This window comes from Pongo abelii, chromosome 2 (assembly GCF_028885655.2).
Source record: "Pongo abelii isolate AG06213 chromosome 2, NHGRI_mPonAbe1-v2.0_pri, whole genome shotgun sequence".
NCBI lineage: Eukaryota > Metazoa > Chordata > Mammalia > Primates > Hominidae > Pongo > Pongo abelii.
Window position 1 is genome coordinate 914,551 of NC_085928.1, and position 65,988 is coordinate 980,538.

The following is a 65,988-nucleotide window of genomic DNA, read 5'->3' on the forward strand; positions in this document are numbered from 1 at the left end:
TTCTCTTTATGTCCCTGCCAAAGAAATAAAAACTGGCTGACTGACATCATCAGAGTGGAAGAAGAGTAAACAGGAGGTAATTTATGCAAGGGAGAGCTTAAACTATTATGAAATTCTCCAGTGACCCTGCGATTCATTTTGTTTCCTGGTAGTTACCACTTTCTGTTTTGACAGATGTGCTTTTCTCTTTTTTTTTTTTTTTTTTTTTTTCTTAAGAAGCTTACTGAGCTTGCAAAGGAAAGCTCTAAAGGAATAAGGTTAAGGAGCTAACTCAGCATCAACAGAGACAGATGCCTTCTTGTAATTGAACTAAAACCCTTAGACTTTCTGTAAGCCAACTCTCTCTAGTGTAAGCCATTGCCATATTTTTATTTTTATGCAGACCATTTCCCACTTAAAATTCATCATCAAAAAACAAACTGCTTTTATTTCTTCCCTAATGTTTATAGCGATATAGATAGTCTAGCAAAGATTATTCAGTAAAGAGGTCAGACAGATTCTCATCATGATTCATCCCTGCAATACAGAAGGAGACACCAGGGCATCCTAACATAATTTAAGTGACAGTGAGGAGGCATATGATCTGACAGATATTTCCGAAAAATAAATGCCCCAAATAGCTCCACTGAGTGTAGCCAAGAAGTACTTTGGGAAATGTTAGTGTAGATATTGCTTACTAAGTGAAGAGGGGACCAGGTAATAGAGAGTGCTAGGGCCGAGGGGTTGGTGCCCTGGATCTCATAAGAGCACTGAGGTGGAAGGTACTGAAACAAACTTTGACCACAGTGCAGTCTTCTAACAACCAAAGTGACAGTAGATTAAGATGAGCAACTTTTCTTACATTTCTTCCATTGGCTCTTCAAAGAAGGCTTACTGGCTCAGAAATACCTGAAGAAATTGCTTCAACGTTTCTAAACATTACAGAAATTAAAATTACAATACCGATCGAATTACATAACATTTAAAAGTCTGATAATACCAATGTTAAAAATTATTTTAAGAAATAAGAGCGCTCATTCACTGCTAGTGGGGAAGTAAATTGGTACAAGCACTTTGATGAGCGATATGATTGTGCTCAGTAAATTTGAAGGTGTGAAAATTATTCGGCCTAGCCATTTTACTTCTAGGTGTTTACCCTAAAGAGACACTTACACATGTGTACAAGAAAATATTTATAAAAATTTATTGCAGGATTGTTTATAACAGAAAAATAAGAAACAATGCCCATCAACAAAAATACGAATAAATGCAATATTATGTATCCATACTGAAGTACCATATAGCAGTTAAAATGAATTAACTAGAGGCACATTTGTCAACATAATAAATCCCTAAGCATAATGTTGAAAGAAAAGTAGCTTTTAGTAGTAAAAGTAGAATATGACACCATTTATATAAAGTTTTAAAACATGCAAAAGTTTGTACATTATTTATAGATACATACATATACAATAATAGTATAACTGCATATGATTATAAACACTAAATCGAGCCTAAGAAGAGAAGCAAGGATTTATTACATCATTCTGTATATTTGTAATATTTTATATTAAAAATATATTTTAAAGAGAAAAGACATGCTTAAGAAACATAGGAGAAGGTTTTAACGCATGGGCTAAAAGAAGCCATAACCCAAACCAAAAGAAATAAGTATGATTAAGCAATTACACAGAATAGAAGGTGTCAAGGACACAAATCGATTTGAGGAAATTTAAGACTTTCTCTCACAACACTATATTTCTGGGAAGAAAATGGCTTTCTTCCTAAGTCCTAGTAAAAAGGTCAACTGTTGCTGTATTGCTCACCTTGTGCTAGTCCAGTTGAAGAAGACTAATTTCAATGACATGACCTTTTATTGGTGCTTTGCATATGTGAAGTAGAAATATTTTCTTAAATATTTTCTCTAAGTATGCAAGGCACCTTTAGGAAAGCGTGTGGCCATAATTTAACAGTGACAGTGTGTGCTTTGCACACTGACCAGGATTAAGTTCATTTTTATTAACTGGGTTGCTTGCTATTAAATAAACCTTAAATTAAACCACTTTTGTTACCAGTGAAATAAACCATCATCTTAAAATATGATTATTTACCTTAAAAAATATAATTTTATTTTGTGTCTGTGCTAAGGCAGTCTGTATGCATTTGGGGAGGAAAAGATTCTTTCTGGGGATTAAAAGGAACCATAAGATACTGGAAAAGGTCTTCAAATGTGTAATTAAGATTAAATTAATCATCTTTTTTCTCAATAGGCATATTATTTTGCTGAGTCACTAAGTATATTTAAATGATATTGCATTGGATTAAGAGGATTAATGCTTAACCTCACTTCTTTGTTTGCCTAGGACTGCAGCTGAGGGTTTATTGAGTATGGATTGAGCATCACACTAAAAACCTTTCCCGGAAAAAGAGACCAAAGGATGTAAACTGAAAATTTTAAAAATCTTCTTTGTTTTCCTCAAATTGCTGAAGATCCAGATAGATATTTACCTGTAAGTGATGTGAATCAATTTAATCTACTAAAACAAAGTGCAGCATCGAAGACAATGTCTTTCTTTTCCCCCTAATGCATTTTCCCTGGCATGCTGTTTATTTTTTAAAAGACACGTGAAGAAGAAATCGTGATCACAGTATTGGTTGCGTCCACCTGCATCCTTTTTGGGTTTTTTTGGAAGAGATGGTCCTGGCTTTCCAGTTAGTCTTCTTCACCTACATCTGGATCATATTGATACCAAATGTTTGTGCTGCTTCTAACATCAAGATGACACACCAGCGGTGCTCCTCTTCAATGAAACAAACCTGGTAAGATGCTCATAGTGCAGTCCATGGAATTACCGCCCAGTTTCTTTCAGCAGTTGCCTCAGACCTACAGGAAACCTAGAAACATATCTTTAATGGTAGCACATCTTTGTAACCATGTCTGTCTCTAGAGACAGCATTCATGCATCATCATAAATCACCTCTGTTTGACACCTGAAAGAGCAATATCTTGGAATTTGCTGACATTTGTAAATTTATTTATGCTTATTTTGGAGAAAACAGTTAAAGGGTTCATGTAAGGATCCTCTTTCAGAGAATGTATTTCTTCAATTAGTAATACATTTATTACTAATACATTAAATACTTGTTTAATGTTTCTTCAAATTTATTTTGAGTAGTAATTAGTCTAAGCACCAACTTCATTTAATGTCAAGTATTTGTAGGGTATATAGTTTCATGGATTGATGAAATAGTATCAAAAGGCATTAAAGCCATTTGTCTTTCAAGAATAATTTTCATACATTTGACAAATTATGAATATCAACACATCATCATTACTATCTTCCCATCAATAATCAGGAGCATGTTTGGATGTGCTAGTAAGGGAGATAGCTATCTGTGAGAGTGACCTGTTTATACACCAATTTGCCTAGGGCTTTATAGGTTTTAGTACTAAAACTGCCAGGAATCCCTTCAGCCCCAGGCATACTGGAATGATTTGTCACCCTACTACCTATATACCTTTAATAATCAAATAATGTCTTTGAGAAAGAGTTCTCTTTTCACCAAGCACCATATTTCCAAAAAGACCCAAAAGGAGAAATTGAGGAATGAAGATGAGAGTATCATCTGGTCAATGCTGGCAGCCAATGGGGTGACAGATGTTTAAGCTAGATTGCTCTCACATCCTAAATATGTATTATGCATTCACTGTAAGATCAGGAAAGAGAACATAAAATTCTGATAAATATCTTCTGAAGTCTCAGGTTTAATGACCAAAACCAAAAGAGGTGTGTTACTAGATTACTGATTCCTGCTCTGCGAATAAAAATCAGGGACTACCTCTCATACTTTCCTTCCACGCTTCTGCTCCCAGACCCAGACCTGAGATGATATGAAGTCTTGTTCCTTTCAACCACTTTCCCAGTCTTGGTCATAGCAATTAGCTAAGGAAATATTTGGGAAATGTAAGACTCTATTTTTTTTCAGATAGCTTATTACATTTTATAGTATGTTTTATCTAATTTTAAAAATCAATAGACACTGCTTAAAATATTATCTGTCATCCAAAGAGTAGACTTGTACAGTCTGGTGGATGTTTAGATGAGGAGAAGAGAGATGATTATAGTAGCTAATTCATCACACCAACCCACTATCAGTGGCAGAGTTGCCACAGAAAAAAATCTACCATGTATATTTTTTAGGTGACATTTAAAGAAAAAGAGAAGAGCATTGGTTCTTTGTGGTGAGGTAGAAATTTTTTCTGATGTTAAATGCCTCATTTTTAGATCCTATGTAAAGGAAAAGAAGAATTTTAGAGCCTACGCAAAAGCAGACTTCCCCCATAGGAAATGCCAGGATTTCAGTCATGTGGGGCCAATCATATTTGTTGTCACTTCTATATTCCTAAATGAAGTGCTCCTTTGAGTCACAAGCCAGAATGGGATTCATTAAAATTTATATCTGCTTCTTTTGTTCTTCAAAGAAACACCCTCCAGGGCACTAGAGATTGTATAAACCATCACACTGGTCCAGAAGTAGCCACTTAGAATGAAACCCAGGCATTTTCCCTGAGTGAGCAGAGTAATACAGCCAGCCAATTTTTGAGCTGTCACTCAAGCACTCTGTCATGCAGATTTTAGGGCATTTGACCAAAATACAGTAATTACTGTATAGAGTCATTTTTAGAGTAAGAGGCCCAGGAGTCTTCCTACCTTCCTACCTTAGTATGTGAATAGATACTGTGAAGTTCTTTGCCCAACACCCAACCTGATTATGAGCCAATAATTAAGTAATTAATTAATTAATTAATAATCCCCTCTCCTGTAATGCAAAAGAACTAATAGAGTGAACATGAAAGGAAGACATGATCTTTGAAAATTATAAGGGGGATTTATATATGCATTGTTTGGGACCAGTTTTTATACAATAAGGCTCTTAAATGTTTTGCTTTTAGTTGTTTTCATTCAGAATATAACCTCATTTTTTAATCCAGAGAGTCCCTTCTTTCAAAATCTAAAGACTTTAAAAGAATATTTATTCAAAGATACCTTTTGTTTCCTAAAAGCAAAGTAGGGAGAGGTGTGAATAAAGTAAGTGATGGCAGGTGGAAAATGTTCCCCTTTTACCTAGAGAAGAAATTTTACTTCCAGATGATGCAAAGAGGATTAAGCAAATAGACTCACTGAATATTTATTCATTCTTTCAACAATTATATTGAGTGATATTTACATGCAAGTGCTGGGTTGGGGCTAAAAATACTGTAAGAGCAACTTATTGACTCTGGCCTTGAAAATAATCAGCAGAGTGCTGGAGTCTACTCAAACTCGCTTGCAACAGCCAATTGTTTTCAGGAAATTTATCAACTGGCTGTTAAAAGCACACATTATTAAAAATTAAATTATATAAGCCTGCAATTAAATTAAATCCTTTCTAAAATAAAGGTAGCAAATACTTAAAACTCACCACTTCCCAGTGATTTCTCCACATTTTATTATCATCTGTTGCTCTTGAGGTTATTTAGGTCTATTGTAACTGTGTGGTAGAAATACTACAATATACTATACTGTACTTTACTGTACTATACTATACTATACTACACTACACTATACTATACTATACTACACTATACTACACTATACTATGTGCTAGACACATCTCCGCCGTGCACGTTGTTGGTAGCCTGAAATCAGCCATAGTGGAAGTATTTACACCATGGAAATAAAACACTATAAACTGGGGCTTTTTTTCCTAAAGAGTCACTTGTTAAACATTACCATGAACCTAATGTAAATGCCAGTAGGTTCTCAGGCATGGCAAATCCAATGCTACTGCAAGCAAGACAGAAGAGAGTGGCAGAGACTACAACTACAAGGTATATGCTCCTCTGAGGGAAAATGGCTTGTCAGGTTCAGCCTTCTCTCGTTTTTGTTTGTTTTTTAATTTTTAGCTTTTTTTTTTTTCTGAAACGTCTTGTTCTGTTGCCCAGGCTGGAGTGCGGTGGTCCAATCATAGCTCACTATAACCTCAAACACCTGTGCTCAAGTAGTCCTCCCACCTCAACCTCCCAAGTAGCTGGGACAACAGGAGTGTGCCACTACACCTGGCTTTTATATTTTTTTGGTAGAGATTGGGTCTCTCTATGTTGCCCAGGCTGGACTCAAACTCCTGGCCTCAAATGATCCTCCAGGCTTGGCCTCCCAAAGTGCTGGGATTATAGGCATGAGCCACCGTGCCCACAGCCTTCTCTTGTTGTAAGAGAACTTGAGCCTCGTGTGGCCAGATTTTCTGATTTTTTTCAAAAGAAGCAAGAAATCCAAGCTTTTCTCTGAATTTTTCCAAGTTAATGTACCATGTGAACTATTTTTAAAAAATGTCTGCAGACTAGCTGCTAATCTGGTCTAATTTCCTCATTTCACAGATGGGGAAGCTGAGGCCTCCTCACTGAGCTTGTGATCTGACAGAGACCCAAGTGAGATGTGGGAATTGTCATGTTTCAAGTGAAGCATTCTCTCTGGCTGGCTTTTCCACAGAAATGTTCATCTGCCTAGATTTTTACCTTTACAAGAGACAGGCTATTGATAAAGTCAGGCATGTATTTCCAGAGTTCAGAAGTTAGGAGTTCAATCAGATCCTTAATAAGATTCACTACATCTAATGTACCACGTTTTCTCTAAGACATTTCAAAAACATCCAGAGCCTGGAAATAAACATTGGATCAAGAATCATGAAGGTTTTCTTCGTGATGAAAAATTGGACAAATTGATTTTCCCACTACTTTACCTTATTTCTTGGATTTGCATCCATGTATGTAGCCTAATAGAACATTTTTGCTTCATTTTGTATTTTTCTAAAGAAAAATAATAAGCCTACAAAAAGTTTTTAAAATTTTGCCTACATTATTTGGAACAGTTAGCTGAGCTTCAGTGTGCACTGTTTCACAGTGAAGCTTGACTGAGAAAAACGTCCATGTTATCAAGAGGCCATGCTTCTAGAATGACAAGAATGGAGTGATAAGGTGGAGAGCTTTGACCAGATTCTTATTTGGAAAGGATTCTAAATGGCAAGTCCAATTTTTTCTAGATAATTTATGATACAAATAACAATAGCAATAATGGATTTTTATGTGGAAAAAGATACCTAGAATCCAGTTATGCTTTTGTTTTTCCAAGTTCACGTCTAATCCTTATTCATGAAACTACATGGTTTTTCCATGTTTAAAATAATAGCGCAGAAACCATTTTGTATTTTCTTCACTTAAGCATTCCTCACATTGCTTCATAGACACCATAATGGTATTTTTAATCACTCCATATTATTAATTTGAATTAAAGGACAAGAATTATCCCCTTTGTTTCTGAACATTTATTTTCAAGTTTGCACTATTATAAGTAACAGCAATAAATGTTCTCACACATTTCATTTTTTCCTTTACCAAGAAAATTATGATTTTTCTGGAATTGAATAATTGAGTAAAGCACATGAAATATTTTTATAGTTCTTGAGATGAATTTCTAGGGGAGTTTACCAATATTTATACTCCCACCTGCGAAATGGAAAAGGATTTCATCATATCCTTTTTTTTTTTTTTTCCCAAGACGGAGTCTCACTCTGTCACCCAGGCTGGAGTGCAGTGGCAACGATCTCAGCTCACTGCCACCTCTGCCTCCCAGGTTCGAGTGATTCTCCTGCCTCGGCCTCCTGAGTATATGAAATTACAGGCTCCCACCACCACACCTGGCTAATTTTTGTATTTTTAGTAGAGATGGGGTTTTACCATGTTGGCCAGTCTGGTCTCGAGCTCCTGACCTCAAGTGATCTGCCCGCCTTTGCCTCCCAAAGTGCTGGGATTACAGGTGTGAGCCATCGCACCTGGCCTCATCATATCCTTCACAGCATGGAACACTAACATTATTTTTTGTCTTTTGCTAATTTAATAGATATAAAATGACAGTTATGGCTTTGATTGGTATCACACTCTTGACCCCCTCAATTAAATATTTTTAAATTTGCTTATTAATTATGTCCTCCCTTGGGTAAATAGTCTCTTCGTGTCAGACCTAGTTCTTTTCAAGTTCTGATTCTAGTTAACTCATCAAATATATAGACCTCCAGGCTCCAGGGAAAGCAGTTTTATAAGGCGGCCAACCGAGTGTGTGTGACTCAAGTCAGATGATTTTTTATCATTCCACTTATAAAACTCCAATGCTGCAGAATGAGTTAGGTGCATTTCCATTTCCTCAATTGCTTCTAGTTTTTAATCCTTTGACTGCTATGTCCTCCTCAAAGACCCTCTTAGTCCCCCTGAGACCACTCAGAATCCAGCCTTTCCTTCCTCCCAGACCTCTACTTTCTTTGTCACACAATTACAGTAGAGTTTCTGACACTGAGAAGAGGGAGCATAGAAATATGTTTTCTTTGTGTGACCCAGGAAGGAAGAGGCCCTAATTCAAAGAGAAAAACCACACCTATTACCAAGGCTCACGCCTACTCTTTCTCCATCTTCATAATACTTTGTGGGAAAGGACAAAGATTAGGAATGCCAGTGAGAGGCTCTCCCATGAATTGAGATTTCTTTGCCTGATCCCATCAGGACTCAGACTCCTAGAAGATCCTCTCCTCAGACAGAAGAAATCCAAAAGCTTCTTCTCAGTAGCTGCTAAACTGAAATCAATTTTTTTCTAGAATAGGGGAGAGGGGAGAAGACACAAAGGGATTTAAAGTGACATGTGTATAGAATAAGACTAGAACACTCTGAGCTAAATCTGATGCTCCATTATATAGTGATCCTTTATTAAGCAAATTTTCTTCTGTCTCCTTGGTTTTATTTCATCCTTCATTTTATTAACCTTCCTGTGTATGCATCAGAGGCCTTCAAACCAGGGTGCCTGTCCTCTTGGGGTACAATGTATTATACTCTAAGGGTAGATGCGAGGTATCTGAGGGTCATGCAGACATGAGTAGTTTTAAAACAGTTTTTGGATCTTTAACTTCCCTCTGACCTCTTTCTTAAAACTGATCTACTCATCACCTGCAGTGTCCTTTATTACCTCCTTTTAATGATTGCTCTGTCCCACCTGGCAATACACAGGCATCCCTCTCCCTCTTCCTGAATCCTACGAGTATTGCCCCAGCGTTTAAAAAGTTCCTGGGTACAAAGAGATCATTACAAATATTGTTGTTGAGATAGTGGATGATGCTATCCTTTTCTTAATGGCAATTCTTTATTTTTTGCTTTTAACAAAATTGAAGGAAGAACCTAATTAATTTGTCAGGTTATAAATCATTAAACTAATTGTTGAAGATAAATTCTACAGTGTGAGTTTTGAAAAAAAGTAAGGAGTTTACGTAATTAAGTTACATTGTTAAAAGAATACTGAAACAAAATTTCTTCAAATTCCATGTACTTCCACATATATGAACAAACTTTCTCAATATTTCCATCTATAAAGATTAAAAAATAAGAACAGAATTAATGCAAAAACCGAGTTTTATTCCAGCAATGAGTAATACTCATTTGCTGATACATAGAATAATTGGAGAAAGTGAATCATCAGTTCATTAATAAATACATTTTTAATAAAATTTTATTCTTAATTTTAATAAGTATCAATATTTATACAAACTATGTTTTATTCCATTTGTAATTGTCATAGAAAATAAAAAAGTTAATTTCTATGCTTACACATTTTTCTTACAAAGATACATGATGGAGTGATAAAATTATATGAAGTAAATAAAATGGAGATAGAAGTTTTTTTTTTAAAAAGAATGATATAAAATTTCTGATTTCTAAAAAGCTTGTTCAGGTATATTTAAATGCACAATGTGTACATTTAGATTCATTGGATACACCTAAAGGAACAATATGTTTTATTTGAAATCATCAATATTTGAGTAATTTCAAAATTTATGATGAAGAAATGTAAATGTCTATTTAAATATGTGTGAGGGGAATATATAGATTTTCAAAATTCTTTAAAAGGGTATTTAAGCAACAGTTCCTTTTTGGGAAACAGAAAGTACAAAAAATACAAAAAAAGGCAAAAGTAGATAAATATGGAACATCTCATTGTGCACCTGAAGAGCCCTCAAATTAGAACAGGTGCATGTGCTTTCGCACGCTGCCAAGAGAGCATTTCACAGTGGGCTCTGTCTTTAGCATTCTTGGGATTCTTAATTAGGATTTATCCTTTTCAATCTCATGGAGAGGTATGCTTCTAAGCAGACACATTAGTGACATGCCATTTAGCTGTATTAAAAGATTATTACCAAAGGGGTTTACAAATTTTCATGAGTTTTCACTCATAGTTACATTTCCATTTTTCTTAAAATAGTAACAAGTAGTCAGCTTTTATTAAATGTCTACTATTTTCTAGGCCAGTGGATCTCTTGAGAAGTTGTTATACATGCAAATTCTCATACCCCAAACCTATTGAATCAGAGGCTCTAGGCATAGGGCCCAAACAGAGCATAATTTGGATGTATGCTAATGAAGATGTTTACTTTGGCTTGGTGACTTGAACATAGTAGGCATTTAATAAAAGCTAGCTGCTATTTCTGCTATTTTTTAAAAATAAATAGTTCATTCTAGCTCCTTGAAAGAACTTCTCCAGTTAATTCTAGCTCCTTGGAAAAATTAGTTGTATGTGTTCAATTATTCATAGGATATAATGGCTTAACATGTTTAAAATAAAACTCATTGCCTTCTACCAAAAACAGATTTCTTTTCCCAGCTTCTGCATTTCTATCAGTGATAAACTATACATCTGTAAACCTCTGATGGTTTCAGCCAGAAACTTCCCTATTGAAAGACCACACTGGGTGATCTCAGGTGCCCGTAAGATGTATTCCTTTTAGCAGCTGCTCCAGATTCTGAAATGCTCCCCATCAAAGTCACTTTATTGTGTAAGAAAGTTCACCTACGTGTCTTATATTAAAATTCACATTGGTTTCCGATGTGAATTAATATTTTATATTAATACAAAAGCATATCAGCTATTCAGAATAGGCTAATTTTAGAAAAGCCATGATGATGATGATGATGATGATGATGATGATGCTAATGATGATGATGATGATGACGCTAATGATGATGAGGATGATGACAGCCACCTTTTTCTGGAAGGAGGTGCTGAGCAACGCATCCGGCTGAAGGCTGCTGCAAGTCGCTCACAAAGGAGCTATGCTACAACAGACATTCCCCCTGCACACCCACAGGATCGCTGAGAAGTAGGTGTCACAGCGCAGAAAACAAATCAGGGAGGTCCAGCAACCTGCTCAAGCTCACTGACACAGGGAGAGACAAGGCCTTATTCCCAATCAGGACACCTAGGGCCAAGAGGCCACTGCCTGCTTTCCTTTGCCCTAGAGAACTGTAGGTAAAAACAGACATCACCTACTTCACAATTTAACCTGGCTTCAGGCATAAATATTGCCATCCCTCAGGCTTTAGAACCCCGATGGGAATTCTGCCTGGTGCGCTCTCAGCCTGCACCCTGTATTTTCTGCTTATTTTGTCTTTGTAAAACACTGCCTTCATCTGTTTACAATCTTGCGGTCCTTTTATTTTCTCACTGTCTTAGTGCAGAGATTGTTCAGTCTCAGTGACCCCAGCGACCATCTAGGTAGCTTGCTCAGGTGCAGATTACTAGGCCCTGCTTCCTAGGGGACTGATTTAGTTGATCTGGGACAGGAGTCCATTAATCTGAGTTTTGATCACCTCCACTCAGGTAATTGGGATTTTCCAGGTCTAAAAACCGTATTCTGAGAAAAAATACGAGTTTGTGCATTAAATCCAAACTGAGTTTGTCACTTAAGGTGCTCCAAAATTTCGTTTACCTTATTTGCCACACTTATATAATAAAGAACAAATGTTGACAGCTCTTTGGCTTAATATGAACTGAGAAAATGAGCTTTTATGTATGTATTTCAGAACATGCTATGTTGAGCACAGATGGCGAACCTAAATCAAAATATCCAGAAGCATATGTATCTCAAAAGTTTTTTTTTTCCCTTTGGGGGAACAGCAAACAAGAAACTAGAATGAAGAAAGATGACAGGACCAAAGTGCGGTCTCAGAAATATGAGCAACTTCTCCATATAGAGGACGACGATTTCGCAATGAGACCTGGATTTGGAGGTGAGTATTATCCTCTCAAAATTCATTTCAAAACCCATTGCACTGTCAAAATGGAAGTGAAAATTTAAAACAAGACCAAAATACAAGTAAAGTCCATCAGTTTAAAACAAAAAAAGGCTTTTACAATCACCTTCTCTTTAATGAGAACAATTGATGAGTTATCCATTTTAAATTGACCAAAAAACTCATTTGCCTACTATGCACACTGTAGTAAATAGTATGTGTTCCATAAATAGAGAATGGATATATGTTGCCTATACACCAACTTATTTTCTAACTAAAATCCTTAAATTGGATACATGTTATTTATAAAATCTTATTGAATATTCTTATGGGCTAGAATGCCATGCTTTGGGGGAAGAACTAGTATGGAAACTGCCATGGCTCCCTCTGAACGTACTCTGCTGAACTGTCTTTTAAAAATGGTTTATCACTTCTAGCAATTAGAATTGATCCAGTGTTAGAATACTCCTTAATGTACTATCTTATTCCATCCTCACAGTGACCCTATGGAATAGGCACTGTCATGATACTTAATATTGCAATGTGAAAACTGGGTCTTAAGAGAGGTTAAGAGATTTGCCCAAGGCCATGAAAACAGAAGGTGATAGAGCTGAGTTGTGATGGCAGGTAAAGAAGATGAAAATTCATATTACAGGTACATAATTGGAACAAAGACTTTCTTCTCCTTAGACTAATTAATGTACACATAGTTGTATCACTGAGGGTACCAAGTTTTCCAACAATACACAGGGTATGGTGAAATCATCAGGTTAAACTCTCTGGCTTACAGCTAAATCCATCCTGATTCTTCTTTCATTGACGGAGCCTTCCACTTCCACAATTCCTGAACTGACAACTTTTGAGAATCCTAGAGATGTGGAGATGAGGGAAGTATGGATGAGGATGAGAAGATCCTCTGGCAGTAGAACGGATACAGCTTTCTGATGAATAACGAATACCACAAGTGTTCAGGGCGGGGGATACTCTTCTCATGATGTGGTTATGACCAAGGGAAGGACAATAGGCATGTAGGTACTGCAGAGAACTAATTTGTTAACAGGCAAAACAAAAACATATGTTAAATATTCTTATGTTGAGGATTGGGTTTTTTTTTAGGGGGTGGTTGTTTGTTTTTTCAATTTCCTGAAATCCATTTGGTTCCAGTTCTTTTTTTTTTTTTTTTTTTTTTGAGACAGAGTCTCACTCTGTCACCCAGGCTGGAGTGCTGGCGTCTGGCATGCAGTGGCGCGATCTCGGCTCACTGCATCCTCCACCTCCCGGATTCGAGTGATGCTCCAGCCTCAGCCTCCCAAGTAGCTAGGATTACAGGCACGTGCCACCAGGCCAAGCTAATTTTTGCGTGTTTTCGTAGAGACAGGGTTTCACCCTGTTGGTCAGGTTGTTCTCAAACTCCTGGCTTCAGGTGATCCACTCACCTCGGCCTCCCAGAGTGCTAGGATTACAGGTGTAAGCCACCACACCCGGCCAATTCTAAGGGTCTAACCTTGATTTCACCACATTTGTGACTCAAACTTTGGTGAGCATCAGAATCACCTGGGGGTTCTGAAGGCACAGCTTACTGGGTTCCACCCCCAGAGTCTCTGACGCGCTAGATCTGGGTGGGGCCAACCATTTGCGTTTCTAACAAATTCCTAGGTGATGCTGCTGGTCTGAGAATCACAATTTGAAAGCTAGTGTATTAGGTGATCAGCATCAGATGAAATCCTGGTGAGTTTAATTTTTTGTTTTGCAGAGCATTTTTCACACTTATTGAATCATAATTTAAGATTTCAGAAGCCTTGAGATTAAGCAGCTTTAGAAATACCTTTTTTTCTTCTGAGACTCTATTTCTTTATCTTTTTTTTACTTTTCTTCACTACTTCTTTTATGTATCTTCCTTACGGCCGTTCTCAATAGACTGTGTTTCCCCAACCAAATTTTCCCAAAGTTTATATAATAGGCTCTACAACTACTACGCAGATATTCTGTACCTCAGTCCCTGTGATTTTATAAAAGCTCTTTAAAGTATTTCCCCTACCCCATGTAACAAGCAGGAATCTTCAGTCGATAAATTAGCCTGGCCGTGGGTTTGTGGCCACCAGGGAGCGCCAGTCACACAGGAATGGCTTGAAACTGGCCACTCCTGAGCCACAGTTGGAAGCTCTACCTGATGTCCTCTTTTCAACACGAATTCAAAAACCTGCCCTAATTCCTGTCAGGTTAGATTCCTCAATTAAATTCGCTCCTATCCTAGAGGAAAGGGTTTTTATGGAGATTATTTGAGGCCTTGGAAAGGAAGAAAGATTGAGAGAAAAATGACTATCCTTGAATGTAGACCTTGAACCAAGCGGTCTAGAGAGGCTTTGACACTCAAAGTTGTCCATGGACCAGCCGCAGAATCACCTGGGAGTTAGAAATGCAGATGCACGGGCCCCAACTCAGGATTCTACATAAAACTCTGCAGTGATTCCCCTAAACCTTACAGTTTGAGAAGCACTCCTGTAGATGATGAAGAGTCAACTCTCCTCTTTTATCTTAAAACATGTATGCCTTCATTCTCCATCCCTACCTCGTCCTCCCCCCTCCAGAAAAACATGAAATTGACCCGAAATTTCCACTCTGCTTGATCTGTTAGAGATACATTTTAAGATTTTTTTAAATGAAAATGCATTTTTTTAAAAATACTTTCTTTCCCGAGGCGACTTTGTGGGGTTATTAAAAATGCAATTGAAATGTGCTACTTAGCGGCAAGTGGCAAATCACCCCAGGATTAAGAAATTTTTCTGACAGTCATAGACTGGGGTGAAATGGTGTCCAAATGGCTTGTGTGTTTAGTCAGTTTGAGCAGAAAAATCCATAAATTCAGTCAGAAGCGTCAGTCTGGTAGCTCTGTGAAATACACCCCTTAACTTTCTCTTGCCTGTCTTGGTCAGAACATCTTCTTACACCAGTGACCCATTTCTCTGTTCTCATGGCTGCCTTCCTTGGGGAAATCAGACTGCAGAATATAAAAGCCAAGCTTTAATTTATCTTCTTTCTTTATGCTTGTCCGCAACACAAACACACGCACATACTTCTTCCCTCTTGAGCTAAATGTAACTTCAGCACTTTTCTTGCCTTAATGTGTTTTCCTAATTAGCTTTAACATTAAAACCAGCTGCTACTGCAGTGTTTTTTACTTTTATAAAGCATTAGAAGATTAATTGACTCATTATGTGGAAACAGGAGGATATAAATTTAGGGGAGCTTTTTGTTTAACTTGGGTTATAAATTGCAGCTCGTTTTCTTTATTTATGTTTTCCCCACCTTTTACATCTCCCATAACTAAGGGCTTTTTTGTTTTAGTTTTATAGATGATAATTTCTTTGTTTCTTCAAAGTGAAATCATTTCAGTATTCAGATACTGGCAACAGAATCAAGACAAAAGCTAAAGTTATAAAAGCTGCTTACACAGTCTTTGCTTGTCAAAGGAGAGGACTATACTGTGAGTCAGAAGGATCTGGCTACTTTCCTATCATTAACTAACTTTGGGTTTCAGGCACGTGTTGTAACCTCTCTGAGTATGCACTCCCTCGTGTCAAGTGGAGCTAAAATCAGCTCTCTCTAGCTAACAAAGCGGCTATAATTAAAGGATTAGATGATACATTATATAATGAACTTTAAATGCATTATAGAAATCAGATGTATAACTTTTATTTAGCCCTCATTATTCCAGCCTGCATAAAAACCAAATAGATGCTATATCTTTCCATATACAAAAAGGATTATAAATGTGTGTGCTACTACCTAGTTAGTTATCCTGAGAAATCAACACCATCATCATAATGGTTAATGTTTATTTAATTTTCACTATATTTTAAATGCTTTAGGTACTGAATTAATAAAATTAAAAATTATTATTTACACTGTTACATTTATTACTGATCCAATAGATAGATAACACGTAAGTTCGTTTTAATACATCTGAATGGGGTTAGGCTAAGGACTTGACTAGCTTCCTTTCACATAATCACAACAACCCTATGAAGTAGGTACCGTATATTTAGTTCTGTTTTACAGATTACATGAGGAGTTGAGGTATTTACAGAAGTTTGGCACTAACTCGGGTTTATATGGCTACAAGTTCCATGGATTTTAATGCATATGCTTTATCGCCACCTTCTATCTGACTCAGCTCCTTCTTTGTAAAAAGAATGATCTTTGGAGCTTTTATCTGGCTCCCAAACTCTGATTCTGCATCTTGGCTTTACACGCTGCTCACTCTCTACTCTATCCTCAAGAATGCTAGAGCGTAATACAGTTCCTCAAACCCATGAATAAGGTACAGTGGGACATGGAGCTCAAACCAGGCAGAAATGATGGCCTGGCGCAGTGGTTCACGCATGTAATCCCAGCACTTTGGGAGGCCGAAGCAGGCGGATCATTTGAGGTCAGGAGTTCGAGACCAGCCTGACCAACAAGATGAAACCCCGTCTCTACTAAAAATACAAAAAAAATTAGCCAGGGGTGGTAGTGCATGCCTGTCATCCCAGCTCCTCAGGAGGCTGAGGCCACAGAATCGCTTGAACCCAGGAGGTGGAGGTTGCCGTGAGCCGAGATTACACCACTGCACTCCAGCCTGAGTGAGACTCCACCTCTAAAAAAAAAAAAAAAAAGAAAGAAAAAGAAAAAAGAAATGAGGCCAGACGGCACCTGAGGGCATACATTTTCCTTGCAAACGGAAGAGCTTATCCCCACCAGAACCAGTATAAATTTGGAGGACGGAAGGAAGAAATCGAAGGTATTTCCAGAAACCCATTCCTAATAAACAAGCTATGTTTTAACCCCGATCTCAGATCAGCCTTCAAACAACCCTTAGGCTCCAGTGCTTGGACAGCAGTGGCATGAATAGGTCCTTGGAGGGTAGTTTTACAAGACTGTCCCCAGGCTCGTAGAGACAGTTGTCAGCATCTAGGATCTATTTATAAATCGTGAGGTACTAACTGCAAGTTGCTCTCTGATTTAAAAAAATAAAATAAATAAGTGATGAGAAGCACTGTATCTTTTTCTTTTCCTTTTTTTTTTTTTTCTTTTTGGTGAAGATTGGACTCATTATCTAAATGGCGTAGGATTGGGAGTAGCAGCTTACATGCCTAAGGGGCAGGTTTATATTTTTGCTTAATTGCAGTAGTGATAACATTTATTATATGCCATTTATTGACTACAAATTAAGTTCAGTAACTGTACTATGTCTAGTCCTCAAATGAGTCTCCAAGGTGAGTATTACTAGACAAATTTTATAAATCAGGTAAACTGAGCTTAGAGACGTTACTTACTCTCATTCACATAACAATTGTGAAGCTGGTTTCAAACTCTAGCCTGAGTGACTTTAATGCTAGAGCTTCATTTGGGACATTCTGCCGCTCCTCCAAGACCTTTCCAAATTTTTTCTTCCCTTGGAGTTTTGGAATTATTGGGAAGATTTACTCAATCTAAAATACCAGGTAGAGCCATGGCAAAAATATTTTCATGAATTGTTATTTTGGTTATTCTACTAATTCAAGAAAAAAGGCACACACACATAAAAAAGCACCAGAGCCCAACCCTATGAAGGAATAATAGTGAGATGTTCCCAAGTTAATGCTTAATCAAAATCACCATTAGACACTATTTAAGAATTGGCATAATATGGCCAGGTGCAGTGAATCATGCCTGTAATCCCAGCACTTTAGGAGGCCGAGGCGGGCAGATCACCTGAGGTCAGGAGTTTGAGACCAGCCTAGCCAATGTGGTGAACAAAATTAGCTGGGCGTGGTGGCACATGCCTCTAATCCCAGCTACTCAGGAGGCTGAGGCACAAGAATCGCTTGAACCCAGGAGGCAGAGGTTGCAGTGAGCCAAGATCATGCCACTGCCTTCCAGCCTGGGCGACAGAGTGAAACTGTCTCAAAAAAAAAAAAAGTCATAATTAGTGTTATAGGGTATATAGTAATTGACTATATATATAGTAATCGACTATAGGGTATATAGTAATTGACTAAATGTCAGGAAGAAGATGGTAGTTAAGATGTAACTGAGGTATTCCAGAAGCCTGAAGCAGGAATATATTTGCATGCCATCCCTGTGCCTGGCCACCTGAAACCCTTCAAAGTAAAAAAATGATACCGAGGGCATGGATTTGAGGATCCAAAAAAGGGAATTTGTTAATAAAGTGAAGGTGACATCAGTTAACTCCTGGGGCAGTCACAGAAAAGATACAGGACTGGCAAGACATACCTTGGGTTTTTATAGTATTATGCATTTAAAGGGCTGTCGAATTATAGGCATGCCTGTCCCGTGTAGCACATCCAGGCATTATGTAGCCTCAGCCTCATTAAGGAAGCTTTTCAGGCTTGACTCCTCTAAATCTTTCTTTGTTTCTTTTATCTTCTTTTCTTTTGTTTTCCTTTCTTTTCTTTTCTTTTCTTTTTTCTTTTTCTTTTTTTTTTTTTTTTTTTTTGAGAGACAGTCTAGCTCTGTCACCCAGACTGGAGTGCAGTGGTGCCATCTCAGCTCACTGCAGCCCCTGCCTCCCAACATTCATGCCTCAGCCTTCCGAGTAGCTGGGATTACAGGCACACACCATCATGCCCAGCTAATTTTTGTATTTTTAGTAGAGACGGGGTTTCACCATGTTGGTGAAGCTGGACTCAAACTCCTGTCCTCAAGTGATCCGTCCACCTCAGCCTGCCAAAGTGCTGGGATAACAGGCGTGAGCCACCACGCCCAGCCTAAATCTTTGAATCTCGATTAAAACAACCAGCTTGGATCCATTTAGGCAGGATTTATATTTTCTCAACCATAATTGAAAATATTTTTTAAAACTCAGAACTATATAGACAATAAGGTTTAATTGAGAATGGCTTATATGGAAAGAGAACATATGAAAGACTACATATATAAATATATAAATTATTTTAACACATATGTACATATAATTTCCCTCACAAAACTAAATGTTGATGTTACTAACATCAATTTTGCCTCACACTGGAAGTGGTGAAATCATTTGTTAGGTGTACCTAGGAAATGTCAGTCTAGTCTGGATTCTCTTGGTTGTCATTCAGGTTTTCTGGGCCCATGAACCTGATTCTGGGTGACTCAACTGTACAAGTGTCAGCAGTGCTCTGTCTGAAATTGCTCCAATTCTTCTCTCAGTATTTTCTCATTAAATGGATTTGTAAGGATATTTGCTTCTTCCCAAATGCAGCCTGTGGTTGCTGCTGATCTGCAAAGGGACACTTCTGAATCTGATCTGTAGTGTCCCTGTGTGGCACTGTACTTTTAGTCTCAATAAAATTTTCTGTGTTCCTCTACTCCACCAACCACGGCACAAATGGAAAAGGCTGATATTTTTGACAGCAGAGAAAAGGTCCCAACATTGCCCATGTCAAGGATTCTATGACACTCCCTGACTGTGAGATATGACCGTTACCATATAGAGTACATAATTCTACATACTCTTAAGACATGTTTTCAAAACAGTTTTCCTTTTCAAATCACTAGTAGGTAAAAAGAATAAAAAACTAAAAAAAAAAAAAAAACTGGAGACACTACTTTTATACTAGAGGAGGAAACTATTGACATGATCCCAAGTGAATGAGTAATGATTATTAGAATACCATTTATTTACACATGTGCCTTTATTATAATAGTTGAGTATATAATAACTGATTCAATAAATAATGGAGAAATTTGTTGTTTAAAAAAACTTTAAAAGTAATTCAGTCGCTGTCCAAGAGAATTAATCTCTCTGTTTTGAATGGTTTTAAAATGATAATAATGCATTCCTCAGCATATTAACCATTCTTCTTTCTGAAGGGTCTCCAGTGCCAGTAGGTATAGATGTCCATGTTGAAAGCATTGACAGCATTTCAGAGACTAACATGGTAAGTTTCTTCATGGGATATTGTTCTTTTTCTGAAAAGACAGAAACTCGGCAATGTCAAAATCACTAGTATTTTAATAAATCATTTTAATTATGTATGTTATTTATGTCTCCTACTTTGCTTAATCACAGGGTCATGATTGCTGTGCTCTCTTCCATCCACTTCATTCTAACCTTGATTACAATTCTCATTCCTTTTCTACTCTTCTATTTTCCTTCTAATGGATTTCTAGTGGTGGAACACTGTAGAACATCATGATATATTTACCTATGTAGCAAGAACTGGGAACAATTGTATAAACAGAAGGATGACCGTACTACATGTGCGATATGAAATCTGAATCATGAGTCCTTGCCCGTAAAATAATAAACAGTTGAACCAGCATTGATGGCCTGCTTTCAAATATGTCAAATGATATTAATTTTGCTTATCTGTAGACAACCAGTAGCAGAGGACAAAGAATTTTTTTAGTTCATGGGACTAAAAATTTAATTAAAAATTTGTCTACTCCCTTATATTTTTCTAGAAATCTAAAAAAGACTGCCGTTATTTAATTTTGCAATGAAACATCTGTATTTTCCTAGAGTATTATTCACTCTATGAAGTATCCATAAAACTTGAAACTGATCCGTTATCTTCAAGCTTCCTGTTAGCTTTTTTCTGTCTTTTATGACATTTTGCATGCCTTGCTTTTCTGTTTCTTCTCCCCATCCCTTAACCACTTTGGCTATTTTTATGTTTTAATATTATCAATCGTAATTTTTCATTTTATTTTCTCTATTCCCAATTTAGGACCACCTTCCTTGTTTACATAATTACCAGAGACATTTTTCATTTAAGTGATTTTAGGTTTTTCAAGTTTTTTTGCTCTAAGAAAGAATAGTTAATACCATTGCTAGCTTATACATACGAGCACGTACATATTTGTTTTCAGATATATTTCCTTTTTACTCACTCTTGATCTATTAATTTGTTAATGTAGTTTCAGAGTTTGGTTGAGCCCCTTTCAGTTTGTTTTTCTATCCCAAATAAAGAGTGCCTTTATAGCTTCAAATTTTCGGTGCCTGTTTCCTTGTTGTCTTAGTCTATTTGTGTTACAATAAAGGAATACCTGAGGCTGGGCAGTTTATAAAGAAAAGAGGTTTGCTTGGCTCATGGTTCTGCAGGCCATACAAGAAGCATGACACCGCCATCTGCTTCTGGTGAGGGCCTCAGGAAGCTTCTACTCACGGTGGAAGGTGAACGGGAACAGGCATCGCATGGCAAGAGAAGGAGGAATGGGGGGTGGGGGACATACTAGGTTCTTTCAACAACCAGCTCCAGGTGGCAGGGGTGAGGAAGGGAGAAGACTGTCATGGGAAATAATTGAGAACTCATCCATTACTAAGAAGATGCCTCCAAGCTATTCCTGAAGGATCTGCCCCCAAGACCTAAATACCTCCTGATATGGTTTGGCTCTGTGTCCCCACCCAAATCTCATCTTGACATGTTGAGGGAGGCACCCTGTGGGAGGTGATTGGATCATGGGGGCAGTTTCCCCCATGCTGTTCTTGTGATAGTGAGAGAGTTCTCATGAGACCTGATTATTTCAAAGTGGCAGTTTCCCCTGCACATGCTCTCTCTCTCTCCTGCTGCCTTGTGAAGAAGGTGCTTTCTTCCCCTTTGCCTTCTGCCATGGTTGTAAGTTTCGTGAGGCCTCCCCAGCCATGCAGAACTGTGAGCCAATTAAACCTCTTTTTTTATAAATTAGCCAGTCTCAGGTAGTTCTTTATAGCAGTGTGAAAATGGACTAATACACCTGCCATCAAGCCCCACCTCCAACACTGGGTATCAAATTTCAACACAATATTTGGAGGGAACAAACATCCAAATTCTACCACATGTTCTTACTAATGGCTATGTGTCTTTATATTTAAATTGCTTTTTCCATCTCATTTCTTTCTCCTCAGTTGCTATCTTTTCCGTCATCCTCTTTAGATGGATCTCTTTCATTTTCTGTCAAAACTACACCACTTTCAGGTGTTAATGATAAAGGCCCTAACTAGTACCTACCAGTAAGATGCAGCTTATGAATATGTTTAGGTTTGGTTTCAATTTTGTATTTGGTTTGAATTTTAGTTTTTTCTCTCCATTCTACCCAAAGTACTAAACAATTTAATGTTTGGGCCAGGAGCAGTGGCTCATGCCTATAATCCCAGCACTTTGGGAGGCCGAGGTGGGCAGATCATTTGAGGTCAGAAGTTCGAGACCAGCCTGGCCAACATGAGGAAACCCTGTTTCTACTGAAAATACAAAAAAATTAGCCGGGTGTGGTGGCTCATCCCTGTAGTCCCAGCTACTCAGTAGGTTGAGGCAGGAAAATAACTTGAACCTGGGAGGTGGAGGTTGTACTGACCCAAGATCACACCACTGCAATTAATCCTGGGTGGCAGAGTGAGACTCTGTCTTAAAAAAAAAAAAGTTTGAATGCCTTCAGATGGGGCCTGTGCCCTCCAGTTTGTCCTGGAACCTGTGCCTTGCTTTTCTCTAGATTCAGCCTGCTTCTTTCATTAAAGTTGCCCACTTGGTCCTTGGAGTCATTTGAGATGACAGCTCTTATCCAGATGCTTATTGTCCTTTATTTTCTACTTTAAACATGGCAGTCTGGTTTTCTGTTTGTTTTTTAATAAAACCAAGGAGTAGCTCTTCCGTGAATTGGGAAAAGTTCAGTTATTTTCTTTTCAAACTCCATTTTCTATCTGAAAAGATTTAGTTTGTTGTTTATCCAATGTACTCATTTGATGGCCATTTTTATGTACGTGAATCCTTGAATTTCATTCCATTTTCTGGAATATTTTACATGTGTGTTCTTATAAAACTTTCAAAAGTTGTTTTTATATATGCTTTAGAATAAGTATTGTTGATACATAAACTGTAGCTTATATAGTGATTTTCAGAGTGTTAAAATTTAAAATTTAGATTCTATGTATAATTTTTGTAATAATGCAAATACTGCAATTAAAGATAAAAAGAGAGAGACAAAGTGAACAAACAGGGATCTGTTGAGGGAGGGACCTAGAAAATATCAATCACTAAAATCAAATAATCTTTTCATCTATATCCTTAATTCATATTTTTATTTATAGTGATTCCTCCAAATCACTAAAAGAAAAGTTCAGGACACATAAAAATTCTAGAAAGGTCTAAACAAAATCTTCTATGACCCATTACACCTTGTTTCACTCTGTAAACTCTTCAGCTAATGGTCTGCCTCATCTTTATCATTATCTAATTCAATATTTATTTCAGCTCAATGTAAGTCTTAAAGATTCATTTGCCATTCTCCTGCAAAAGGGAATAGCACTAATAGGACTCGCTACTCAAAAAAGATTGGTTTAGAAGATTTTGCCCCTTTCTTACCCAAAGGCAGCTCTTTTACTGATACTTCCCCAAGCCTGTTGTGCTCTGAGAACAAGCTTTTATTTCCCCTCTGCTGGCATATTATCCAAGTCATTTCTGAATGACCCAGTTTGCATCTAAAGTCCTTATTTTTTCTAAACAGCAGCACCCAGAACTGGACATCATCTTTACCTCCTGAATAAGGTTAGCTGTGCTAGTCCGTACCAGAGAAAACTGGACTGGGTTCACATGCCCAGTTTGAAAATGCTTTCTGATTGTCAGTGATTCACCCTTCCCCCTAGTGTTGGTTTTTTTGTTGGTTTGTTTATTTGTTTTTGCTTCTCATTTATCATCTTTCTACTCTCTCGTCCACCCTAACTTCACTTTCGATCCATTTAAGTTTTGTCTCACCCTCCTCCCAGAATGCTGTTTGGCCTGCTCCTGATAGTGCCAGCGTGTGGTGACTTGCTGTATCGCAGACATGCACCAACATCTGCTATTTGACGGCATAAACTCGATGTTTGCCTAGTTAACTTCAGATCAGACTGAGCATCTAATTCTAAATATATGCTTATTAAGGCACTCTGTGCAGTAACCCACACAATTCCTTGTATTATGTTAATGAAGGAACCATTCTGTTTATTTGCCCTCACCCTAATTCAAAATTATACCTGGCTAATGTTCCCAGATTAATCCAGAGCCATAAATCAGTATAGCTCTATTCTGAACCTAGGACAAACTAGCTCATAATTAATTGGTGACTCATTCAGAGTTTACTGAAATGTATCCTTTGTTTGTATAATAAATGCCAAAGTTCTATGATATGCACTGGTTCAAGAAAAATTTGATTATCGTTGGAAAAAAAGATAGTAAGAAGTAAGCAATTGTGAAATAGTAAGATGTAAGCAATTGCAAAATAGTAAGAAGTAAGAAATTGTAATTGTCCAACAGCCAATAATTTGGATGAAGCTGCGGGAGTTTCTATTCAAACAACCAAATATTTGGAACATCTGAGAGCCAAACAAAACTCAAATAATTAACTAAATCAACTTTTTCTAATATAATGCTAGTACAGTTTTTTCCTCTCATCAGTACATTCTTACAGTGTAAGAATAAACAGTAACAATTCAAATCCCTGAACCACACTGAATCAGAATCAGCTTCTGGGAAAGGTGCCATTTCAACAAGCTTCAAAAGTTAATCTTTGCACACTAAACTTTGAGAACTACCATTTCACAATATGCTTTCTGTCTCCCAAGCTGAGGATGATTCTGTCTCTGTCCCAGGACTTCTGACAACTTGCTTTACACGAATAGCTCTAATAAACACTGTATCCACGTTTTTGTGGGACTATAGTTTATTCAATTTGGGAAAACTTCTTTAACAAAAATAACATGAATATCAATACAAAATCAGTTTTAAAAGTGATTTAGAATAAAAAAGGAAGTCACAATAAAATAATGGACAATAAAATAGTAAAGTTTCAGGTTCCTTTCTTCTGAAATCTCTGTAGGTTATTTACCAGAATGCTTACACAGAAATGCTTCCCATTTATAACCTGGTTCCCCTTCCCCAACTTGAATATTCTGTTATAACTCCCAGAAATTCTCAACATTCACTAGGCTCCATGTGAAGGAGAAGCTCAAAGCATAACCTCCTTAGCTTCATCCTAGATCTACCTGAAACTACAATATTAACCATTCACTTAAAAGTCATTAACACCATAGGAATGAGTCCTGGGACTAATAGTGTTGAGTGGTCATCCTGAACCATATTCCTACTGGTTTTTTTGGTCTCTTTTTCTCTCTGTCTAGGACTTTACAATGACTTTTTATCTCAGACATTACTGGAAAGACGAGAGGCTCTCCTTTCCTAGCACAGCAAACAAAAGCATGACATTTGATCACAGATTGACCAGAAAGATCTGGGTGCCTGATATCTTTTTTGTCCACTCTAAAAGATCCTTCATCCATGATACAACTATGGAGAATATCATGCTACGCGTACACCCTGATGGAAACGTCCTCCTAAGTCTCAGGTAAGGAAAGCTGCCTATCACCTTTGGCTTCCTTGTACTGCAGCCATCTGCACCAAAGCTGATGATGCTCATTTCAGATGAAACTCACAATGTTGCTGTCTGTTAATGCTGCTGGAGATTGGGACACAAGCATACGATGTGATTTTCCCCTGGTTCTAACATCCAGATTTTAAAAAATGATTTTCTATTCTAACTATACCCACTCTGGGTATATGTCAGTTGGACAAATAGAATGGAGCTGAATTATGGAAATCCTAAAATCTGGCACACAATATTATAGGTAAACAAGCCTGTTTTCCTCCTCACCAACTCCACCCCACCTTGGTACCCCACCAAACAGTTTTGGAAACTTGGATTAGCTAAATAACTTTTCTTAATTGTCTCCTTCATTTTTCATGAGAAGGCATGGCTATCATTCAAGCTAACAGCAATTTGCTCTCTTTTTCTTTTCTTTTAATTCTAAAATGTGCATTCCAACAGTTTGCTATAACAGCCCTCCCTTTTTAATGTTCCATATTTTCTTTTAGTCAAATGAGTTCTGTGCACATTGAGTGGCTTATCATGGATAATTCTAAAAATGTTTGGTAAACCCAAGCAACTCAGCTTTTTTAAATGTCCTACAAACCTTAGAAAAATTCTAAAGTAGGGTGAAAAAATGATGCCCCAAAAGATATCCATGTCCTAATTCCTGGAACCTGTGGAGCTTATCATATATGACCGAAAAAGAAAAAAAAAGAATCCTTGCAGACATGATTAAGTTAAGGATCTTGAAATAGGGAAAAAATTATCTGGATTATCTGGTTGGGACTTAAATGCAATCAAAAGTAAGCTTATAATAGAAAGGTAGAGGAAAATTTCATGCATACAAAAGAAGAGGAGGCAATGTGGTCATAAGTTAAGGAATGTTGGCAGCCACCAGAAGCTATAGGACACATGGATTATCCCCCTAGAGCTGCTAAGAGCGAAGGGCCTTTATGACACTTTGATTTCAGCTCCATGATACTGATTTCAGGGTTCTAGCCTCCAAATCTGTGAGAGAATAAATTTCTGTTGTATTAAACCACAAAATTTGTAGTAATTTGTTACAGCAGCAGTAGGATACTCATACAGATTATTTTTGCTTGTTACAAATACCTTACCCACTTCAGCACAGAGCTGTTGCCAGGCATTTTATAAATGCTGTCAATGTTTTTTAAATTGCAATTAAAGGAAAATATCACTTTCAATGGGTTTTTTGGGGGGGTTTAGGGGAAGGAACAGCGCCTCACTGTGTCACCCAGGCTGGGGTGCAGTGGCACAATCTGAGCTCACTGCAGCCTCTGCCTTCTGGGTTCAAGTGGTTCTCCTGCCTCAGCCTCCTGAGTAGCTGGAATCACAGGTGCCCGCCACCATGCCCAGCTAATTTTTGTATTTTTAGTAGAGACAAGGTTTCACCATGTTTGCCAGGCTGGCCTCGAACTCCTGACCTCAAATGATCTGCCCGCCTTGGCCTCCCAAAGTGCTGGGGTTACAGGCGTGAGCCATGGTGCCTGGCCTCAATAGGACTTTTAAATCAGGAGTAGCATAGGACTCATACGTACTGGAGTCAAGCCTCAGTAGGAATCAGGAGCAGAACGGCACTATCTGGACAAAGAATCAATTGTTTTAAATTAATTTTGGTGGGGGGAGGTCCAGTAAATAATTAATTCAGTGGATTTTTCTTACCCTGCACATTCCAGGAAATATTTGGCCCTTGCCAGGCTGTTGCAGGGTAACCTCTAACCCCTTGGAATATCCTAACTGATGAGAGTATCTTTGTTTACTTTGGGGTTGGGGGCTGAGCCAGATAGTTTCTGCTAACAATGTGATTTACAGTGGAGACTTTGAGCCACTAGATATCAGCTTCACCTCTGGAGGGGCTGGAGACTAAGGTCAGCCATGTGGGTGGTCAGTCATTACTATGTGGCTACTCTCAGTTGAAAGTGTAGATACCAAGGCTTGGGTGAGCTTCCTTAGTTGATAATGTCCCCAGGGTGTTGTCACATATCATTGCTGAGAGAATTAAGCACCATCCACATAACTCCATTAGGAGAGGACAACTGGACATGTGTTCCTGGTCTCTCCTGGACTCTGCCCTGTGCCCCTTTTCTAACTGTTGATTTTCATCTGTGTCCTTTCATTATAATATAAGTAACCAAGAGTACAACAGCTTTACTGGGTTCTGCGAGTCATTCTAGTGAATCATGGACCCTGAGAGTGGTCTTGGAGATCCTCTAACACAGGAGGAACTCAAAATTGTTGTCAGCACAGCTCTTCCAGCCAACAGCAGAGCCAATCCAAACCCAGAGCCAGATCCCCTGGTTCCAGCTTGGTTCTGACACTAGCTAGCCACCTAGCCTCCTTGGTCATTAAGTCACTCACATGTACTATGAAGGAAATGGACTGAAACACCTCAGAAGGTCCTTTCTAGGTTTAAAGTTCTAGGAATACACCAAAATGAATCCTTGGCTTGATGTTTTGTTGCACGACTATTGACAGTAGAATTAGCCCACAAGAAGATAAAATGTCCCTACTCCTCTGATTAACTCAAGGGCACCAAGGAGCATCTGTTGCCTTTGTTTTTTGTAAACCTGCTCAGGGGCCTTTTATGAACCCCTGATCTGCTATTGTGAGTACCAAAGTTTCTACTTCGAGGCAAGATCATAGTGCAGCAGCCTCTGCCTGAAGCTAGGAAAATCTAGGAGGATATAAAATTTGAAAAAACAATTCTCATCAGTATGCAAGCCTTTTGGCTTAATACTACCTGAATTATGCATTGTGCACATAGATCTATAACTAAGAATGCTCCAGGCTTTTCACTCACTACTGGAAAGAGAATATCCTCGGGTAAACTTGCTTTGTGAAGGAAACCTTTAACTTCAGGTTTTTATTGCCACCATTCCCACCCTTTGTTACTACAGACTATTTATGTGTGGATCTTCCAGAAAGCAAAAAATATTTAAATCTATTTAAAAGTCTTCTCACTTTGAAGAATGTTTTTCTAGAGATATCAGAGCCAGAAAACACAGAGGGGGCTGATCAGGAAATGGTGAACACAGAAGCAGGTATGAGAGCTGAATTCACTCATTGACTCTGTGTCTTAAGAAAATCATCTACCCTCCTGAGTTTGCTTCCTTGCGTGTTATTTGGACAGAAGATAATGCTGCCTGTTTTGCATTATTCTTGAAAGACACACAGAACCAGCAAACAGTAAGAAAGCTTCAATGTTGCATGCTCATTTGGCCAGATGGTTAAATGATCTGCAGTTTTCTTTTTCTCATTCTTTTTATAGGATAACGGTTTCGGCCATGTGCTTTATGGATTTCAGCAGGTTTCCTCTTGACACTCAAAATTGTTCTCTTGAACTGGAAAGCTGTAAGTCTCACTTCCTGGTGGAGTGAGTGCACATCATTTGAACACACCATCACATACTTACATGTAAATAAGCATGCTCTTAACAAGCATTTTAAAATACTGGTATATTTATCCAAAACCAAAATAATTGTGGGTTCTTTTTTTTTTTTTTTTTGGTTTCTGTTTTTTATGAAGGTTGATGGCAGTTTGTCTGTTAAAGGAGAAGGTTCAGGGGAAAAGTGTTTTGATAATTGCATATTCTATAGTTTCCACAATAAAGGAACAGCTCCCTAAAAAGTCTATTCTTGCTAATGTTGTTACATAGACTGACGCAGACTTTCCACATTTGGAAAGCTCTGGAATTCACATTCCCAGATGAATCACAATCCTTCATTAAGTAGACTTGGATTCCCTAGAAAAATCTAACTCTAGACATAGACCCCCTAATCAAAGCCTCATCACAGGGCATCTGAGCTGTCAATCACTTTTACCAATCAGCTATTTTTGATAGATCTTAAAAGCTGACTGCAATTCTTGAAAATGTGTCTAAAATGCTGGAAATCTCACCAGATGTCTACTCCACAGATGCTCCACCCCAGATCCATTCGAAATTTTCCATACCACTATTTGACTTTAGAAAATTTCTTGTAAGATTGGCCCGTTTTGGAATTTCATCCAAGAAAACTAAAAACAAATGGGGACTAACAGCCTGGAGTCAGGCCTGTGACAGTGAGAGGATGCTGTGGTGTCACTCTGAAGCCTGGCTTAATACTCTAAGAGAATGCACACAAATATGGGACCAGCTATCTGGGGAGTTTCAATTCATTGTGTGGGCACAAGATCCACACTATACTAGTCATCAGGGTCTAACTTTTAGAGATTCTTTTTCCTCCTCCTAAAAGTGTGTGTTTGATTAGTCCATTGGCAAACATATTTTTATCACCTAATATGTACATGTCATTGGAGTAGGCACTAAGGATACAGAGCCACATAAGACATGGTTATAGAACTCATTGAGCTTACAAGAGCTTATTCCACTTACAAGACTGATATTTTCATGTTTTAGATGCCTACAATGAGGACGACCTAATGCTATACTGGAAACATGGAAACAGGTCCTTAAATGCTGAAGAGCATATGTCCCTTTCTCAGTTCTTCATTGAAGACTTCAGTGCATCCAGTGGATTAGCGTTCTATAGCAGCACAGGTACAGCATTTTACATGGGTGATTCATCAGCATTTATTGGACATCTACTGTTTGCAAAGCACCACAACATGTGAAAAGGCCGGAATCCAAGCGAGCGTCCCCTTTGGCCAGCACCATCATTCCTCTCCTTTTACAGGGAGCAAGCTCCACCTTTCCATATGTCGTTTCTTTCCCACTCATGCAGCCACCTCTAACTAGATGCCTTGCTTCCATTCTTGACTTCTCCAGTCTCAATACAGCAGACAGAGTAATCTCTTTGGAACATAAAGTTCACAATTCTTTCCTGTTCTAAACTTTCCAGTGTCTTTCCATCACATTTACGACAAATTGAAGTTTCTCAACGTGATCAGTCTCCTGCCTAATGTGGGACTTACCCACTCCCTCTGCCCCTCACCACCTGCTACTCTCCCGACACTGGCCTTTTTGCTTGCCCGCCTCATTCCATCTGCAGGGCCTCTGCTTGGCCTTCTCCTCCCTCTGCCTGGAGTGCTTTCCCCCAATATTCTTATGCCCTTCTCCCTCATTTCAGTCAGAGCTTTGTTCAAACAGCTTCTCAAACAGTGCTTTCCTAACCAAACCAACGTTCTTGGTACATGATAGATGCTCAATAAAAATCAGCTAAATGAATCCATCCATAAAGTGTATCATTGCCCCAAACAGAAAACCCATCCAAAATTGGACCTATATAGTACTCTTTACTATGACAGATATATTTCTGAATTGACAACTTTTATCCAAGACACCTTTTAAAGTTAAATGTGATCCCCATTGACTAAAGTTGGAAGCAGCCTCCTTCGGTTCCCCTCTACCCTCCTCACCCTCCACTGCCATTCCCCTTCTGGATATTAATATTCTGGGTCATTTTAGGCCAAATCCATATAAAATGCCACTTCAGATTCAATGCAGCCATGCTTAGGCCAGCCAGAAAGTGTGCCAACAGCTGTCCCTGAGTTTCAGAGCTGTCCTGGCTAGAATGCTTTACCTACTCTGCCTTGATTAGTGGTGTCTTTTCTCCTCAAAGATTCTCCACTCTGTTCTTAGATCTTGGAGAGTAGTTATCAAGTTTTTATCTAAAACCTGCAGCTTTAAGAGAGAAGTAGAAGTTGACATTGCAGAGAAGTTAAATGATTCTCTAGGAACAACAGCTATTTATCTATTTAGACCCAGAAGAAATTCTCTATTTCACTCCATTATTTGTCTACATTGCTTGGGATTCAGCAAATGATGCTCTCAATTTTAATCATGTTTATTGCCTTTTCTGATTATGTAAGTAACACATATTTATTTGTTTTGATCACTGATATATCCCTGGCTCATAGTAGATGTTCAAAGGCTAATTATTGAATGAATGAATAAATGTTAGATAATTTGAAGAGACCTCAGAAAAATTTAAAGGAAAATCTCTTTGTAATCCTACCTCATAGAAATAAACTATATTATTATTTTGGCATATTTTTCTGCTCCTCCTTCTTCTCCTCCTTTTCTCACTTTGTCTTTCTCTATATGAATAAATATAGGCATATATTTATCAGGATTTTTAATGTTCTTAGTTAATCCTAAATTAAATTAATATTTAAATAAAAGAATGTATGCAATGAACCATGGTATATGTGAAGTATAATTTATAGGATGTGTTTTCATTTTACTATTGCTAAAATGAAAAATAACTTTGACATATGATAAATTGTAAATAGATATTTGCAATGTTTAATGCTAATACAATGTAATATATATGAAGCATAGAAATCCAAAAGAATTGTCTCCTGCACAGAACATATACAAAATATACAATAATAACAATGGCATTTCTTTAGCTTTTGAAGCACAACTATCCATTAACATATATCCAACCATCTTCCTAACAAGAAGTTAAATTTCACTTCAAAATTCTGACTTTACCACTAAATCATTCCATTTGCTCTACCATAATTTTATTTGTGCTTGTCAGACTTTTTGAGCCCTACCAGGCAGCTCCAACACTAGTTGATTTTTATCTTTTTCTGGTCATGTTTTAGAATCTCTCTAAAGCCAGGAAAATACTGGCATGGAAAAACTTACTGCTTACAAAGATGCTTGCATTTTAAAATGAACTTACAAATATTTAACATTCAAACGTAGTTACATTTTTAACAAATATCATTTTGGTTCCTAAGAAAAATGAAAAAAAATTAGAATTAGGTTCAAATGTACATGCTTTGTGTAACATGAGATGGAGAGTTATCCATAATACACTAATATTCTTTAAAAGCAAGTTATGGAAGAATATATTTTTAAAATCCCATAATTGTTATTGAAGAACGTATTTATACATATTTATGAGTGTTTATATACATATGTGTGCATATCGTGTGTGTGTGTGTTAAAAGCCTAGAAAGGTTAACAATAGATACCTCTGAGAAGCAGGTACAAATTGGAGAGATTTTCAACACTTGTATTTTTTAATTTGTTACAATATACCCATTTTTTTTAATGACAGAGATTGGTAGGAAAAATGCAGAAGGGAGGCATTTTGGAAGTTGTATTCAAATATCAAATTAATAATCATATCTGGGTTCATTTAACCATCCCTTAGGTTTCGGAAAGATCACATTTAGAAACTTATCTTAGCTCATGAGCATGTGAAAGCTCTGCCTCATATTATCCACGAATCGTTAAACATAATCTTCTGACAAACCCAAGTGTCTTTTTCAGATTAGTTTCCTGTTTAAATATTTTAGCTTCCTCAAAAATAATTTTTGATTTGTTTTCTTCACTCCTATCCTTACAACTACCAGCCACAACCACCATTCCCAGGTATATAGAAAAACTATACATCTGACTCTGGCTATAAGAGTCAGAAATATAGTTATAGGACCTTAGTTTCCATTTTATAGCTGAACAACAGGGTGTTTTTTTTTTCTTGGCCTTCACCACTACCGTTGCCACTGTTCAAAAATCACCACGACCTGGCAACATTAACAAGCAGATGAGGGCTGCCTCCTGATCCCTTTCTCAAAATCCTCAAAATCATGCACTATAAATTTACAAAGAAAAAAGAAATGACTCCTGCCCCTAAGGGATGCATTGAATAATTACTCTTTATCGTAGCATAATCTAGTGGCTAAATGTGTAAGCAGTAGAAACAGACTGTGTAAGTTCAAACCTTGTCTCTATCTTTTATTAGCAACGTGACCTTGGACAAGTTGCTTAATCTCTCTAACCCTTAACTTTCTCATCTTTAAATGGGTTTCGTAATACTGTCTACATCATAGGGTTGTGAGGATACATGATGTCATATAGTTAAGTACCTTAGAATGTTGTCTGCCATATAGTAGAGGCTCAATAAATATTAGTTACTAGCTGTCATCATCACCCTATGTTCATCTACATTATCTTGATCCTTTTCATAGAGAGTATTAAGGCCTACTTTCAAAGGGCCATTGAAGGTGACTGTCTCTAGGTATAAAAACCTTCTTTATTCTTGTCTTGGGACTGACTCCCCATATACTGGCCCAGTCCTCCATTTCCCTGGGTGCCAACTCTGTAGCCTTTTTCTCTCTTTTATTAACTCCTCATCTTTCTACTGTATGGCAAACTGATGGAGGCAGATGTACCTGTCCCCATCCAAAATTTAGTTTAGATGCCAAAACTGATGATGCATACACATGACAAAAGGGTATGAAGTGATTTATTACTCACATAATGAGGCTTTCTAGAGAGAGATGGGCAGGCTCCCAAGCAGATCTGAAATGAAAAATGGCTTGAGAGAACAGGAAGGGGCTACTGGCTTGAGTTTTTATGGTAGCTAGGGGGTGCAGCTAGGGTGAAGGCTGCCTGTTGTGGGACAAGATGCACGGTTTGAACTTTTCACAGGTGCCAGAAAAGGGAGACTTAGGCTTTTTATTAACTTGCTCAGATGTAGGGCAGAAGGAGAAGTTGGGCTTGAGAGCTTTTAGCAGTCAAACATCAAAAATAGAATCAGACTCTTTATTGTACTACCCAAAATGAAGGCTCCACAACGTTCCAAGGCAGCACCACCTTTCCTGATAGGGAAATAGACTCCCCATGACCTGGAGGTTCAACTAAAATACCACCCCCAGTCTAACACCACAAGACAGAGCCACAGTTTTACTTCCTGGTTACTCCTCCCCGCCGCCACCCAACAACAACAAAAAAAAAGACAACTGTTCTTCAGAAAATTATGAATAAAGAAAGGATGCAGTTAACTAATTTTATTTCAAGTTAATAATGAACAGAAAACCATATACATTAATACTGTCTTTCTTTTGAATTTTTTTCACAGGTTTTCCTTATTTCTTTTAACCTCACAGTAGTTATATAAAGTTGTAAGGTCAGAGAGCTGTTATTGTACTCTACAGCCATCACTGAAATGCTCAGTGGTACACAGTAATAAACTAGGGCTGTGATATAGGTGATACAAGACAATGAGAAGCTTAAAAATAATTTATATTTTAACTTTATAATGTACTATGTGATGTATATTTTATTCTCCTGGTAATAAAATTGTTTGGTATTCTTGAACATACATAAACTGACTGTTAGAAGCTCAGAACTAGGTAAGGAAGAAAAAGATAATGAGTATTTAATTGAGAATAGGATTCTAAGAGTAGAGTCTGCCAGTTCAGTGTGGGTTGGCCAGGTGTATTTCTTAGGCCAAATGCCTAAGTACTTAAGTGATCCATCTAATAGGATTGCCGTCTTGGGTTTCTAAGAAATTACTGCTGAGACTAGCAGAAGGGTTTTCCAACTCTGCAATACCTATGATTTTTATTTTATAACTTTTGACCTATAGTCCCTGTGTTTTGAATAATGTTATCTGAAAATAAACAGCATTTATCATAGAAAAAATAATCTACTTATTCACAAAAGATGTATTTCCATGTTTCCTCGTGTATTGCCTTATTTTAGTAAAGATTTAACAAGATTAGCACATAGTTATTGTGAAATAAAGCAAGGTAATATAAATTAGAAATGTATGAGAAAAGAAAAACAAGGATAAGGTATTATATATATCCTGGTATGTGGTCATTAAAGAGTGGTGCTCAGAGAAGTCCTGTAGATGTCTGAAAATTCGGCTTTAAACTTCCTTGTAGTCAATGGGAGAGGTAAACCTGAATAAAATGTGTGTGTGGATGTGACCACAAATGGTGCTTTTAATTAGCACAATTAATATTACCAACATGAGTTTATATAATTTCAATAAGAAGCAAAGAAACATCAGTTGGTTACATTTTTGCAGATTCATCATACACAAATTATGGTATTTGTGAGACTTTAAAATTATAAAACTAGCTTATGGATGCTGTTTTTCTCCTTTGAATCCCCAGCTGTCTCCATCTCAGGTCAAAATCCAATGACCTAGTACCTACTGTGAATCTTTTCATTCAGAAAAATGTTTCTTTTCATTTGTTATAGCTAATAAATTGTTTATTGGCTCTTTTATGCCATTATTGGTCATGTATTGAAGACTTTCCCTCTTGCAGAAACGCCACAATACAATATATTGTGGAGAAAGATCTTTAGAGGCCATCCCACAAAATATAACCACTATTCATCCCTGAACTGTGGGTTTGGAAGTTAAAGGGGATCTTTGAGTCAAATAATTAAACAGACTGCAGTTCAGCTGGTTGAACAAACGTTGATGGAGCGCCAGGCCCAACTAAATGGAGATGAGTATGTCAAATTCCGTGTCCCCAAGAGCTTGGAGTCTAAAGAAGCAGGTCATTTCACTAAGTGCAGTGTTGCTAAGGGGAAGCTTGCTCTAATGAAAACTTTGGCTTTTTTCCATAGGTTGGTACAATAGGCTTTTCATCAACTTTGTGCTAAGGAGGCATGTTTTCTTCTTTGTGCTGCAAACCTATTTCCCAGCCATATTGATGGTGATGCTTTCATGGGTTTCATTTTGGATTGACCGAAGAGCTGTTCCTGCAAGAGTTTCCCTGGGTAAATCTTTCCCCATCTTTATAAAATGTTAACATGGGAGAAAGTTCAAGGGAGGTAAATAAAATGGGTCATACATGGAGAGGAAAAGAGAGTGGTGGTTTAGTAGGGATAGTCAGAGATGAACATCCAGGTTGCAGTATCGATCTTGACATCCTCAAGGGCAAATTGTAATTGAGTTCTTTCCTTGGGAACCCGGATTTTAGGGATGAAGTCTTTGCTGACTGACCTGCAGTTGGGTGATAGTAAAGAAAGGGGGTGAAATTATGAAGCATAAACAGCCTCACTTTTAAAGCTTATCTCTTTTCTTTTTTAAGGGAACCTCCCCATGCATTATACAAGTCCACTTAGCTTTTCAGGACAAACCCTTATATCACAGAAAGGAAAACCTTCAAACTAATTCACACTATACTCTTAGTGTATTAATAACAAATTACCTTGGTGGGTTAACAAGAACGTGGAAGGGATGCTTGAATTTGAAAATATGAATACTGATTAGAAATTAGGACTTAACTAAAAGGCCAAAATCAGAATCAACCACAGTGGAATTTCAGGTACAGTGGCATATTAGTTGGCAAGAGATTTTAGGTGGAGAGACGTTGCCAGCCTCATTAAGTCACTACACAGGGGTGATTATCTACACCGTCTAACATGCTATATGCTTCTGTCACACACACTGATTTATGGGAACCATTTCAGACCCACTTAGCAGTTATTGAGATCTTAGAAAGTAGAAGATACCAAGCTAAGCACTTAGATGACATGTTACTTAATGAGAACCCAAGAGATAATCCCACTTGCCTTTTTTGCTGGTCAGGGCAGAGCCCCCTCATTTTATCTGATTTTGTTCTTTCATTTGTAATGCTCTATCTAGAGAGAAGATTGTTATTATTATAATCATTGTTACAATTATTGTAATTATCACACAATTCATTCCAGAAAGGGTGGTTTGTAAGTTAATGTTCACAAATTATATGCATACTTCAAAAGATCATTTGAAAGACATAAATTATTAATATTAACAATTTGCTCACCTCCTTTCCCTATTAAAATATTCAAGCTACAACCATTTGAGACTTGAATATCTTCAAGGAAAAAATACCATCTGAATAAGTAATTAAATTATTTGAACTGTTTCTTCACATCAGAGCAGGTGCCCTAACCTCAGTACTGCAGTGTGGCAGCATAGACCCAAACACAAGACCAAGGACACATTTCCAGCCCTCTAGACACAATGAGAAAAGCACTCAGTCTATAAAGGTTTATGAACATGATTTTCAATCAGATTTCTGAAGTTGACTGCTCTGCTCTATACTGTGAAAATGACAGCAATAAGAGCTACTTCCATGGAAGGGTGGAGTGAATTGGGAACACTAAAACACTTTTAAGACATCCTTGAAATTCTCTGCTTCTTGCAACCACATCTGCTCCCTTAGGGTTAGGAAATTGCTATGCAGATTTATGTAAAATGCATGCAAATCATAAGTGTCCCTCTCCCACTTTTTAAAAAAATTATTTTAAGAGAACAGTAGTATTCCTATAAAACTGTTACCCTCTCAGGCTTTTGCTTCCTACCACCCTCACTTTTTTTTCAAAGATGCTTTGCCCTCTTCTTCCCTAGCTCTTTGCAAATGCTTAGCTGCCCAGTTCTCTGGAAGGTCCCTATGAATACCTATTCATCTGTCCCACTTACCTTTTCTCTTCTGCCTCCTTCCTTCACCTTCTCCACAGCATTTGACATTATTAGGCATCCTCTCCAAATCTAGGACCAACTTTAGTGGTCAAGAGTTCCAGCCTCATCTTCCTCATCTGCAAAATGAAATTGTTCATACCACCTCCTAAAGGTCACTGTGAGAATTAAATGGGAGAATTAATTAGTTTAATCATGTCAACAGCCTAGCTTGATGCCTGGCCCATAGTGTTGGATAAAACCAACTGCACACACAATGCATTAGTTTTCAATACTCTCCGCTAGTCTAGTTTTTTTCTACTCCCGAAGACTTTTTTTTTTCCGTTTCTCTTTCCTGCTTTTTCTTCCACTCTTTAAGCATGAGTAACTCCCTCCCAAGGATCTGCTCACTTTTGACTCTTATCAAATGGAACAAACTTTTTAATTCCAACTACTGTCCCTATGTAAGCATGTTCCATTTGGGTACTTTCAGGTGTATACTGGACTTTACCTTCAGGTACTACAAGCATTCAGCCTGTTTAGAACCGAGTCTTTCCTTGGGAACCCAGACTTCAGGGATGACGGTTGTGCCAACAGACCTGTAGCTGGATGATAGTAAGGAAAGAGAGTGAAAGTATGAAGCATAAATAGCCTTATTTTTAAATCTTATCTTTTCCCTTTCTAGGCACTCTCCCATGCATTACCCAAGCTCATTTAGCTTTTCGTGACAAACCCTTACATCACGGAAAAAAAAGAACCTTCAAACTAATTCATATTATACTGTTGGAGTCTTAATACTGACTTACTTTAATGGGTTAGCAGGGAAGCCACTTATTCTCTTCACTTTCCTCATTCTGGTCGGGGCCTTCCAGTTTGTTGAGCCTTTCATATTGAAACCTCAATTTCCTTCTTAATCTTTGGCAGTGATTCTCAAACTATGGCCTTAGGACCCATTTATACTCTTAAAAATTAACGAGGACCCTAGAGAGCTTTTGTTGCTGTGGGTCGTGTCTATCATTATTAGCCATATTAGATGTTAAAATAGAATTTGAAAATAGGTATTAATTCACTTAAAACTAGGAATAATCAACTCATTACAAGTTAACATGGTAACATTGTATGAAGCATAATTATTTTTTCTAAAACAAAAACATTTAGTGAGAAGAGTGGCATTTTTAAACATTTTTGCAAATATTTAATGTCTACCTTTATAGAGGGCAGCTGGATTCTTATCTCTGTTTCTTCATTCAGTCTATTGCAATAGGTTTTGGTTGAAATATAGGGAGAAATCAGACCTCATCAGATACATAGTTTGAAAAGGGAGTAGTATTTTAATAGTCTTTCCAGATAATTGTGGATAGCCTCCCTTCACATTACACCAAAACTCAGCAAGTGATAGTTCCTTAAAGTTTAATTGCAATGTGCTATCTGAAACCATGTCAACAAATATTTTCTACTCTGTTAGATTACAATCCATTGGTCTATCTTATACTTTTGATTACAATCCATTGGTCTATCTTATACTTTTGATTACAATCCATTGGTCTATCTTATACTTTTGATTACAATCCATTGGTCTATCTTATACTTTTGATTACAATCCATTGGTCTATCTTATACTTTTGATTACAATCCATTGGTCTATCTTATACTTTTGATTACAATCCATTGGTCTGTCTTATACTTTTGATTACAATCCATTGGTCTGTCTTATACTTTTGATTACAATCCATTGGTCTATCTTATATTTTTGATTACAATCCATTGGTCTATCTTATACTTTGAATAGATATTTCACTGATGCATTGGTCATTTGGAAAATATTGGTTCACTGAGTTACAGAGATCTTCCAAATGTTTACATAATTCATTATACTGGTTTGGATCATAATCTCAAACGACACAATACCAAATGCCGTAATCCTGAATGCTGAAATCCTGAAAGATCAAAATCCCTAAAGTCTAAATCCCTCGAGTCTACAATCTCAAAAATCACAATCACAGGATAATTACATCATGTTAGGCCAGTTACTATGCACTATCTTCATGCAATTGCCTATAACCTATCGCTGTTGTACACTGTTTCATATATGAAATTTTCTTTTTGGTTTTTGGTCTGTTTTTCTTAAGTTTTTTTTTACTATTTTTAATTGTCAGAATTATATTAAATTTGCTATGCTATGTATTTCATCTTTGCATCATTTCTAGTAGTAGAGACATAAAGAAGTTAGACTGTTAGAGAGTTCTAATTTATATTATGCATTTTTGCAAATTTAGCTCCATGAAAGTGCATTATCACATTAACTTTGTGTGTAAGTATTGTGCATGTATGTAAAAATGTTGAAACTTTCTCAGTAAATGAAGACATGTCCTTTTTGTACATCTGCATTTGTGAAAGATAAAATTTCATGAGATCTCAGCTCTTTGGGTGACTGCATATGTGGTGGGGGACCATCATGGTTTTTGATCGATCCTCATAAGACTTAGGTTGTTCATCATGGTGTTTCAGATGACCACAGTTGTAAAGCTGGGTGCCCACAATGACCCACCATAGTGATATGCATTTATATGTTTCCCTTTTGACCTATTTCTGTATCAATATAGTTCATCTGCTCATAACTGTTATGCCTGTGCAACTGTTGTTAGTATACCTGAGTGTTTATGCTTACAGAAATACGTGTGTTTTTATTGCCTTATTTTACTGTGTAAAGTGGCTTATGAAGTGTTATGTCTTTTTTATGTTTCTTAAATAAATTACCTTTTTAAAATATAAATAAATATCTTTTAAATTTTTCAAAATTATTTTTAGAACAATATTTTCAGTATTTTGATCTTTCAAGACTGTGATTTTTAGTATTTTAGACTTTAGAGATTTTGATCTTTTGGGATTTCAACCTTTGGAATTATGGAATCTGGAATTGTGTCCTTCGGCATTATGATTGGCTCCTCCTCCCCACCTGTCTTTCTCTGTCAAAGTCCTGCCATCTCTACATGGCCGAAAGCCTTCAGTGATGACTCCAAGCACACATGGTCTCTCTCATCTTTGAACACGTGGCACTTTCTGTACCTCCTAAGTAGCTTACTTCCTCTATTTCATGTTTTGCTGTGGGACAGGAGTGGCTTATCTTTTGACCTCTATTAGAATGTGAGCTCCTTAAGGACTAGGATCACTATTACCATTTTGTTGTTGTTGTTGTTCCTTCAGTGAGTAGCACAGTGTCCTCCTGCACATAGTTCATGCTCAGTACGTAGTTGTTAAGTTGCCAGTGTTTAGACCACCATATTTTTAGTTGCTAACTGGAAATGATAAAGGATGATTCATTTGCTGGTGAAGACCCTCCCACATTTGCCATGTTTCAGGTAAAGAACAAAAGAGGGTGCGTAGCATAGAAGTATCCACTGTGATTAGGCAATTCTCATAAGAGATAATAGCTACCATAACTTGAAATGTGTGATGGGTCAAATATATGATTATGTCTCTCCATTCAATTTGGTGTGGAGAGTGTGAGTCAATTATAAAGTTGTTCAAGGATATTTAAACATTATACTTTCTCCTCTCATTTCCACTTCCCTCCTTCTTTCTTTGCCTCCATCATTCTTGCTTGATCCCTCTACATGAGGTATGCCATTCTCTATAGAATGAATTAAGTAATGGGCTCCTTTACTGGAAAACAGATATGGCAGAGGAAGACAACCGAAGTTTTCAGGCCTGTAGTCACTCTCAGAGAAAAAAACATCTCCTAACAGAGGATATGTCATATGCTGGAAAAGTGAGTACTTAGGCAACTGGATAAGAGCAGTTTATTTAACCATCACAGAGATTATGAGAATTTCTAATGACAGTTATTTGTACTCTTGCACCACCTTCATGAGAAAATGGATGTCAGTTTCTGGTCGTAGAGCAATGTTGGAATGTCAAGCCACCTTCCTTTCCTTCATATCATGTAATATTTTCTTTCTGCCTAGGCCTATATGAAAAATATTTTTACTCACTTGAAGGTGAATATAAACACCCCCTCCCTTCAAAAGAACTACCTGCAACACAGTTACTGAGGGGGTGAAGAAACTCAGTGGTTTCATAAGTGATGCCTGTCTTCCCTGCTGCTATCATACTAGTCAACAAAACTCTCCACCATGCATGGCTAAAAATAGCCAATGAAACTGAAAGATTAATAATGCCCCCCAGACTAAAGGGTTCTTAAGACCCCGTGCATGCATTTAAAAGTTAATATGGTGAGGCTGCAAGAGCCCAGGGGAATTGAATCAAAGCGTCAGACTAAATATTTTCTCATAACACTTTCCTAACCATGTGTAGCAACATCAGTAGTGGGGAAGATAATTTTTCTAATCCAAACACATGACCTTCCTTTGACTAAATGGTCGCTTCATATAATTCAAAACTCCTTTATTGGGATGTTAACTTTAATGGGTTTGGAAGGAATACTACTTGTCAAGATTAATGTATTTTTGAGGGGTGGCGCAAGACATAATAAGTGTATGTAATGTAGCTATAATACTCCTGACTTCAAGTTCTATTGCTTTAGGAATTTACATCTCAGTTTTCTCATCATTCACTCCCCCTACCCAACAATCCCTCCTCTCTACTCTAATTTTTTTTTTTATTGCTCATCTTAAAAAAGGAAAATTTAGAATGCTGGGTTTAAAATAAATAAGGCTATTGTCAATTACTTGGATTAAGCACCCTTTTAAAGAAAATGATTAATAGTTTATTGCTTTCTGGCAAATATAGATAGCACAATTCCTTTTTATTTGCCCAGTAGTTATCAATTTCAAATACATGATGAGACCAATCAGGCATATACATTTGTGTGTTTGTTCAAAATCCTTATTTTGTCCACTAAGCTCCATATTACTGTACATTGAAAAAAAAAATAAGTTCTGTCTTTTATATCTTAAAAAAAACAATAAGAGAAGACATTAAAAATTTTTTAGCTGGGTGTGGTGGCTCATGCCTGTAATCCCAGCATTTTGGGAGGCCAAGGGGGGCAGATCACCTGAGGTTGGGATTTTGAGACCAGCTTAATCAACATGGAGAAACTCCCTCTCTACTAAAAATACAAAATTAGCCCAGGTGGTGGCGCATGCTACTCAGCTACTCAGGAGGCTGAGGCAGGAGAATCGCTTGAACCCAGGAGGCGGAGGTTACAGTGAGCCGAGATCGTGCCACTGTACTCCAGCCTGGGGGACAAGAGCAAAACTACACCTCAAAAAAAAAAAAAAATTCAAACTAATGAGGTTAGCACCTAAGTGGGAATATTAGTTCATGATTCCTTCACTTCCTATTAGTGAAATCTTGAACAGAGTAAGACACTGGCATACTGAAAATATCAGTATGGCACAGTAAAGGCACAGTGTCTTCTTTGTGCCTCTTGGCATAATTCTGCACTCTGAACAGAATTTGCACTCTGCTCTGACAAAATATGGGGGAATCCCTTAGCCACTCTCAGCTTCTATTTCTTTTCTGTTATGTGTGGCTAATTATTTACCTAGATATGTGGTAGGTAGATATTTGATAAAAGCAAGCAGGTTTTATTTAATAATCTTGGCTTCAGCTATACCTGTAATGTTAATAAAAATTCCATGCTTAATAAAATTCCATGCTTCATGTTCATTCTTTGCTTCATGTTTATGTAGCAAGTATGTTTTAGAGCCAGGGAATACAGACAGCACCCTCTGATATGCAGATCGTTGATAGTACCATTGTTGGGGGAAACCTGGGACTTGATGAGACAGTGGCCTGTGTTCAATGTTAAGAGCTGGAATAGCATTTAGGTTTCTTATTCTGGAGTTCAAATCAGTGTGAAGGTGAGATTCCAAGTCCTCCTATGGTACTGTCAAATTGCCAAGTTGTGTTGATCTTGATCATACGAACTAAAAACTTTATTTGAAATAGAATGGCTCTATAGAATTGTCATTGTGTTCGATATGGGGCTCTCTCAGATGAGAGCCTAACAGAATTATTACAGAAAGGATAGTCAGGTGTTGTTGAAAGCAGTCCACATGCTGTGGCTGTACATTTAGGAGTAAATCACAGTGCTCTTCCTGCTGTTTGAGACTCTGTCTGTTGACATTACAATGTCCTCACAACTTATAAAAATCATTAAGGATTCCATTTGCACCTCCCTGGTGGGAAATTAAGAAATAAAACCATGCCAGCCAGTGTACATTTCAAATATTTACAATAGTATACTTTCTCTCCAGGCGGTACTCTTGCAATATCCCTCTGAGAAATTAGTGTAGACATTGAATGGCCCTCCTCATGGCCAGCATTTTATTAAGGAAATCTCAGAGTCACTTCTTTCTCCATTTTTCCCCTGGAACCTTGATCTTCTTACCTCTGATGATCATGCCAGAGAACAAAGAAGTAAAAGGAAGAAGGGAAAAAAGGAAAGGGAAGAGGGAAGGCAGCAGAAAGGGAGAAGAAGGGAAGAGAAGGAAAGGGAAGAGGGGGAGGGAAGGGAAGAGAAAGGAGGGGAATGGGGAAGAGAGTGGAAGGGGAAAAAGCGACTGGAATTTAGTTGTTGCTCAGTAAGTATTTACAATGAATTGAACCCCTACTAGCACACTTATACTCAGAATCAATGGAACTGTAGTTTCATTAACAATCGACAAAGAGAATAACAATGGCTTTTTAAGTATTTTCTGTGAAAGGATAATATAGAGAATAGCAATCTTGAATGCTACTAAAGACCTTTCAAGAAGAAATAAGCTACCTGGAAGGAAGAAATATTAAACGTAGACATAAAGACAGGTTATAAACAATGAAAATTGTGAAAGAATGGGAAAGGTTAGAGGAAATGATTTTAGAATATATTTTTTAATTGAATACATGTTTACCTTTCTGGCATGCTTAAAAGAGGCCCATCTGAGGGTGAAAAACAGAAACGTCAGACTCTGGTTTCTGTGAAGGCTTTAAATGGAGGAAGGGAAACCTTCTGGACAATAGGGTGAGGGCAAGAAAAAGAGAGAAAAATCCGATGAGAGTGTTTGTTTAGGCTCAAGATATATACTTGGTCAACATGCACACACCTTCCCTCCTCTTGGATCACCAGGTTGATATTGTTCTAGAAATGCATCCCCTGGTGTGATTCAGCACCAGATCCTGGAAATGAATGGCTATATCACTGAGCTTGCCACTATTCTCAAATGGCAGGAATCACCACAGTGCTGACCATGTCCACAATCATCACTGCTGTGAGCGCCTCCATGCCCCAGGTGTCCTACCTCAAGGCTGTGGATGTGTACCTGTGGGTCAGCTCCCTCTTTGTGTTCCTGTCAGTCATTGAGTACGCAGCTGTGAACTACCTCACCACAGTGGAAGAGCGGAAACAATTCAAGAAGACAGGAAAGGTACAGCCTTGCTTTGACTATCAGATCCCTTGGGGAATGTAGAAAAGACTACCCTTATCTATTGCCCTCTCTTGACAGTGTTGTAAGCCTTTGTATTAAGTCCATATGCTTGTCAAGAGGCAAGTTGACAGTATGGTGACAATTTAACATTGAACCTTACCCTCTGCTCTGTGCTGGCTGTTTTCTTATCCTCACTCACCTTCATCAGGAGTTTTTGTGTGTGCAAAATTTCTCTCAATATGCTCCTTTCCCCCAACTGTACCCTTTGAATAAAAGGGGTTGACATACAAACCACATTCTTTCAAGTGGATGATGATGATAATAATAATAGCTAACATGTAATGGGGGTTTATTATATATTGGCATCATACCAACCATGTAACGTATTATGTCAGTTAACTCTCATAGTAAGGTCAGTATTTTATCGCCCTCATTTCACAGAGGTGAAATAAATGCAGCTGGGTGGTAACTTGGCCAAGGTCACACAGCCGAAGAGGAATCAGGCTTTGCTTCTGGGTCTCCTTGACTTCAAAGGCTGTGTGTGCGCTCTCAACCAATAAATGATATGTTTCTCTCCATCGAGAGCCAGCATTTATATATCTCTTCTTGTCACTCGGGAGAGTGGTAGAGCATAAAGGGAGGTTCTTCCCCCCACAGTATCCTAGGAATGAGGTGCCTTCTGGGCTCTAAATGTTATCCATGTTTTTTGTGACATTGTTTAATAAATGTAGATAGATTGCTCTCTACCTGCTTCATTTCACAGAGGATTTGGGCACCAGTTTCCTGCTTTTACAAGAACTTACATAAGATATTGTACTTCAGAAACTTAACTGATAAGAGTCATTTGTTTCTAGTTCTACACTTAAGAGAATAAACACACATACACACACATACATATGTGCATATAGTATATATGTATACATATACCTCCTATACAGAGAATATCTATACACATATACCCATAACTTCAATGAAATCTATTCACATTGGTTTTTTTCACATGAGCATTTATATGCAACCAAACATTATTTAATATTTTTTCTACTTCTGAGAGCATCTCATACTTTCAGGGTGTTTTTATATCCTCTTCTCACACCAAACCTTCATGTCAGCCCCCAGTATAGATCTTGCAGAGATTATTATCTCTATTTTATAAATGAAGAAGCAGAGTTCTAGTGAAATGAAGTGATTTGCCAACAGATTCTCCGCCAACAGAACCGCCGTTGCAATTCAGATCTGGAATGCTCACTTCATCCTTTGATTTTACATCCTTTGAGTCAAAGCTCTAATAACAGCTGATTTTGTTTTCTTACAGATGCTTTCATTTCTTTGCTAGCAGCATGTGACTATGTTTGCCTGTCACTTACATACCCACAGTGAGTGCTATGCAGGTGTAAGGAAACCAGGAGCTGTTAGAGCAGTATGCAGCAGTGGTGCGTAGGCATCACCTGGGTGCTCGTTAAACTCTAATTCAGGAGGTTTGGGGTGGGACCTGAGACTATGAATTTCTAATAAGCTCTAGGTGATGCTGATGCTGTTGATCTATTACCCATACTGAATAGCAATGATTTGGATAGTCTGTGAAGTGAAAGGTGACGGGGAAAATGTGTAAGGAGGGAAAGAATTTTCTTCGTGTTTTATTTTGTTTTTATACAAGGAGTGGCTAACACAAGAAATAGGCACTGAAGTACTTTTGGCTCACTTCCTTCTAGTCCTTTGACTCAAAAATATCTACAATTCCCTGCCCCCACCTGCCACACAACATATGTTCTCACTGCCTGATTGTTTTATAGTTGTTGATATTATACAAAATCTTTTTGTGTCCCACTATGCAGAACTTCTTTTCAGGTAATAAGCATCCTCCATTTTAAAAATTATTTTTCACTTCTCAATTGTAAAATTACTATAACTGAGATTTTACAATCTGAATTGTTTTTAAGTGTGGAGTTCAGTAGTGTTAAGTATATTCACATTGTGGTGCAACCAATCTCCAGAGCCCTTTCATCTTGCAAAACTGAAACTCTATACCCATCAAACAGCAACTTCCCATATTCCTCTCCCCCCAGGCCCTGGAAACCACCATTCTAAGCATCCTCAGTTATCTCAAATAAATGCAATTATCTCAAAGGAATGTCCTATTTGCCATTCATATCTTTGTGGGACAAAATGAAGAAATGATTGAAGTCAGAAGAAGTGATGGCAGGCCAGGCACAGTGGCTCACGCCTGTAATCCCAGCACTTTGGGAGGCCGAGGCAGGTGGATTTCTTGAGGTCAGGAATTCCAGACCCGCCTGGCCAACATATGAAACCCCATGTCTACTAAAAATACAAAAATTAGCCGGGCGTGTGGTGGGCACCTGTAATTCCAGCTACTCAGGAGGCTCAAGCAGGAGAACTGCTTGAACCTGGGAGGCCGAGGTTGCAGTGAGCTGTGATTGCACCACTGCTCTCCAGGCTGGACGACAGAATAAGACTCCATCTAAAAAAAAAAAAAAAGTCTTGATGGCAAACCAAATCCACCACATCCCAGCTTTGTGTTCCAGGTTGTCTCCTAAACTCCTTCTGTGCTTCCACAATGGTGTCATTTCTTCCCCGTTTACTTCACAGGGCTGTTATGATGATCAAGTGATATAGTAAAAGGGCCTAAAACCTTTGCAAATATAAAGTGCTATACAAATGGAAGTTCTTATTGTGAGTAGTGCCCAGAACACCTGCCCTGAGGGAATAGGAGTATTACTAGGAAGAGTGGGAACAAATCCAATAGGATGAGATGCCTTGGAAGAAATAGGATGCAATGGGAGGGGCCGGATAGAAGAAATGTCTGTGGGTTTGGGGGCTAATAAATAACACTCCTCTATATATATGGAGTTGGAAGCCAGTATTAGAGAGGCAGCCAGTTGTGGGAGCCAGATATGTGGATATAACAATGTCATCTTTGTTATTGGTAAAGCAGTTTGGAGAATGTTGCTTAGATCTGTTAGCAGGAAGGCTCACTAATATTTCATCACTAGCTTAAATGTACTCACTGTCTTGGTCACTGGCAAAACAAGAATGTTCAGGCCTATCCCTGGAAGGACAGTATCTCTTTACTTCATTTCAGAGAAGAGACCTGGACACCAATGCAGACACCAAATGGAGGACTCAAAAGGGACTGAGCCAAACATGCCAGTTTCTTCTCCCAGACGGCTACAGTAGAGTGACCAAGGGATGACGAGAAAGGGCTGGAGTGTTAGGCCTCGCTATGGAGTTCCTCTCTATGAAAACAAATCAGGCAAAACTTGTTTTCATCACCCCCCTACCACCATTACTACTACCATCCACCACCCACCACCATCATCCACCACCCAGCACCATCCACCCTCTACCACCATCCACCAATGCCACCACCCACCACCCACCACCACCACTCACCACCCATCACTTACCACCCACTACCACCATCTACCCCTAACCACCATCCAACACCACCACACACCACCCACTCACCCACTGACCACCACTTACTACCAACCACCACTCACCACCTACCACCACACCATCCCCCACATCCACCACCGCCATCCCCACCACCCAATACCATCATCAACCACTGTTCACCACCATCCACCACCACCATCCACCACCACCACCATCCACTAACACTACTAACCACCACCCACCACCATCAACCACCACTACATCCTACTATCACCCACCACCATTATCCAACACCACCGTCTGCTACCATCACCCACGATCCACCAATAACATTACCAACACCATCCACCACCATCACCACCACTCACCACCCACCACCACTACCATATACCCGCACCACCATGCACCACCTACCAACACCACCAACCATGACCACTGCCAACTACCACCCCCATCACCACCTACCACCACCACCACCATCCCCACTCACTACCTCTACCCTACTCACCACCCACCACCACTATCCACCACTACCACCATTCACCACCTACCACCCACCACTCACCGTCATCCATCACCATCCACCACCACCACTTACCACCACCCACCATGACCACCATCCACCACTACCAAACACCACCATCATGAGCACCATCTACCATCACCACCAGACACCAATACCTACCACCACCATTCACCAACAGTCCCACCACCACATGCCACCACCACTCACCACCATAACCACCACCACTCAACACTACCCACCATCTATCAGCCACCACCACCATTCACCACCACCACCACCCACCACCCACCACCACCATTGACCACCTCCATCACCTACCACCACCATCCATCTCACGTTATCACTATCCACCACCACACACCACTACCACCCAGTACCATCATGTTCATATACATATTCCAACCACCTCTCTCCCCGAGATACTCAGAACTGGAAGAACAGCAGGTCTAAGGAAAATGTATCCCTGGTGTTGACCATTGCTCGGAAAGAGGAAAAATAGCTATTTTCTTTCTTGGCTGGGTGCGGTAGCTCATGCCTGTAATCCCAGCACTTTCGGAGGCCAAGGCAGAAGGATTGCCTAAGCTCAGGAGTTCAAGATCAGCTTCAGCAACATAACAGGACCTCGTCTCTACTAAAAATAAAATAAAATACTGTCTCTGGGGATGTATCTATTATGCGTCCGTCTGCAAGGGGTGCCTGACAGTGATGGTACCTTCGCAGACATATTACTCTTTGGGTCCCAAGGTTTGGCTTTCATGCTTTCCATTGCCCCAGCATGGCAGGGCACTCCAAGCCACTTCAAGCCCCATCCGGGCTGGAACTGGTGTCGGGGGAGCCTTGGATGAATCATATGCCCTGGTGTTGGTGTTTCCTCACTCCTCTGAGCTCTTCTTTCTGATCAGGCCTTGCTTAAAGTTAAATAAAAGAGAATGAGTGAAAAAAAAATTAGCCTAGTGTAGTGATGTGTGTCTATAGTCCCAGCTACTCAGGAGGCAGAGGTGGGAATGATCATTTGAGCCCAGGAGGTCAAGGCGCAGTGAGCTATAATCACACCACTGCACTCCAGCCTAGATGATAGAGTGAGAACCTGTCTCAATAAATAAAAAATAATAATAAATTTTAATTTAAAAGTTAAAAAAAAAGGGACAACATAACTCAATTATGTGTCCTTGATTAGTTCACTGACTGCACAAAATAGTCTTCATGTCTTTTGAATTCAGTAAAATATTAGGTTTTTAAATCACTATAAATCAAAGACATGTTTTGGCAGAATTTATTCCACAGCCTCCAATTTGAATTCTGAATAATTTCATCCAGTAGTAGCCTCTCTCTATTTGTTCATTTTTGAAATTCCCTATGAATCAAGAAGTGATTTTGTTTTCTCCAAGAGCAATTAGTAACAGCTGCTTTGTAGACACTGCTCTAAACTAGTGAGAACCACTATCTTCCTCAGAGTAAAACCTTAAAGAAAATTTTAGTTTTGATTCAATCAGGCACTGGAGCCAGAAAGCATTGACAATTTGCTCCTTCAGAAAAATAAACCAGTTTTATGTTGTTTAATTGGGCTATGTTACGATCATTTATAGGTGCTCTGAAGCAAAAATGGGAAGGCCTGGCTAATTTGCATTTGAATGGAGCAGCTAAAATCTTTCCCTATCCCATCCCCAATTTAAACACAAATGGATCACCAGATGACATGGTTTTAGTTTTGGACCAAAAAATATATATATACTGAGGATACTGCTATATTTTCTATAAAGAGAAAAAATAAGTTGAAAAACAAATCCAATTGGCCTATCTTGCTGTTCTGATAAATCATATTTAACTTTATTAACATTATTTACTATAATTCCTATTCGTAAAACCATATTCAAGACCTACTTTAAAAAAGGTTTTTTTGACAGATTTCTAGGATGTACAATATTGATGCAGTTCAAGCCATGGCCTTCGATGGTTGTTACCATGACAGCGAGATTGACATGGACCAGACTTCCCTCTCTCTAAACTCAGAAGACTTCATGAGAAGAAAATCGATATGCAGCCCCAGCACCGATTCATCTCAGATAAAGAGAAGAAAATCCCTAGGAGGACATGTTAGTAGAATCATTCTGGAAAACAACCATGTCATTGACACCTATTCTAGGATTTTATTCCCCATTGTGTATATTTTATTTAATTTGTTTTACTGGGGTGTATATGTATGAAGGGGAATTTCAAATGTATACAACTTTAAAGCCAGATGATATTTAAAAACAAAACTCTTGAATATGAGTTGGATAGTCCTAGATGGAACTGGGAAAGAGCGAGTCACCTCTCCTGCCCTAATGAAAATTTGAAAGCTGACTGATTTACATCTAAGAAAGAGTTTAGGTCCTAGAAAAGTTTGACTCCATAAATAAGACTCATAGGCATGTGTATTATGGGAAAAACAGTTTTCCATTGGGAAGGGCTTTATAACTACTTCATCTGAACCCTCCTTCTTTCTTAATGAAATGTTCTTTATTTAACTAGGGAAGAAAGCTTGACTATAACAATAATTCAAAGATATTTTGTTTCTTAGTGCCAGCCAAGTGCCTGGTTATCTACCAGAGCTCAACCGTCCTAGGCAAGAACATCCACATAGAGGTAGTATCATCTGCACTCACACAGCTGAGAATCCTATGAAGGATCTCCAATCTCCTTCTCCAGTCAAGTATTTATTCTTATTTAAATAGTGTTTCAGGCCAGGTGCGGTGGCTCATGCCTGTTATCCCAGCACTTTGGGAGGCTGAGGCGGGCAGATCATTTGAGGTCGGGAGTTCAAGACCAGCCTGGCCAACATGGTGAAACCCTATCTCTACTAAAAATACAAAAATTAATGGGCATGGTGGCACAGTCCTGTAGTCTGTGCTACTCGGGAGGCTGAGGCAGGAGAATCACTTGAACGTGGGAGGCAGAGGTTGCAGTGAGCTGAGACTGAGCCACTGTACTCTAGCCTGGGCAACAGAGCGAGACAGCATCTCAAAAAATAAATAAAATAAATAAATATATATAAATAAAAAATATTGTTTCATATATTTGTGAGCATAAGTGGAGAGGGGAAGCTAAACTTCCACTCATTCTTCTCATTCTAGTGTTAAATTAATACATCAGTCATCAATAATAACATCTTGCATTTTGTAGGTCATGTATTGTTTTCACAGCTTTTTAGAGGTTTTTAATTAATCACTTTGTTCAACAAATGTTTATTGACCACCTACATGTGCCAGGCACTTTACTAAGTGTTATGTACTGAAAAAATGAATATGAAATAGCATTCCTGCCTTCTCTAAGTGCATCGCCAACAGGAGCAGTGAACTGGAGCTATAAAACATGTGACGAATGTTAAAATGTAGGTAGGTACACTCTCTGGTGTGAGTTCTGAAAGGGGGATACCAAAGAAAGAAAAAGAACATCTCCAAAGGGATGTGGATTCTCAATTTACAAACAACTGGAGATGCTTCCAGGTATCGTATTGAGTGAAAAAACTGAATGAAATGTATTTATCCCATAGTAATCCTTAATATCTTTGGTTGAACCAAGTAAACCAGGTCAAGTGGGTATTAAATAAATTTTTATTAAGTAGGAAAACCTCCTATGATCAGTGTTCATTTTGCAGATTGGCAGTGTGCATGCTTTTGTTTTGAGTATTTTCTGAACAAGATTCAATTTAAAGAAAAGCCCTTGGCAGGAAATAAGAAATATTCTGGTACCTATTTTTGATTTCTAGGATTGAATTAAGAGAAATAAATTAAATGGTGTATTACTTTCAGTGTAATTCCTTTTATTTCACCATAAAGTAAATCAAAATGATTTGAATTATTTTTTCACCAGGTGAAGAGACAAAAACTTTCTGCTTTTTAAACCAATAACATTGGTTTTGATTCTCTGTTGTGAATCACAGAGGGTTCTAGAAAAGTATCTTCCTCCTGGGTACAAAATATTAAAAGGAAAATTATTTTCCTATTATGAATTCCCTCACAGGCAGGCTAACTCTGGGATACTTCATTCTATTTTCTTAATACAACTTTTCCAATTCTTTTGAAACTTCCCAAGGATTATGTTTTTATAGGATACTCTCCAAAATTGAGCTAATATAATATATTAAAACGCTTCTCCATTTCATTGTAGATAGACCATAAATAAACTTTAAAAAAACCATTTATTTAATGGGTTTTAAGCTTGATTTAATAGTAGCATTTGGGTAGGATTATATTTTCAAAATATAGCACAGATTAATATTTTAGATGGCCAGGAATTTGTAGCTATTATTTGGCCTAGCACTACAATTGTATTACATTTCTGATTTTGACAAAACCAGATGTTTAAAAAGGGACAAATATACAAATGAACAGAATAAATCTACACTGTTCTCTTCATCCAATACTCAGCTTCTTTGGGCTTTTCTGTTTTTTTCGTATACTTTGAAGTATAACATTCAGTATGTCGAATGCTTCCCCTGGGCATATTCATTTCCCTGTTTTGAATCAAACACATCACTGAATACATTTGGCAATCTAGTCTAGGAGAATGGGTCTCTATCACACCCACACACTTGGCATTCCTCTGGAGGAGCATTAATGCACATTTGTTAGCCAATCAAATATAACTTTTGTTAATGTCTAGCAATACAGGCATTGTATTCTTCAGTAATGTATGTCTAACACTGAGAAAGAAAATATGTTTACTGCTTAAGGGAATTATTAGAGTATTTGGAATGAGCTCCTAGGAGTTTTGCCAGTTTTCTTCTCTTGAGATTGGTGGCTTGTGAAGACTGTGAAGAGAGGGCTGTTCCCATTAGCTTCATTTCTCCTCGGGAGCCACAAGATTTCTGTTCGGTTCTTACTCCAAGAAGAGTGAAATCACAGTTTACCTGAAAAATATGAGAGTGAAGACAGCATATAAGAGTTACCTCATTTTGATTTTCACTTCATTTATTCATCACAGTCCTGAACAGACTGTGCATGATTGTTCACTGAGGGATAAGCCTGGATAAAATGCAAGGATTTTAGAAAATAAGCTGCTTTCTACGATTAAGAAGAAGCCAGCTAGCTCTGTAAACTGCCTAAATATAGAAATGGGCTATTTTATAGGAACTACTTTGGAAAACCCATGAAATAATATATTTTAATTTAGTTTTATTGTTTCTGTTCTGGTTAGAAAATAAAGCTTCATTATTAAAATAATTTTAAATATCCACTGGCAAAAAAAATCATCTACCCAGAATTCAACAGTTCACATTTTAATGTACATTCTTAGAGGTTTTCTGTAAATAATTTACATTTTTTCAAATGGAACACTTTTGTAACAGTTGTGTTTATGAATCTAAGCACTTACATCAAGCACTGTCTGCTGGGGATACAGTAACGAAAGATGGACATGGCTCCTCCCTTATTGAACTTACATTGTGTTGGGGAAAGTGTCTATTTGTAGCCAGATTTTCTTCTCTGCATTATAAACAACTTCTCATGTCTTTTTTCCTGAAAACTGATTTCTATATGCTGCAGAGCTGTTCACTGAATGGGTGTACCATAGTTTACTTAACCCATCTCTTCCTGTAGGACATTATTGTCATTTCCTATTGTATGCTATTACAAATGGGTTGCAACTAACAATGTAAAGAACACTTAGAAGTAAAATTATTTTCGATACAAATGAAATGTCTAGCCATATTCAAATTTCTGCACTTATTTCCTTCAGAAGAATCCATGTTTGCAACTAGAACCTGCCATGTCAGACTCACCCATGGGTCTGCCTAGAAGCTCTGAGGTGTAGATTACTGTAATGGAAGAATCTTTTAAATTTTTAGTTCATTTTTCCCCATGAAGCAGAACCTTCTTATATATATATATCTGCTGGCATTCCCTTTTCATAATGGAAGTTTCTGCATTGTCTAAAATTCTTACATTAAAGCAGTCCTATGTATTGAAAACCTGCTTCTTTCCATGACTGCTATCACCGCTGCAAGGCTTTGCCATCTTTCTAAGTAAGAGAGTAACTGAGATTGCAAATATTTGCATATGAGTTGCTGCAAAATCATAACCAGCTTGTGACTACATTGTCTTAATCCTTGCAGGTGAGTTAATCTTCATAAGTAAGGTCTATTGTTCCTTATTGTGCCACTTACAAGCCTGTTCAAATCACACACACACACCCCTCCTTGTACATACAATTTTTTTAACATAGAGATGAATGAGAGAAAGAATTACATTTATTTATATCTATTTCTGTAACCATTATTATGATCAGCATTTCAATGAGAATAAACAACAGCCTCAAAGAAGCAAGAGAAAGAAGTGACATGAAAACTGCTATTTCAACATCAGTTCTGTACTGGTGCTGCTGTTATTTCTTGGCAAGGCCTTAGGCAAAGCAGTCAATGTTATATTCCAACTGCCTCATTTATGGAATGGAGCCACCTAGTCGTTCTCTGTAAACACTGCTTTAAAACACTCTATCACACTGTAGTGTCTTGCTTTTCCAACTGCAAATTTTTTCTTTCCTGGATTTAGCAAATAACTTAAACATAATTTTTTTCTCTTTTAAAGAAACCATGAAAAACAAATGCACTGGACATTTAAGAAGATGATTTTTTTTCAGTTTATTGCAATAGAAAGGGCATTTATTAATGAGAAACATCTCAAAGAAAAGGAAGGAGGTCAAGCACTTCAAATAGCCAGGTAGGCAAGTGAGTCACATTCACTGGGGAAGGGTAGAGGTGGGTCTGATCTTGGAATATGTGAGAGCAGAATGGTCATTTCTCAGAATACAAAATGTGGCGGGGATTTCCAAACCTTTGATACTTTCCAGGAACACACAGGCTCAGATGAAGTTCAGCACTGTCAGAACAACATTGTCAGTTGTTCCTTCCTTTCAATCCCCTGCTGAATCATAATGCTATTTTTGGTCAATGATGGGGCCAAGTGTAGAAAAGAGATTTCACAAAGTCACTGAGAAAAAATTACAATAGTTTTCTTTTTAATATATTGATATTTAGTTTGTTGTAGGAAAGACCGAACTACATTTTATTATCAGTTAGGTTATTTGAAGGATTTGCTATTACTCTCAATTCTAGGATCAGCACAGTTCATTATAGAAACTTACTTTCTGCAAGAGTGTTTCAAAGGTTTTCTACAAAATTGTGGTGCTAGCTGACCATTCCTTACCTTAGACAATCAAAAATAGGTGAAATTATAATGTCATTAGCAACTCTTTTGAAACACATTTTGTACTGTGAAATAAGACTTTCTGAAGTTTGAGGTACAAGCCAGTGTCCTTTAAAACTGACACATATGTTCCAATATTTCCAAAACTTGCTAACTCAACAAGGGATCTTAAGTAAAGAAGAAAGTACTTACACTTACATAATTTTTTTTACTTCATCAGAGAACATTAAGGCAGGTGTCTTAAGCATTTTGCACTTCAAAGAAGTGTTATAAACACAAACCCACACATCAAATAAATTTTTGGAGCAATCGCACTGCCCAAAGTAACTTAAAATATATATTTTAAATTAGGTTGTATCTTGGGTAAGGTTATATCTAAATTAAATCATGAATCAATGGGAAGGTAGCCTTGGGACCAGCTAAATTGCTTGTAAATAAATATGCAGTTCACGTAGACAGAAGAGAATGAGAATGTTTTGTGAAAAGGAACTTTAAAAACTGAATATGATTTCTAAAGATAATATGAATTAGAAGTAGGTAAGAAAAGTAGGCAAAAGAAAGACAAAGACAGAAGTTTAAAACGTGGTTGCTCTGCAAAATGATGTCCTTCAAGTTCCATAGCGTATATCTTTAGGGCAGATTTGAATTTGAAAATAGAATAAACTGTATTTGATTATTTGGAATACCATCCTGGTTTATATTAATCAGATGATTATTGCTCATTTGTATGAAAGATAATGTGCCTCTCTGCAATAAAAGCAATTAATTGCATGTTGGTCACCAAATTGCATGTTGGTTATCAATGCAACATACCATCTTGACAAAACTAATCAGCCCATTTCAAATTACTCAAGTTATTTGAATTACTTGATTCTATCATGATATTATCATTTATGCCTTCTATGTAATGGCTTGTACTGGTGGAATTCCTGGTGAGTTCTAATTTGTTAATGTGGGCTATACATTTATTATATTGCTGAACCATGTTTTATGGAAATAACCTGAACTTGTAGTAGGTACAGACGGAAAATGGCTTTATTTTTCACCAATTGCTGTCAAACATGCTCTATTGGCTGTTCTTTCTCTGCCTCTTGCTGACATCTCAGGCCGATCTCACAGCTTTTGGGATATCATGAGTTATTTATAAAGCCTTGTCTGATTTTAATGTGTTTTCCTTACCCCTACCCCCAACTAATTCAGGCCTCAACCCTGGACTGAGGAAACTGTCCTAGGAATAAGGAATAAGGTAGAATCTGCTCTTTAATACATACCTCTCCCCCATCCTTCGTTCCACCGGGTTTGGAGTAGGGAATGGATGGAGAGGATTAGGGAAAGGACTGGCAGAAGTCTCTTTACTTAATGATATGTACTTTAGCTCTCTTGGTTTGTTGCCATTCTCTGGGTGGCAGGCATGGCTGAGTAAGCAGTTCACCGGGAGCCTCACCCTTGGGGTTTAATGCTTTGGAGTCACCATCTTGAAATTCTTAATAATCTAATCTTTGAATTTGTTTTGTGAATGAAGTCTGAAGGAAGAAGGGAGGAAACTGCGTGTACCTGGGTGTGGCACATGCAGTTCTGCCACTGTCCCATCCTGTGGGATGGTTCTGGACCTCTCTTTCCCAACCCCCTCTCCTGCCAGGCCCAATGGCCTGCTGCTCGCTGCCCCAGGTAGAGGCGAGACACAGATGCAGAGAAGGCTGGGATGGGGTGCACTTTCTATAGCAGTTGGAGCTGGTCCTGGTGGCAGCCAACTCTGCCCTAGGCTGTCAGTGCTACAGTGTGTTTGGAGAGCAACCAGGCTGGAGCAAGCCCCTTGCCCACTCCCTATCCAAGTAATTAGCGTGTCCTGGCTGAGAGGTTGCCATCTGTTGGTGTTCACCCATCTGCTGAGGGTTGGGGAGATTGATGTCCCCATCCCTGGCCAGGCACAGCAGTGTTGAGCCAGTGGCTAGCAGGAGGGAGATCGCAGCAGCCTGTGGCCACGTGCTCCTGCACACACGTGGGCACTTATCGAAAAATAAAATGCTAAGCCCCTTCTTTACTGAAAGAACTCCCTGTGGAGAAAGCGACCCCAGAAAATCCTTAAAATTGAGTTCATGTCCATCCATGATGGAACAGGGGGTCAGAAAAGCCTCGTTCTATGCCCCTCCCTTTTATGATTTCAACACAACTCACCTGAAAGTATGGCAAAACAGAGATTTTAAGACTGACAGAGCAGACTCTGTGGCAATAAGATATCAAATTATAAACAGGTCCGAAGGCCATGCCACGCAAGGGTTAAGTCACTCACCCCTGCACTTAAAGAAAAATAAATTGTGTTCTAACTGCCACAAGGTTTTTATTTTTCTCTAGCAGCTAAACAAGTACTAGCCTTGAGATAAGCAATATTAAAACAATTGTAGCTTAGCACTGTACACTAACTAACTGACCTCCTATTCTACCAGCCATAACTTCAGCTTTGATTGGAAAAGAGACTGATTTCAGTAACTTTCTCCTGATAAGAAAACCACCAACCATAGACTAGTTCTGGCCGGTTTACAGAGGTTGTGTACTTGCCTGGCTTTGCATCCTAAAAACACCTCTTGACATACAGAGCCTAATTGCAATATATTTAAATGTTAAGTCTCCATCTCAAAGTGAACATGGGTCATGCATATTTGTTCAATATGCAAGTGTCAGGACCACCTTTATGAAAATTCATAGCTCTTCCCATAACCTGCTGGGCATGTAGGTTTAGCCAACTGGTTAAGCATTAAAGTCCTACCCCCATCCCCGCTCCTTCGAAAGTGCCTCTCCTTGGTCTTGGCCAGAGGCATGCCTCCCAGCCTGAGGGATGGGCACCTTGCAGGGTATAATCCTTTATGGGAAATAAAGTCTTCTTTCCTTTCCAATTTTATAATTTTTTTTTCTTAATTTAGCAGCACCCAATGGCCCTGCAGGGCCCTGGGTGCCTGTGAATGTCGGCACTCACCTTCCTGCACCGGGGTAGAGCACAGCACTTAGTAGCAAATAAAAGATACCACCCTGATAGTAAAGAAAGAGAGACAAAAGAAGGGAATGGTTTTATATTTTAGTACCTTTAATGGCACTCTTTTGAAAAGGGGCTCTGTATTTTCATTTTGCAACAGGTCCCACAAATTATGTAGCTGGCCCTGGTGACAGCTATTCAAATGTTGAAGCTTTCAAGGGATGCAGGGTGTGAGATAAAGTAACACATGTCTGCTTCTGGCCAGCCACATAGCCCTTGCTGTGAAAAAGCAATGTTTGCTCATTCTGCCTGTCAGCCTACCTTCAGAAACCCCTGACTCAGTGACAAGCGCAGCCCTCCGGAAGAATGCCTTGAGGATGGTATGCAGAACCGAGCACAGATTCCCACATCTCTTGCCTGAATCACTGCATTTTTAGAAAAGGTAAGTTCAATGATCCTAGCTTTTGCCTCTTCCTGTCCATAAGATAACATCTGACAGGATTAATAATTATACCTCTGTGATCTGTAACCAGATGTACTCTTGCACCCAAACTTTGATGAGATTTTGCTCTAATGTAACTTCTGAGTACATTTGATGTAACTTCTGAACATACACAGAACCTTCACCACCTAATGTATAAGTTATGAGTGGAAATACTGCTTTGGAACAGTCTAACAGAACTCTGAAAGGCCCTCCCTGGTTGCAATTGTCAGTAAGACTCTGAATGAAATTAATTTAATTCTTTGAAAGTCTAGCTTTTTCTTTAGTTGACAAGGAGAAGGTTGATTTGGAGGTGAGACTGGGTTTATTGAAATTAACCTCGAGATCTCTGACAGACTGCCTAAGACCCTGTGTCTCTTTTCCTGTCTGGGCCAATGGACCCCACTGCTTCCTGGTACACTATGCCACTCTCTTTGTCACCTTCCAGGTTGTCCAAGCCTAACTACTTTCCACAGCAACCACTCAGCTCAGAAGATGCTCAATGGTCCTTGATGTGACAATCTGTGTGAGAGTAGGCTGCTCCCACACTGCCTTTTTGCCTCAGAGTGCTATGATGAGGTCACCAGCCAACTCCTTCTTCAGGATATTCCAGGTGAGAAGCAGCTTCCACATTCCCAGGGCCATATCTCCGGGGTGCAAGAACTTTCCAACCCTAGTAGGATCTTATCTGACAGCAGGCTCAGAGCAGACCAGCAGATCCTACAGCTCAGTAAGCAATGAGTCAGATACCCTCCCACAGAGAACCCAAGCCTCTCTGCCTGGGTTCTAGAGTCCCTGTCACTTGGCTTAGGGGAGGAAGGGACATGCTATAGAAATTTCAACTAGGCTGAAAATCTACGATTCCCCAAACTCCCTACTTCCACAAATTTCCCCTAACTTTCCTTCTCTTTATATAGCCTGAATATGAGTGATGGTCACAGGACCGTCTTGGGCCTTTTCAGTAAGCCCTATAGGGCAATGTCTAGCATCTCCTCGTGAGAATATATTTAAATGTGCTGTTTAACTGCAGTATAGTGTGAGATTAAAAGCCGGGGTAGAAGGTACCCCCAGGAGAAATTTGGTAATGTCTAGATAAATTTAGGGTGTTTCAACTAGGGGTGGAAGAACAACCAGCATTTGGTGGGTAGAGGCCAGGGATGCTGTGAAACATCCTGCAATGCATGGGACAGTCTCCCACACAAAGAATTACAGATCAAAATGTCAATATTACCAAGGCTAAGAAACCCTGCTCTAAAGCCAGGTGGCATCCGTTAAAATCTTGGTTCTATCTCCTATTACTCTATGACCTTTGGCTAATAACTTAGTTTCCTGGTTCCTCAGTTTCCTCACATGTAAAACTTGGAGAGTTATAGTATCTTCCTTTTAGATTTTTGTGTGTATTAATAAGTTTATGTACTCAGTTTTTTAAAAGGGCCTGGAAAATGGAAAGTGGTAAGTATTGAACAAATAAAAAATAATAATATTGTTTCCAGTTTGGGGGATTCAACTGAAATTTCAAGTCAAAATCCCACAGAGGTTATTTCACCAAAGGTTAGGCCTCTAGGTTTATAAATAACATATGTCTGTAATTTTCTTTTTCAGTTATTTTCCCTTTCTATATTCAGAAACAGTTTATATGAAGTATATTTTTCTCTTCCTTGAAAGTTTTAAAAAACTTCATTAACAGACCCATCAGTACCTGACTAGTACTACCTTAGTTGGTCATTTTTAGTTGGTCATTTTAGTTGGTCATTATGATATTTTAAAGGAAAATAAGTAAACTAATGTTGCATCATAATATTGGGGGTTCCTGACCCATATATATATTCTGTTAGTCTTGTAGGAAACATTTTCAGTAGGAGCTTGTTTACTTTTTAACAAAGCAACCCAAAGAGTATGAGCATAAAGCACCTATGCAGGAGTATATATTTTTATAAGAATCATGGCCAAGTCAATTTCAAGATTTATGATAACATGTTAAGTAAGAAAACATCTCTGTAAGGAAAAGTCATTGGAAAATCCTGAGGCATATTTTCACCTGCAAGTGCTGGGTTGTTGGAGAAAGGAGGTCTGCAGAATCATTTAGGAAAAGTCATGCAGCCTAACACCAACTTTCCTATAGGCACAGGCTGTAAAAGAAACTGGACTCTAAGTAAGAAAAGAAAATAGGAATCCTTACCCAATTCAATTTTGTAAACACTGAGTAACTACTCTGTGAAGAACTCTGTTGCAGTTCTCAGAATTAAAGAAGCACATTTCTTGCTCCCAAGGAGTTTAAACCATAGTTATATAAATATGCAAAGTATAATTTCAAATGGTGATGGTATGCTTGTTATCAAGTTAAATACGTTGAGTTCTATGAGCTGTATCGTAACTAGTATAGTCTTGAAAGACCTCGGCCTGGGTCATTCTTAAACAAGTTTGACTTTTCTGAAGGTACTAAGACCCCAAGATTATCCCATGGTGATATGACATCAATTTGAAGGTGCCCTGCTTGATGAATTGTGTAAATTAAGTGAAGTATGCATGTATAAAAGGCCCAACTGCATTTAATTCTTTCTATGGAATCATGTTCAAGATGTCATATGGGATTTAATAGTAATGCCTCTCACGCTGAATAGCATTTTACAGTTTTAAAACTCTTTTGCTTACTCCACCTCACCTGAAACTCACAGCATCTTTCCGAGTTAGGTGAAATTAACCACTTTTGGAGAAACATAAACAGAGGTCCAAAGAATATTACTTGATAGGCAGTATGGGTGCTATGGTCTGAATGTTTGTCCCCACCCTGGATTCATATACTGAAACAGAATCACCAATGTGATTGGAAGGTGGGGCCTTTGGGAGTAGATTATGTCATGAGGGTAAAGGCTTATAAATGGGATTATAAAGAGGACCCACAGAATTGCCTTGCCACTTCTACCATGTGAGGATGCAACTAGAAGGTGTCCTCTACGAACCAGAGAACAAGCCTCCAAAACTGTGAGAGGTCCATTTTTCTTGCTTATAAGCCACCCAGTCTTAGGTATTTTCTTATAGCAGTACAAATGAAAAAAATGGACTATCAAATGATGTATTTTTGAGCAAGTTACTTAACCTTGATGTGTCTGTTTCCTTATATTAAAAAGTTAGCCCAATATAGTGGCATAAATATTAAAGTCATATATAAGAAAGACATGGTTTAGATATTTTCTGGACCAAAGTGAATACAAACACATAGGGGGCAGTACTCACATAGTTTAAAGCAATGTATGTTTCCTGGAATCATACGACACAGCAGCATTATAAAATAAAGCTTTAAAACAAAAATACAAATATTAATCATTTTATAAGTTCTTCAATGTTTATAGACTGAATGGTAATTCCAATCAGACTGATTTTTCTTCTAATGCCCTTTGAAAATTGGAGCACAGACCCTTAAGCTTATGGAATTTGAGTGCCAATAGGGATATCGCAGTACATCTGGTGCAATCTTACTTAATAAATGAGGAAAGTGAACGTTAGCAAAGAGTTTTCCAAATTCATATACCTGGCCCCTCCAGAGTTAGATCTAATAACCATAAAAAGTACATTTACACACTACCATTTTTAGATTTTTTTGCACCCAGCATCATTGTGACTGGAGGTGTGAGTAGGACAGGGATGCAATTTTGCAGCCTGATGCCAAGGCTGGACAGGTGCAGAGCCACAGTGAGGCGGCTAAAAACCAAAAGCTTTACAGGAAGAAGTGCCTAGGAGACCACAGAAAAGGAAGACAAACTTGGCTCTAAAAAGAGTCTTTTACTAAAGCAACCCAAAGGGTGTGAACGTCAAGCACCTCTGCAGAAATGTAACTTATTTTACAAGGCTCATGGACAAGTCTGTTTCAGGGTTTATGGCCAAGACATGAAGGGAATTCTCTCCTTTCTTCTGTCTCCTTGGCATCTTGTTCCCCAGATCCAAAGGAGGAGCGCTAGTCTATTGATTAGAAATCTGGAGGCTTCTAAAGTCTTTTCTGGACAGATCTTGACAGCTGCCATCTACAGCATTGTTTTCATGAGGAAATTAATTACAGAAACAAAATAACTGATTTTTAAATGAACCTATGGTGGGGACTGGATAGCAGTCTGCATCTTGTCCTCTGGAAGAATTTTTCCAAAAAAAAAAAAAAAAATACCAGAAACAATACATTTAGGAAGGCCATATATTCTAGAAGCCTCCCAGGCAAGGTTGCAGACCATTCTCCACTCCCATCCCACGCCACCCTTACTTCCTCACCTCCTCTTCCTCCTCTCAGGCAAGGTTGCAAGCCATTCTCCACTCCCATCCCATCCCACCACACCCTTACTTCCTCCTCTCCCTCCTTCCCTCCCTCCCCCTTCCTTTCTCCCTCCCTCTCCCCCCTTCCTTCTTTCCTTCCTTTAGATGGAATTTTGCTCTTGCCACCCAAGCACAAACTAACTTTCTTTCTCTTTTTCTTTTTCTTTTTCTTTTCCAAAACAGAGTTTTGCTCTTGTTGCCCAAGCTGGAGTGCAGTGGTGCAATCTCAGCTCACTGCAACCCCGCCTCCCTGGTTCAAGCAATTCTCCTGCCTCAGCCTCCTGGGTAGCTGGGATTACAGGCAGGCACCACCACGACTGGGTAATTTTTTTGTATTTTTGTTAGAGACGGGGTTTCACCATGTTGGCCAGGGTGGTCTTGCACTTCTGACCTCAGGTGATCCACCGGCGTCAGCCTCCCAAAGTCCTGGGATTACAGGCGTGAGCCACCGTACCTGGCCCCTCCTCCTTTTCTTCACAGGAATGATGGGCTCTGTTTAGGTCTGAAGATGGAACTATCATGACTTTTTTGCTTGCTATGCTAAGAAATCGGAATTATAATGAAAAAAATCAGAGAGAACATACTGATAGACTAATTTTGCATTAGAGGAACTCTTACACAAGATGTATGATTTCCCCCTGCAGAGCTGACTTCAATATGTACTTTTGTTCTGTTAGACATCCTAGGGCCATTTTATATGCTGAGAAAATGGTATTTTGTGTTGACATTATAACTTTTTTCTACAACAGTACTGCTTTTCCAAGTGGTGGACGTGTGAGAATTTTCCTTTATCTGAATCCTGGGAACAGCAATATTATTCTATATTATCTTGAGTAGATGTCTTGCAGTCAAAATAAAGAGCAAAGTACATTACCAATATCATATCAACTAGAGATTTTCGTTGTTGACTTTTTTTTTACCCTGTAAGGGCTAAATTTGATGTTACCCTCGAGTTTTTCCAACTGGAACCTACCAGGAAGCTTACTAGTTATACGAGTATTAGTAAAATGTGAAAAAGACCAACAGTTGACTGACTGGTTTGGCTCTAATCTTGTTTCTGCATCTTCCTAGCTGTGTGATCTTGTGCAAGTTAGTTAACCTCCCCTGACTCAGTTTCCTCAACTGTAAAATGGAGGTAATTGCAAGGTTGTGGTGAGGATGAAGTGAGGAGTATTTGAAACACCTAGCGTGGTGCCTTACAGCCAGGAAGAACTCAATTCGAGACTTCCTATTATTGTCAGTTTTAGACAAATACTAGACAAGGGTGTACTTTGTTCCCACTTGCTCATGTGCCACTTGACCATTAGAAGCAGCCACTGGTCTCAGTCACCTTGACGGAATGAAATGTCGACTTCCTCTGGGTCCTCTGGCTGTCTACAGAGCAAAGAAAGGCGCAGGCCCGCCACTGATTTCACTGCGCACTCATTTGTGCCTCCTGACCGGACCCAAATGTTCCAAAGCAGGGAGTGTTAGGCTGAAAGGACTCAGATAAATGTATTTCTTCTTTGTTTCTATAGCCATAGTCGCAACGAATTTCCAGTATCTTTTAAAACTAGGACTGATTCTCTCTCCCGGAGCGAGATGATATAAATGACACTCGGCTTGTACAAATGAGCACTGCGTAGCCACACAGCCCATAAGAAAGCCATGGGAGAACCCGGACCACCAACTCCCTAAACTTGCACAGCTGGTATTCCTCTTCAGGCCCGTTTCTCTATTCATAAAAGGAACGGAGTGGCACCAAAACGCTCCCCCAAATCCTCTCCTCCCACCCCAAGTTAGAAAAAAAAGGAGAGCGGGGTGGGTGGCTCACACCTATAATCCAGCGCTTTGGGAGGCCGAGGCAGGAGGATCGCTTGAGCCCGGGAGGTGGAGGTTGCAGTGAGCCAAGATCGCACCACTGCACTCCAGCCTGGGCGAGAGTGAGACCGTGTCTCACATACCAAAAAAAAAAAAAGGAAAAAAAAAGGCCATTTATTTCCTTCCATATGGACTAAAGAAACGCCCGGGCGTGAACACGGAACACCGCCGGGTAGCCAGGCCCTGGGGCTCCCACCACTTGCGGGCCGGCGGGGCGGGGCCGGCGGGGCGGGGCGGGGCCGGCGGGGCGG

At 38.5% G+C, this 65,988-nt stretch overlaps 1 protein-coding gene across 1 annotated transcript; it reads left to right on the plus strand.

Annotated features, from left to right (window-relative positions):
* Positions 1-2,674: 2,674 nt before the first annotated feature.
* Positions 2,675-51,149, plus strand: GABRR3 (gamma-aminobutyric acid type A receptor subunit rho3). The gene is made up of 9 exons (XM_002813380.4): positions 2,675-2,799; positions 12,006-12,118; positions 19,961-20,028; positions 25,221-25,444; positions 28,755-28,837; positions 29,883-30,023; positions 35,814-35,966; positions 44,806-45,002; positions 50,850-51,149. The coding sequence occupies exons 1-9, from the start codon at positions 2,675-2,677 to the stop codon at positions 51,147-51,149; spliced, it is 1,404 nt and encodes a 467-aa protein (XP_002813426.4).
* Positions 51,150-65,988: the final 14,839 nt, after the last annotated feature.

Coding starts and splice junctions, on each gene's coding strand:
- GABRR3 (XM_002813380.4), top strand. CDS start 2,675: ATGGTCCTGGCTTTCCAGTTAGTCTTCTTCACCTACATCTGGATCATA. Junction 12,119..19,960: donor AATGAGACCTGGATTTGGAG/GTGAGTATTATC, acceptor TTCTTTCTGAAG/GGTCTCCAGTGCCAGTAGGT. Junction 25,445..28,754: donor AACGTCCTCCTAAGTCTCAG/GTAAGGAAAGCT, acceptor TTCTTTTTATAG/GATAACGGTTTCGGCCATGT.